Source organism: Solea senegalensis, linkage group LG20, assembly GCF_019176455.1.
Source record: "Solea senegalensis isolate Sse05_10M linkage group LG20, IFAPA_SoseM_1, whole genome shotgun sequence".
Lineage (NCBI taxonomy): Eukaryota > Metazoa > Chordata > Actinopteri > Pleuronectiformes > Soleidae > Solea > Solea senegalensis.
In genome coordinates this window covers 4,479,989-4,552,077 of record NC_058039.1, presented here as the reverse complement: position 1 = coordinate 4,552,077, position 72,089 = coordinate 4,479,989, and the positions used below count along the sequence as shown (strand labels likewise).

General features: G+C 42.3%; 1 protein-coding gene and 1 long non-coding RNA gene across 3 annotated transcripts; one reads left to right on the top strand and one right to left on the bottom strand.

Annotated features, from left to right (window-relative positions):
* Positions 1 to 24,389: 24,389 nt before the first annotated feature.
* LOC122786491 lies at positions 24,390 to 33,562 on the bottom strand. Its single transcript, XR_006362451.1, has 3 exons — positions 33,061 to 33,562; positions 31,346 to 31,410; positions 24,390 to 24,712 (listed from the first exon to the last, which is right to left on the bottom strand). It is a non-coding gene; the product is annotated as an uncharacterized LOC122786491 (long non-coding RNA).
* A 249-nt stretch (positions 33,563 to 33,811) lies between these two features.
* On the top strand, positions 33,812 to 63,259 carry LOC122786489 (teashirt homolog 1-like). 2 transcript variants are annotated; one of them, XM_044052839.1, is made up of 4 exons: positions 33,812 to 34,227; positions 34,362 to 35,119; positions 49,167 to 49,226; positions 59,511 to 63,259. In XM_044052839.1, the coding sequence occupies exons 2-4, from the start codon at positions 35,080 to 35,082 to the stop codon at positions 62,888 to 62,890; spliced, it is 3,480 nt and encodes a 1,159-aa protein (XP_043908774.1). In that variant the 5' UTR covers positions 33,812 to 34,227; positions 34,362 to 35,079; the 3' UTR covers positions 62,891 to 63,259. The 2 variants fall into 2 exon arrangements, with proteins under 2 accessions (XP_043908774.1, XP_043908775.1); XM_044052840.1 differs by lacking the exon at positions 49,167 to 49,226 and having other exon boundaries at positions 33,816 to 34,227.
* The last annotated feature ends 8,830 nt before the right edge of the window (positions 63,260 to 72,089 follow it).

Here is a 72,089-nt window from a genome sequence, read left to right as displayed (position 1 = left end):
GCCATTTGGAAACTGAAGTTGATACTGGCTGATGAAGAAGTGCCACTGCCAATTAATGCAAGCAAAGAGTGGGGAACGTGGAGAGGAGCATCTCCAACCGGAGTTCTGTCTGTCTCATGTTGGCAACGATGACATCTGGAGGGTGTGACTGACTCCCGCTGTGATTAGAGATAACATTTTTACATTCTCGGAAACCTGTTGCATTCAAATTATAGTATCATGTAAGGCAGTAGAGAGTAAAGCCTGGCTGGAGACCCACACATGAGACACAGTCATGATGACGATGCTATAGGTCAATATGACCACACTGTGTATGGTCAACGTGCAAAGTTAAGGACGTGGTTGAAAATAGAACTGTGCAGTGTGCTAATTAGCTGCATTCTGCACATTGTTGGCTGTTTTCAGCTGTTTTGTTTGTTTGTCTGTCCACAGACACACAACACAGTTCCCAGTAAAGGTCATTTATTTACATCTTGTTGTTGTTTTTTTTTTCTGTTTCTCTTGTCAGACAACGTCACCAGTTCACTTCTGTGATATTCACTGAACAAAGTCCACACAGTGCACGGCGAACAGTAGCAGTGGCACAACGCTCTTCTACGGTGAGTAGGAAGCTGTTGCTGTATTCATCGCTGCACATCCTAGAAGGTTTAGTGAATGCAGTAGAAGTTTCCCTCTTGGGTTAAAAATAATAACAGTATCCCTCAGCTGAAGCACATTTTAAGACAAACAAAATTTTAAATCGCATCACGCACACGGCTGTACATTAGCGATGCTGATTGCGTTTTCTCAGCTGTGAATTTATGCATCGTTTCTTGTATTTTTTTTCTTAGTTTTAATCCTCTAGGAATGGTCATGTGAGGGACAATGTCTGCCAAAGGGTTCATATATCCAACCAAATCCACCTGCTACATTTCAAAATCCAGTATATATATAAATATAGTGTATATATATATGTATATATACTGTGTATTGAATTATTATAACTCATTAGAGCAGTTATCTGTAGGATTGAGAATAAAAACATTTATTATATATGCATACTACATTGCATGGTGAGATGTGTATATACATAAAATAAAACACAATATCTGAGCTTTGTACAAGAGAGATAGTCTGAAATAATGTGTATCCCTGTTAAATTCACAAATGTTATAAAGCATGGTCAGATACATGTACAAAATAAAACACATGAAGTTAGTGCAACATCTGAGCCCCAAGCTGAGACTCCAAGCCTGTCGCTCCAAAACTCAGTCGCCAATCAGCAGGCAGCTTCATAAGGAAAAGTTTGTTCAAATCCTCAAATTTACAAATGTTATGATGCATAAACAAAAACATGAGGTAATGCAACATTCTGAGCTTCACAGATGTGAGAAACTATTTATAGCAGGTTTCTAAAATAATGTGTGTCCCTTAACTTCAGTTTAAAGAGTTGAAACTCATTATAACAAATGTTATTAATACTAGAGGGTGATTCTATTTCTGTACAAAATAAAATTGTAAAAGTGCAACATTATGTGCAATATGTGAATTTGTTATGCGGAAGACAGAGAGATCTGATTCAAGGTCACTCAGTGGACACGGTAATGTCCTCCACAGCTTATCTTCCCTCAATCTCTGTATCACAACTGACAGAGAGAAAATAGCCGCATTCTGTGTACAGTACAACATACACACACACACACACACACTAATCTAGTCCTATAAGATACAGATAACCCCAGAAACCACAGGTAACACACAAACAAATCACAAGAAGTTCACTTTATCAGCAGCCAAAGCAGACCTGGCAACCTGTCTCCTCGCTATTGTTAATCGCTCTTTTTCTCTCTCTCCAGCCTCCATCAGTCTTTCTACCCTTTTCTTCCTCCCACCATCCCTCTCCTTCTCGCTCTCTCTCCTTCCTTCTCTCCCACTTTCTCCCTCGCTCACTCTTTCCTTGAAGCCTGCAATTTAATAACCTCAAGTGCTGTCAGAGGAGGCATTGAAAAATGGCTTCTATAAAACATAACGGCCTTAATCAGAGTGCGATGAGGATTCTCCCTGCTGCTGCCGCTGATTCTCCCACCCACCCCTCCTCCTCCTCCCCCCCAATCCCCGCCTCTAATGAATTAATGTTGAAATATGCAGGGGCTCAGTAGTCATTAGATGAGCGCCGCGAGACGTGATTTAAGATGGCTGCCTTTGTGCGTCTGCCCGGGGAAGATGGAGCGGGACGGTCCTGGCTGGACAGTGATTGTCTTGACTGACTGAGTCGCGACCACGCCGCTCCATTGTGAGGGCGACGGCTCGCCAAAAAAGTATATATCTGCCGGAATATTGCTGTTGTGATGACTGAATGTGGACTCAGAGATGCAGCTTGATTCGGGAGATTTATGTCCCTTTTTTTTTTTCCCGCCCCCACTGGCACTGGCAGTGTAACGTACTTCAGACGTGGCATTTCGTGCCACCCCGTGACTCAAGCATGTGTTTCATCCCCCGCCTTCAGTTCAAGGGTAACTGCTGTGATTTGTGGTCCCGGTGGCAGAGCCGGAGTCTGCTGACCTGTGTTCTCATGTGAGCCGACTCGACGTAGCTATTTATGCGGGCCGGTGTACAGTCGATCTTTTTTCAAAACATTTTGACTCGCCCCAGTATCAGTTTCACCTCATCATGTCGTGTTTAGGTACTTTGGCTGAACACTTCCTGTCAGGGCTTCACATTAACAGCAGTCTGCTGACACGGTGCCAAACACTGCCAGGAGGAGGAGGAGGAGGAGGAGGAGGAGTGGGTTCTGCTGATGAAGTCAACAATCCTCAGCCAACAGCCACATTTAGAGACCAACGGCTGTTTACTTTTGAAAAAAGCGAGTGTTCATCGAGATTAGATGAAGGCAACACGTGTTTATTCTGCTCTTTATTTGCCTGCTGACCACTACAGGTAACAACTAATGATGCAGTCAATTAACCATTTCCATTATTACTCTCTTTTAGTTGCTGTATAATGTGAGTAAATATAGACGTACAGTAGTTTTTACAAGAGGTTGCTTCTTACATTAGAATTTCTCAGTCAACTGCAACTACTTGACAAATCAACCTGTCATTAATGAGGCCCGTATGGAAATATAGTGTGTGTGTGTTATATACTCTACTGTATGTTGTTGCTTTAATTATTATTATTATTTTTTTTAAGCTTCTCCTGCAGGGGTTTATTGGCACAGTTTCTATTTAATAGTTTTTGTTTATCTTACTTTTTTAAGGCCACAACAAAGATCAAACCTTTTATTTTGTATCATGTTCTAATCTACACCTACAATGAAATCAAGCGTGTTTTGTAAAACAAAACGCTTCAGAGTTCATTTTTGTACTTTAAGATTGTGATTCCCAATATTGGGAAATGGCAAAATATTAATATTGTAACATATTTTCAACGAGATAACTTGGTCTGTAAAGTAACACTTATTTATTGTCAGACTTCATAAAATCCATTTGACGTCTTCAATACCAGCTTTAACCATCAAACATGCTTCAGACACGTATTTAAAAAGCGGGAACGTCAAAGTAGAAGACGCTGTAACTTTTTTTCCTGAACATTTTTGACAATGTTTCATTACGACCGGGCAGGTCTATAATCTATTTCCTTTGAGACTTCCTTCTTAAGTCGCGATCACACCATTCTGAGAGCTCTCATTCTGACGGCGGGGCGGAAATTAATTAATAAATAAACACTGCAGTTACATTCATCAACATGCGGCAAGAATAGCTCTAATTATCACAGGTGAATTAACACTTTCATTTTTGTGTCAAAAAATTAATTGTATCCCTTAACAGCAATTCCCAGGAGGATGTTAAAGAACAGAATGGGGAAGGTAAAAAGTGGAGGAGGGGGGGGGGAGACGGGACACAACAGTGTAGACCACCAGGAGTGCTAATTGCTACTTTCAAAGCCTTGCATCAGTGTTACCGTCCTTCTACAAGAGTGTACAGTGTCCCACAGAGAGATGCTGTAGGTACAAGTCTTGATCTACAGGACCTGGCAGGGGAAATATTCTTCATCATCTCTTCAACAGACACGTTGACAGAGAGCAGAGAGCTGCATTTAGATCAGCATGACGTCACTGTTAAAGTGAGACGAGAGTTTAACAACAGAGGAGTAAGACTTTGAACGCGGCGCAGGCCTGCAGACGCGCACATGTAGACGCTTTGTTACACTGACATACAAGAGCGAGGAAATAATACTTTGTCCTTCTGCGAAAGGTTAGAAAATGCATAATGCAAACAATGCTTTGTATGAGGGGGAGACAAAAAAGAAGAGGAATGAGCGAATGAATCTGTGTCAAAACTGCTGCTGTAAGTGTGTTGAAGGGCTTCAAACAACAATTATCATAATAAATCAATCAGTTATTTCAATTCAATCTTTATTGCAGACTCACAGGAAGTCCATAGAATAAAGTCATGATATTAAGAAAGAAATGTGATATAAATGTAATTATTTACCCGAGTGAGTGAGTGAAATATATCCAGAGGTGATGTCTTCATAGAGCTGGTTATGTCTGACCAACACTACAGAACCAAAGGATGTTTATTATCACATATTGTCTTCTTCTGCTGCTTTATCCTCCACATGAGGGTTCCAATCCCAGCTGACATAGGGCGAAAGGGGACATACATCCTGTACAGGTTGCCCGTCCATCACAGGGCCACACATAGAGACAAACAACCATCCGCTCTCACACTGTACGGTCAATTCAGACTGTCCAAATGTGCCCAATCCCCAAATCTGCATGTTTTTGGCCTGTGAGAAGAACCCGGAGAAAACCCACACACACGAGGAGAACATGCACACTCTGTGCAGAAAGGCCCGAACCACTATCATGTAATATTGTCCAAAAAATAGCAGGGGTGTCAAACTCATTTTATTTCAGGGACCACATACACTGCAATTTGATCTCAAGTGGGCCGTACCACTAAAATAATAGCATGATAACCTATAAACTACAAGAACTCCAAATGTTTCTCTTTATTTTACATTTAATGAAGTATCTTTGTAATGAACAACATGAAATTTCTTGATAAAAAGTGCAATTTTATGCCTAAGTTTACCATTTCACAGGTATCTGGAACTGAAAAGCTCTCGTATTTCAAATGTTCACAAATTCATCCTCTGGGCCGGATTGGACCATCAGGTGGGCTGGTTCTGGCCCGTGGGCCCTATGTCTGACACCCCTGATATATAGTATCAGAAACAACAGATAGATAGAAGATCACACGTGAGGATTTCTGCTTAAATCTCTGTTGATTTGTTAACTGATGAATTATGTTCGGCTTCTCTCTGTTGAACTGTCGATGATCCTCAGTTGAAGAGAAAAAAAAAAGAAAAGGTGATGACACTAAAACTATTTGACAAAAAGGTGCAATTCTCCATATTTCATGTGTTGCTGTACACCTGGTCTCATGAGTGACGGTATGGCTGAGTGTCTTTAACTCGCTCCCTGTTTTGCGTGTTAATGTCTGAGTGAATAATCGTGTACCTGTGCTTTGACTGAATGACAGAATGAGTGAGGGAGTGGAAATGTAGGACTCACTTCATGCATGCGTACGTTTGTGTGTGTCTGTGTGTGTGTGTGTGTGTGTGTGTGTGTGCGCGCGCCTGGTCAACCCACCGGTGAATACCAGTACATTAGCCAGGCCATTAGCACTTTTAGCTGTCTGTAATGCCCGAGTGTTAGTGACACGCTGGGGTCTCCCCTCCACTTAGGCACCATGTTTGACAGACAGGACTGACATGCCAGTTGACAGTAATGCCACTATGTGCGAGCGTGTGGTGCCACTTCTTCCGAGACCACATAAGAGGATGTTTGTTCAAACACGAGGTTGCCATCAAATGTATCATTATAACGTTTGTTTCTTTCATTTTCTGCTGAACAAGCAGAACAAACACCTTTTAAAAAAGAGCAATGATGCTGTTGCCTTCGTCGCCCTGCTAAATGGCTCTTACCAGTCACAGCTTGACTCCCAGCGGTGAATGAAAAGCCCTGTTAACACATACTTTGAGTTTCATTGTGTTGTCGCTGTATAAAAGAAACTCCCCTGCCTTTCTTTTTCACTTTTCTCTTCAAATAAGCAAAGTAGAAAAATCAACGTCCCATTTACCCCGGCACAAGGGCTGAAGTCGGAATCTTCCTTTTTTGGTGTAATATCCTGTTTGCAAATTAGAAAATATATCGCAATCATGTTCATATCATTACGCCCTCGTCCTTGTGATAGAAAATAACACATTGATGGTGTTGCGTGGTAATGCTCTATCTCATTTTAAATCTATTATACCCTGAATATTAAAGTGGACTTTGACTTCGAAACATTTTATCGCAAATCAGATCGTATCGTTGTGAAAAATCGCTCTTACATTCTTAAAATGATTCCGCCCTAACCAGCACGCGTGCGCCCCAGTGGAAGTGAACTGTCGTGTGAGACACACACTTTCAGGTATGAACACAAGATTTCTTCATCTGCAGAACTAAACTGCTCTGCTTTTATTTTTTAAACCATACTGTATATTTGTGTGGTTAGCTGGTGCAGCATTTAGCGGCTGAAGCGTCAGATAATGTTGCTCTGTAACTGCTGTACCTCACTAATAAGTTTTCCATATAAAAATAATAAAGGGTCATCATGTGTCAGTGTTGCATTCAAAACCGGTTTCCACTGCGGAAAATCGGTTATTGCAGCTTTAAGGGGGACCTATTTTAGGTGGGCATATTTATTCTGTGTCTAAAAATAATGCCCACAGTGGAGATTCACTTTTTAATGAGAAGATGTAGAGTTGCAGTGGCTCTGACAGTAATTACACTGGTTTTCCTGTGTATACAAACTGAGGCATACATTGAGAAAACACTCCCTCCTCCTGTGTCTGACCACAGGCCGTCAGTGTCAGATTAATCTCCACGTGTAAATCCAAATGTGGATGATGTGAAGTGCTCCTCAATCTTCACTCAATATACTGCACACTGCCAGTTCACCATAAATGAGGCCATTTGATGAGCTAAGTTTGGACACAGGAGCCTAATGGCGGCATTAAAGCACAGACCCGGGAGAATAGATGGCTGGACATCACTCACTTTAATCACCTGTTTCATTATTCATTGGATGGGTGCCACCTGGTCATACATGAAGGGTGTCAATGGGATCCAGGGTCTGGAGAGAGGAGTGAGACATCTTAAAGCGGAGAGTCCAGTCCAGTCCAGAGAAGCCTCTTTATTTTTAGCAGCAGCACAGGAGCACATTTGTCTGGCTCAGCGGCGGTGTGTGCGCTTTTTGAAAGATGGGAAATAAAAGAAATTGATTGTATCTGCGATGGTCTGATTCATCTTTGGAAATGAGGTCATTCTTTTTAATCGCATTCACAGGAGATTGCGTCTTTATGATGAACATCCAAAGCAAGTGTTCGCAGGGGTTGGAAGGTGCAGTAGAATTACGATCTGTTACTGCAAGTTGCTGCTTTACTTTGTGTTTCTCTGATTGAATGGTCGTGAGCGGCCAGATTCATTGTGGAGTCGGGAGTTTGCTTGTGTGTCTAAGTGAGTTTATCATCCATGTCGTGCTTGTTTGTGTAAAAGCAGTCATTATATCGTAGAAAAGGAACAAACCTGCGCCTCACTTCAAACATTAGAATTCTACGGAATCGATACTGGTACTTATCGATGCTTGTCTATAACTCACGTGACTCATTTGGACACCTGAACGCAGAGATGTGCTGGACGTCTTTGAGGAAGGCTGCACTTCTTACTTCACCACCAGGGGGCCAGCTCTACTGTATTTATATCTTTTGCAATTACCGTTATTTTTTCATGTTCGATTGCGATTTTCTTAGCACATAAATTAGACGTTCTTAAAAGAGACATTGACAGTGTCTTAAGTTACGATGCCAACACATCATATGTCCGGATTTCATAAACCCTGACCAAAAACCACCTGGATTCTGCCGGGAAGGAGCAGAAATGTTGCTGATAGACATTCAACTATGTTATTTATTGCTTACATTTATGCAGTAAGTTAATACTTAGCACGGTATTGTTCTTGGATCTCAGTTGTCAGATTTCAAAACAGAACTTTTGTCCTGTTCCGCATATTAGGGTTGTTATTTTCATTGTTGAATAATCTGTTGAGTCTTTTCTTAATTATTAATTATTAATAGATTAGTCGTTTTGGTCCATAAAATGTCAGAAGAAAAATGTTGATCTGTGTTTCCCAAACGTGGCTATGATGCTATGATGATATCTCAAATGTCTTGTTTTGTCCACAAACCAAAAGGATTCAGTTTTAATGAATGATTTTGAGAAAGAAAATCACATTTGAGAAGCTGAGCAATCTGAGGAACTTGTTAAAAAAACACAAATAGTGTTAATTAATAATCGATCGACCGACATGATATATCATAAATGGAATATATCATCATACCATCGTTATCATGAACAGAACTGTAGCGTAGTCATGGAAATGGCCGCCCTAACCGCGATGCTGGAGAGAAATCAGCATAGTGCATTTTTACACGACCTCGGCTGGTTTGTCATCATTAGCTGACAGTTGGGAAGCAAACTGCTCGAGCGAACTGCTTTTCTGATTCCCAACCGTTTGGAAAGTGAAGAATAAGGTTAATATGAGGAGCCGGTATCAATTTAATACCATTTGTTGGTGAAGTCCTGGATACAGCACTGGTAGCACAGGTCTATCCACAGGATGATCCACAACCTTGCATCTCAATGCAGTCCTACCGTCCACTTTTCACACTCACACACCACAGTGGAGATAAGAGAGAGAATAAGCTGTCAGCAGGCCCAGTTTGCCAGTCCCCTCTATATTCTTCACATTACTACAGAGGGAACAATGTGTCTGCGGTGGCAGGTGGCCATAGTTCATAATGTGCTGATGCTGACCAAGTGTCAGTTTGATCCATGGGATCGGTGAGTGGGACGGGGCTGTGGCTCCTGAATCCTTAAGCAAGCAACTGTGTGGTGCTCCTATGGGGACAGTCGGAGACATGATACAGATGAGACCAGCAACTATCTGCCTAATGGCAGACATACAAGGCAGAGGGAGGGAGAGAGAGAGGGAGAGAGAGATGAAGAGGAGGCAGGACAGATGAAGGGTTGAGTATCGTGTTTGAAAAAGGCACAAAGGCAGATACAGACCTTGTCATTCTGTGTTATTTGTCATCACAGGCAGTAACTCTAAAACTAATGTCCCATATCTGTCCCACAAACACACAAATGCAAATGTTTGCAGGCCGTTGTGTTTACAGGCAGTCGTAACAGTTGATGTTGTGTGTTTGAGGAGACTGCTGAGGCTGAAGTTTTGCCTCGTAAAAGTTTCTTGCGGCGAGAGAAATAAAGTCCGCAACTTTGAATTTTCGGCGTTTAACTTCTGTGTGTAATAATGAGCTAGAGGGCAGCCGGATATAAGGTAACAACAGATGTTGTAGAGAATAAGAAATGCTGCCATTTTCTTTTTCATGTCAGGTGTGCAGGTAGAAAATGGGAAATGAAGGCTGTAAAATAAAAACCATGAGTAATTTTGAAAAGAAGAGGTTAAAGGCTGATTTATTTTTGACACATTCTTCCTCATTTTTTCATATTCTAGAGTGAAGTTTTCCAAGCAAAAATCTCTATTGTGTCACTAAAAAAGCTACAAAAATGTCTTACTTTTTTTTTTGACCTTTTGTTTATTTCATTAATTGATACTGTAGCTTAAATAATATATCTATTGTTGCTATGGTTACCTGTATTTCACGAGACCTTCAGCGGTGATGTAGAACTATGGTTTAACTGTTGACTGGACTGTTTGTGTCCTGGCGTTTTACTGGGCACCTCTCGGCCAATCAGAAACGAGGATCTCTTGTAACCATGGAATAATTGCTATGCCAGTGATTCAGACACAGTGTATGTCTTTCTCTGCCGGTCCAACATTTAAAACACACGTCGGAGCGTGCTGATATGTTCTGTGGCAGCACAGGTACGAGTAGCGTGGACACATGAATCACTGGAGGGACCTACTTAAAACACAGCCCGTTGTTTACACACAGTGCAGGGTTTCTGCGGTGAACGATGAGCGCGATCAAAGCGACAACACACACAGTCATGTAGAGTGGTCTTAGTGAGGACACTCATAGACGTAATGCATTCCCTGAACTAAATGTCAGGCTGAACAAACGCTGGATGTGGACTCAAAAGCACGACTTGACAACAGTCTCAGTTTGAAGAGGAAAACCACCTTTTACTGGCCTTGAACAAAATGAGTTTCCAAAAAAGCACAAGGCAACAAAAAAAACACAAAAGAGGTCAAAAAGCTACTAATAACTGATCTTAAAGGGCAAGGAAACAGGAAACACGCAGGTGGAGGGATAACGAGAAACAGGTGAAACACATTAGGGCTGGGCAGGTAATCACAGAGGAGGGAAACGTCACAGGAAGCAGAGAGGCAACGGTAATTATTTCAAAATAAAACAGGAAACGGAAGAAAAGACTAGAGCTACAACTAACGATTATTTTGATGGTCAAATTATTATATCGATGAATGTCGATCAGTGTTTATCAAACCTGGAAATGACGATGTTCTCGAATGTCTTGTTTTGTCCACAAACCAAAAGAATTCACTTTTAATTTCTTTGTAATGTGGAGCAAAGAAATGAAGAATATGTTCACATTTAAGAAGCCGAAATCTTGTTTTAAGAATGAAAAAAGCCTAAAACCGATGAATCTATTATCAAAATCAGTAATTGATTAAAAATCGATGAATCGAGTAATTGTTTCAGCTCTACACAAGAATACTGTGTAGATATTACACTAAATGCATAAACCTCCTTGTTACCCTAACCACAATTCAAATCTAAGCCCTAAACTGAACATTTTCATCAGACATGAGGTTCAGCCTCATTAGGACCATGTTTTTGGTCTTAAGAGGTGACAAATACAAGTACACACACACAAACAGGGCTACATTATCAGTCCCAGGATCTGACTTCAGAGCATTTGCATATTCAACAAACCTGTCACATCCACAAATGCACTGCTGGTGCCATCTGCATTTTCTTTGAAATAGATTCATTTATTAAGTGATGAATGAAATATTTACAGAGTGACAATATATGTCTGTCACCTACACAATACACACGATACGCTCTCATTTGTAGCAGCGCGTGCGTGGATTTAATGCAAATAAAGCCTGTTTTTTTACAGGCTGGTCAGAAGGTGGAATGGTTCATCTGATGGCAGATTACAGAAAAAGGAATATAATACAGATTATAATAATTTGTGTTGTTTTTCTACCGTGGGGGAAATTGTTCATCATGAATCCGTGTGCTTGTTTATGCTTCTTAATACGGCTCTAATGTGTCCTTTGTACATATTCGACGGTATGTTGGTGGGTTTGCCCTCCAGTGCCTCCCTGACCCCCGCTCATTGTCTCTCATTGTCCCTCCCTTTGCCCTCCCTCCTCTTCCATTTCCAACGACTCCCTCCCTCGCTCTCACTCTCCTCTGGTCTTCCTCTGCGATTTATTGCACGGGGCAGGCAGACAGCAAAGAAACCTCCCTGTATGGAACGATCTGTCATCTCAACATTATCAGCCAAACACACCGCCTTCCCATATTGTGCTACAAGCGCTTGGGCAAATTGCTATTTTTATGGGACATGATAAAGGAAATGCTACCTTATGTTCACATTTTTTACTGCCCGGTGTCAGAGTGGGGCATGTTGTTATTCACTGTGTTGGAAAGTAGTTTGTGTAGCGCATGACGTGTGTGTGTGAATGTTGCCGGGCGGGTTAGGCGAACACGGATGTTGTTGTAAAATTGTCGACCATTTAACAGTCGTGCAGGGGCTTGATTCCGTCGATCCTCAAGTCATGTCAGTCATAATACATGATGAGACACATGAGTCTTGCATGGTTGGTTTTAATTAGTGGGAAAATCAAGAGTGATGGATTAATCTCAGGTACAAATGGCGACACTACTGTGAATGGAATATGTGTAATTTCAGTTTTTCAAAAAGCAACGCGGAGACGCATTTTTTTTTTCTTCCGTCAATTAATGTTTCGCTCATAAAATCAAGAAGTTCAAAAGTCAGAAAGAGTGAAAGGGCAAAATAAAATGAGAAATAAAGAGAGTTAAAGTCAAACCTATTAACATGTTCTGTGGGCAAAACGAGTGTATGTTGACTTCATTTCTCCTCTCCTCTCCTTTCCTCCTGTCTTTTCTCCTCCTTCAATCCGTCTCTCCCTGGGCCCTCGGCATGCCTGACAGCCAGCGCTGCGCCAAACTGACAGGCCCTCAAACCGTGGCCAAGAAAGCGAGCATTAATTAAGTCATTGCCGGACTGTAATTTCCTTGAGAAGTAAAAAAATTTCCTCACACGCGAAAAGGTTACCAAGACCTTTTCTGTGTCAAAATTACCATGCGTCATGAATATTAATGCGCTTAATGAAGACAACCTTTGGTTCATCAAGAATGTTCCAGTAGCAGGTGCCAAGCTGATAAACTCACTCGGTGAAAGCTGGCTTGTTGTTTTTTTTCTCTCTCTCTCTCTCTCTCTCTCTCTATCTATCTCTTTCTTCTTTTTTCCAGTTTTATGTCAGATCCTTAGAGAGTCAGTTATTTAAATCAACATCTTCCTATCAGAATGTACTTGCGCACATGGAAATAACCGTACACTCCTTTTATCCTTGGGTTTGTCTCTCAGGCCCGCAGGCTTTGGTCATCACTTTTCCAAAGGAAATGATTATAATTTTAAATCCTTCAGTCTGAGTGAGAGAATGAAAAAGTGTTTTCACACATGCCTGATACTTTTCTGTTGGATTTAAGTTCAATCAAGCCTGTTGACAAGCCAATTATATCCTGTCTTTGACATGTTTCAGGCGAAGTCAATGAGAAGCATTACCTAATCGTTAATAGTTTTGTAGTGTAATTAAAGTTTTTTTATTTTATTCTAGAGGTTTACTGTTCATTACAGTCATTCATGCTTGTGCCTTGCTGGAGGCTTAAATGGATGGTGAGGCAAAGCAGTGAAGTTTGACCAATTCTGTCTTTGCAAGCCTGACAACTATAGCCCTGTTTTCTAACGGAACGGTTTGGCACAGTATGATACTTAGTTTTTTTTGCGTTTTGGAACAGTACCTAAATAACCAGCCCCTTAGTGTTCCATTTTTGGGCACCGTTCCCTTTGGGTACCAGGGTAAAATGGTATGGTAAGGTCTAACTCCACCCATGACAGTCAGCTGATTGGGCGACTCCTGCCTTCAGTCTATTCTCATACAAAGCCCAATGCCATGAAGGAAACATAGCCTATGACCACACAGTAATAAATAAAGTTGCATTTAGTGGCTAAAAACCTCAAGGTAATTGTGACACTTTTCCACTATACAGTTCTAGCACGGCTCAGCTTGGCACGGCTTGACTCTACTCAGTTTATTTTGCTTTTCCATTAGTGATAGTACCTGGTACTTTTTTGGCCAAAGCGAGGTGAGCTGATACTAAAATGTGACGGTCAGAGAGTGTCGTCACTGGAAGAGTCATTAGCGTGACATTCGACACAAGAATCAAACCAAACAATGCTGAACTAAAATAGACTTAAAAAATCCTGAAAACATACGTTAATCTACAACATTTAGCAATGGAAATGTCTAAAATCTCAATATTTAAGAGAAGACTGACATGAAAAAGGGCGTGAGCCAAATCACAACCGCTCAGTTGTATTTTAGTTCAGTGATCGCTGAACTAATCCTTCAATTGAACTGATTCTAATGATTCAGTACACCCAAAAGAACTGCTTTGCTCGTCATTAGTTTGTGTTTTTGTGTGCCCACATCGAGGAAGTATTGTGAGTAATACCTGGTACTTAAACCGTGGAGAGTCAAGCCAGGTCTAGTAGTGCTAAGTATGCTAGTAGCTACAACACCTGCATTTCCACGCTTTTTGGTGAATTCACCGCAGCCTCTTGCTTCACCATATACTGTAATCATCCTTGTAAACACTGATCTCCTTCACATCACACTTCTTACTGATGACAGGCCTGAGATTTCTTTTCCCCAGCATGGCAGAATAGCATTTGATGAGCAAAGCTGACTCTAACATTAGCGAGAACTGTCATGTTAGCATTCGCTTATAGAGCGCTCATTGATTTGACTCTGCTTTTTGACTTTTTGACTTTGACTCCCTGACATTGACGCTAGTTCAACAGCACTGGTGGGTTTTGTCGATAGCTGATAAACTCTCATTGCTATGATTGTTTTCAGCCTCAAGAGATTTGCCTTGAACATGATTAAGCTCGTGCCCTTCACATGCACACGTACAAAAACATCCACGTCCAATGAATTGGCAGCACAGCGGTGTCATCATTGTAAGCTTTATTTAATGATTTATTGAATGGTGAAAAAGTCAGTGATTGGTAAATGGTTGCTGTGATAGATTTCACTGAGCAGGAACAAGTCACATATATAACGTGTCACATATAAAGCCTTAGATCTCTGAGGACAAGATGCCCCCTCTGCTCCGCCTCCTCTGCATCCTGCGCCGCCGCTGCCTGTTATTTCCGTTGTGTAATTGAGATGCAGAAACATTGACAGAACTCATTTACTGCGATGGAGAAATGTGTAATGTGGAGGAGAACACAGATTATTACATGAGCCTGCACGCACACACACACACATGAACATAATGACAGACACACATGTTGGTAAAAGAGAATGTAATTTGGCACCATTTTGAAGAGGCTCTTCAATTGTTCCGCAGTGATTTGTATCTGTGGTCTGGTGCAGCTGCAGATGGGGAGATGAACAGAAGTGGAATCATGTTGTGTCACTGGCTCCTGAACTGATAAAACACCGTGCGTGTGCATAGGCGCTTATTACGATGGCTTAACATCAGTGCACAAACAGCAACAGAGAGAAACCAAAGTCTTCTTTCACCAACAGATCTCCTCTGTTTCTCGCCCTCTTTAACAAAATCCCTCTTATTCTTCCTGCAACAGGATGACAAAGAATGTGGTTCATCCTCTTGAGACAAAGGACCTCACTCACACACGCATGTGAATACTCTCTCAAACACACACTTGGCGAAAAAACACAAGAGCACCGAGGTCTGCTGTCATACACCTCTCATTAATTCCTACCTGTCAGCCGGCTCCCCCTACCGTATCGGCCCCCCGAAAGGTGACAGCTTTCCAATGACTGACAAAGGCTCTTTAGGTGATACAGAAGATCCCTAGCAACCGCTGGCTTCTGTAAAGTGCCCCTCAAATGTCACTTTTGCTGCGCTGAGACGTGCACGTACACACACCCACACACAGTATTTTTAAAACAGAGGCCTCCTCTCAAGTCTTCAACCATCTATGACATCCAGAGGCTATGGATGTCACAGAGGCCTCAGCTCTTAAAGCTTTTAACATCCGAGAGAGATGGCGTTGTTTGACAGTGCTATTGGTGGATGCTATTGTTGTGTGTCGTTTTCCCGCCTGAGTGCATTATATTTGCTGGTGTGTGTGTGTGTGTGTGTGTGTGTGTGTGTGTCCGTTAAGAGGCACATAAGGAAGAGCAAGAAACAAAACCAAAGTTTTGCTCCGTGTGCATTCTGCTGTCAGACGCTGAGTGGCAACAGCGCGGCTCATACTCGTTGGGAGCGGGTCAAGTGTATAGAAATGTTGTTGTTTTTTTCTGTATTGACATCATTCGGCTGTCGGGGCTGATTCCGTATTGCGAGCACATTTTTCTGTTTCCTGTGTTGTAGTCAGTCGCAGTAGGCATGTAGCATATTTGACTGTGTTAAACTTCACACCTGAGGCAGTAAGAGGAGGAGTTTCATGTGCTTGTTGACCTTGTGTTAGCACGTTTTACTGTAAAAAAAAAAAAACCTGACTGCTGGAGGCAGTGAAAGAATGATCTTTTTAAAGAATGATTGAGAGATCCAGAAAGTTATAGAATACATGCTGTTCTGGTTCCACATGAAGGATCTTAATCCTAAAGTCTCACTAAGGCATTCCATGTTAGTTATTGCGTAACAATAAAACAATACAACCTTTTTTTATGTACTTAAAGCAAGGGCCTTGGTTTATTGGAGTCCGCCATCGCACTGAAAAATGGCTCCACCTAAAGTTCACAAAGAAGGAGGAAATGGCAAACAGAGTAGAAGAGTGGGGAGAGTTGTGAAAGTGTGCGAGTGGAGTTCCCTGACACTCATGGGAAAGGGAGGGCTGAGCAAAGGAGTCCATCTGCAGTTTCATCATTAGATGTCCCCAAAGCTTTTCCACTAGTTCGGAAATGTCTAAAATCTCTGGTGTGTCGAGCGAAAGCCGGGGATCGCGAGCCAAATCACAACCCATTCTGCCGGGTTTTAATTCAGTGACAGTGTCAGACGGAGTCTGTGCTCCGCTCATGCAGGAAGTACTGCATGACTGCTTTGTGCGTCACTAGTTTGTGTGTTTGTGTCGCGACGTCACGACAGTTTCATGCAGCCGTGCATTGACGACCCCGCCCACATTGAGGAGGTACTATAGTAATGGACTGACACCAGACTGAGTAGAGTAGATCCGAGTCGTGCTAGACCTGTAAAATGGAAAAGCACTGTTTGTTATCATTGTCCGTTCATGTGGTAGTCACACCATAAACTGTAAATTCATAACCTACTTAGCAATGGTAGATAAAGGGCATTTGGAACACCTGCAGTGTTTGAGTGGAAATGAAACAAAGCATTCTGAGGTCTGAGTACAACTACATGTCAGGATCAAGTGCAATCATGTACCAGAAAACCTGATCGTACAGTTCAATGTTTCTGTCAATTTCCTTTCGTTGTCCAATAAAAGTGTCTCAGGAGTGAAGATTCACACAGTTACGTCATCTCAGAGTATCAGCAGCGTCACTCTACGATCACAGCTCTATGTGACGTTGCATGTGCTCTTATCACTTTGGCCAGTTTTCTTTACACCGTGCGTCCACTCAAAAATAAGATCTTCCTTTGAACTTGGTCGTAAACCGTCGCGGCGTCGCTATAAACCGCAGTTTTGAATTGAAATACGTGTGCGTGAGAAGGAGAGGCTGCGCTTATCAAATGTCTCACACACTGTGACTCAAATGAGAATCACAACAGGATATCGCCGCTGAAAGAGGGAGAGGTCTTTGGTCTGTTGGGACGCTGAAGTCCTTTAAACTAAGCGCAACTGGAGGATTTTGTGGCTCGTGTGCAGAGTGTGAGTGAACTGAAATGTACACAACTGTTGACAGTTTGTCAGCACGGATTTTCTTCTTTAGATGTGAAATGCGTTGTTTTGGAGCATCTGCTGTAGATGTTGCTTGTCGCTGATGTCAGAGTAAACGTTGAGATAATCTACTTATTAGAATTTGATTTTAACCCCTTAACACAGAGCGTATCGCAGACGACGCGTCCGCCCGAGCACACTTCGCATTACCGTAATTACGCAACAGTTTGTGCTATCGAAAAAAAACCCGACGGTTTCTGAAAGCTGAGAAGTTGCACGTCAAAGCCAACATGTGGTTCTCATGGTAATGTCAATGCAGGTCACCAGAAAGGGGAAAAAGTGGGAAAAACACCTGTACATAATTTACATAGTTTCTGCCTGATGCCTGATTTTGGACATTGAGACAAATTTGTTTTATTTTAAATATGTTTTATACCGTTCAAATTTCAAATTTAACACACAAACTCCACACACAAAGGCCATTGTTCCGACCAGGGCTGTAAATTGTAAATAACTGTCAGATATTGAAAGTTAGTCTGGAAAAATGGACAAAAGCACACATTTTCTGGCCCTTTTATTGTTAAAATAATCAAAAAATAAGTCGACTTATGCGTCTAAAGGTTAATAATCAGAATCAAATGGTCTTGATGACCACTTTTTCTTTTTTCAAACAGTTTTCATGCACCTTCACGCAGCACTGTTTCTATAACACGTCTTTCATACCCACTCACGTGCTGCAGACGCAGCCCTCATGAGTCACTCGGGGTTAAGTGCCTTGCCTACGTACACACTGACATGTAGACTCGTGGAGCTGGGAATCAAACCCTCGACCTTTCGCTTCAAAGACGACTCGCTCCGCTACTGATGAGCCCCCTGTAGCATCACGTTCCTGGATTGTAACCTAATTTTAGAGCTTGTTAGACAAGTTAAATTAGCCTGACGTTAATATCTGCAGACAAAATGAGACAAGTGGATGATCTAAGATTTTTTTTTTTTTATTTAAAGTGCCCCTCGAAGTAATTATCCTACGAAATTGAGCAAAAGGATTTCACATTTTTATGCATGGACAAGATGTCATGCAGGTTTAAATTTCCTCCATCAGTAAACAAGATGATTACATTCAGTAAACAACCACAATGTGACGAGGGCTCGGGGCTAATTCCAGTCACAGAGTGTGCAGCCCTACATTTGAATCACTTTATATTCTTTAAAACATTCTCATGTTGCTTCCAATAATCAAACTATCAGCTGCTGATAGTTTTGTGCCCCAAAACTCTTCCTCGTGACTTTCACATGTCATTCATAACAGGGGAATGGCTGACAGTTGCATCGTAGGTTTGAACCTTGACCCCATAAATGCTAAATGATAATGGAGCTTCCATTATCATTTATGTTCTCCAACAGCAAGGCTCCTGTAAGGAATGGGAACATGTATATAATATATGTGGCTCGTGGTTCCCTGCAGGAATTAATTATGTAACCTATTGTAGCATTCCTCAAAAGTTCACAGTGCATGAAAAACTTTATGCGCATGGCCTTCACCTTTACAGGCTCATAAAATTGTAGAGTTGTGCTTCATTTTTTTTTTTTATACAATGTGATAGAGATAATTTATTAAGACCAGCGTATGTTAATGACACTCTACATGAGAGAGACTTAAAAAAAAAAAATTGGGTTTGATGTCCACTCACAACCATGAAAAGGTCAATAATATCTTTTAATATGGCCTCTAATGATATTCATGCTCTTAGTCTCCACCTTTAAGTTGGACTCTGTGGATAACAGTGGTGTTATCACTACTACTGTGCTTAAAAATTAAACTGAGGTCTTGTGCTTTCGTGAAATACGTTGTCGTATCTCAGCGAATACAGAGCATGATTTAGTGGCACGACGTCAGTCATATTTTCTGTCGCTTTTATAATAAAATCTCCTTTTATTTCCCTTTAACCAGCCGATTATTATTATTTTTTTAAAAAGGGGGTATTTACAGTGATACAGTTTATAAAATGTACTGTAGTTAAAAAAGTTATGTTGTTTTAGTCCAGATCAGGGGTGTCAAACTCAAATGACCAATGAGCATCTAGTCTGGTCAAGAGGGGGCCAGTCCAACACAATATCGCCATTAAGATATTTATGATGATATGTTACAGAATTTCACAGCAAAAGTGCTCAACAATTAAAACTTCGGTAACACTATGGATCCGGGAACACATATTCACCATTAAATAGTTAAGTACTTATTAATGCCTTATTCTGCATGGCCTTATTATACAGAATTATTATAATTATTATACAATAATGATCAGAATTATTGCTTATTAGTAGTAAGTGAGGAAGTTGTTGTATATGAATTATGATCTCAATATGCTTTGCTTAGTTTGGACTTTATAAGGTGGTAGTATCATCATAGAGCGTTGTATAAATGATGAGTCATAGAGCGTCGGGCAGTACAATGTGTTTAATGAAATTTAACCATACAGATTTGTTCTGTTGAGTGAAGTGATATCATCAGAAACTTTACAATTTGACCTGTTTATCCACACTCCGGTGAATATGGGAGAAACATGTGGCGGTGATTGTCGATACACACACACTGCACGATGAGGTCAGTGCTGCGTGTTGTCAGACTGCGGCAGCTCCTGCAGCTCCGCCCACTACTTGATTAGGCCGGTGTGACAACCCGGCAGCCTGGTAAGGTCAAGCCCTACAGAGTGTCAGAGAGGTGAAATGATGATGTATCTCTCTGATGCCTCCGTTTTTCACCTCCTGACTTTGTTGTTTTTCTCCTTTGCGCGACTGTCAACTTTTTTTTGCCAGTCTGCCTGGGGACGCGTCTCCCATCAGAGCTTGACAGTCCAAATTGTTAACCATCTGTGTACGAGCACCACGTTCACCACGTCTGATTTCATGTTTTATTATTGTATGATAATGTTATTTAATATAAGTAGCTCTCTCCTCTGAATGACTGTTTAAATTCCTGCCGGAAAACAAGCTTCGCTGTCAAGTGTTTTAAGTGATTTAATTTCTCTAATGAACAAAGTGACATTCTGATTTGATGTTTTACTGTTGTATTACATTGTTAGTTAGTACATTACACTCCGCTTTTGCTTTTGTTGTTGTCAATTATCCACCCTTGGTGCTACTTTTATCTACTTCTCTCATTCCTCCCATATTTATTCACTTTACCTGACAGTGGTGAGGCTGTGCGTCCTCACTGATGATTTTAAAGGCGGATATAATGAAAATCTCTTTTTTTAAAAGAAAAAAAAAAATTGTTTCAGTGGTTGTTTTTGTCGTTTGTTAAAACAAAAAGCTTGTGCAGTCAGTCACATTTGGTGCACGTGATGTTGTCCTGACACGTTTCTGAACAAAGTTTCATTTTCATTGTCAGACATCTGTTCTATTCTGCCAGTCGTCGAATTTTTTATGTTTTTAGAGAATTCAGAGTACATACACACAATAAGCTCAAACAGTCACTTTATTAACTCACATACGTTGCATTATTTAATCCCAGAAACAAATATGCTCTCTCCTCAGGACGATGTCAAGTGACTTGAAGGTGACAAACGCCGTTGTGATGTGGTCGTCTCGCTGTGTCTCTGCTGCTGCTGCTGAAGACATGTCTCTTGTTGTTCGCATGTCATCGCGTATTCTTCAGCTGATAGCGTTGCAGACATTGTTGGAGACGCCAAGGTCACAGACGTGTCTATTCTCAGCATGATCTCGGGTATATTCTCCACTTCCATCGGCCAGGACTGCAACCAGTCATTATTTTTAATTATCGATTGACCTGTCAGTCATTATCACCGTTAATCAATCACTTATTTGGCTCATGAAATATCAGACAATGGTGAAAGATGTTGATTATAACCTCCCCAAATGTCCTGTTTAGCCCACAAATCAAAGATATTCAGACTATCGTCGACGCAAACTCTCTCTCGTGTCTCTTTTTGTAAAACCAGTGAATCGACTGTGAAACTGAACAATGAAAGCATCCGTCGATTACGGCTGCAAATCAACTCTCGTCACAGGGAGAGCGAGAGAGATGAATCTCAAATTAGTATGTGACTCAGGATGTCACAATGGGACGTTGTTCTGCCAGATTCTCATGTGTGTGTATGTGTCTCTGCGTCAGCCTCCCTGTACAAAAGTTGTGTGTGTGTGTGTGTACTTGTATTTGTTACCTCTTTAGGACCTTTTAGAACCTCAGCGGTTAAGATCAGGGCGAAAACTTCAATTGTGGATAGGTTAGGTGTTAGTCAATAACTGCTTATGGTTAAGTTTAGGGATAAAGCTTTGGTTTAGGTTGTCCAACTAAATGGGAACCAATGCACTGTCCTTAGAAGAATAGCAGCACCAACCTGTGTGTGTGTGTGCGCTCAGGTGGCAGATACCCGAGGTAAATCATTTCAGATCCATTTATTCAGAGGCCTGTTTGCAGACAACACTTGCACAATGCTGCCAAAGAAGTGTCACAATGTCAGCGACTTTGTTTGCAGCTCTGCCCCCTCCCCAGCTGCCATGTGTGTGTGTATGTGTGTGTGTGTGTGTGTGTTCTTTTGTAAACATACACTGTATGTTCACACATACTGTAATATATGGCATGGTGCATCTTTATTCGTGTGACATAATTCCGGTGGCTCTTGTTCAGAGAGTGTGAGAGAGAGAGAGAGAGAGAGAAATAACATCAGCAGGGGAAGCTTTGCTCTCTTTTGAATTTCTCTTACTGCCGCGTTGCTTTCAATGACTCCTGCCTCAAATCAAGCTTCACTCTCAAAGTACGAGCGTTAATTGAATTACTTTAATGAACAAAACTCGGCGCCGTCTTTGATTCTTAAATAGCAAATTAATTTTTTTAAACGGCTGAGATCAAATTAATGGTATTTTTAGTCTGAGAGAGTTGATATTTTTGTTTGGATTTGACAGCTGTCGTGTTCTGCGCTCAGACTGAGCTCGTTTGCGCGCGTCGCTCAGGCGCTGACAGTCGGTTGTGACAGTTGTAAAGTGTACTTGAAAAAGCGCGCGGCTTGGACACTCAAGGCAGCCACACGAAAGATTTGCAGGCTGTGATGTCTGCGTGTCAAATTACTTATCTCACTAAGCATATGCCGCCACTTCAGAATCATATACTTCAAACCGGCAGCCTTCAAACGCGTCAGAACGGACCATCTCATTCAACACATCAGTCATTTAGCCACCAGCAAAATGAGCGAGATGTCATTTGCACTCAACGAAAAAGCTTGGGGAGACATTTAAAGACGCTCTTGATGACTGTTTCAATTTGGAGAGACTGTTAATGATATCCTCTCTGCTGTGAGTATTTTTTTTTTTTTATGAAGATGCAAGTGAACGAGAGGAGAGTTCTTACGTGCACTTCAGCGATGGCTTCGCCAATTATTAATTTGAATCCCGAAGACAATTAGTAAATCACCATGGCAGCCATTATCAAGCGTTTTTTTCTTTTTTGCCCCGGATTTTTTGAAGAGCGAGCCAGTCTTTGGGGTGACTTTATCCTGCCACCGGTGACAGAACATAGAATAATGAGCGCAATCACACGTTTTCTGTCAATAACAAAGAGCTCAAAATAAGATTGTGCAAATACTGTAATACTGACCCAGTAACAGGAAACCAAACAAGCATTTTTTTTTTTTTTACTTATTTGACCCCTGCTGTGCTTTTCTTTTTTTCCATATTCCTTTCTTTGAGACACCCTCCACACACACACACACACACACACACACACACACACATAATGATGCATGGATGCAACACACCAGACCTTGAGCTGCAAAGCAAAATATTCCACTTGGTTCGTACTGTTTGAAATGGTTAAACTATTTCATTGCACTAATTGGCCAGTGTCATTCCTGACGTTTGGATAAACAGAAAAAAAGAGCAAAGGCTGAGGCAAATGGTGGCTAATTAAACTCCATATGTGTGTGTGTGTGTGTGTGTGTGTGTTGCAGAGACACAGAGAGTATCCAGCTGACAAAAACTTGGAGTGACGTAACATTCAGCTTGACAAAAGCAACAACTTATCCCGGCGAAGGGGAACTCAACGTAAAGAAGTAAGAAAAAAAAGAAAAACGGAAAGAAAAATCAAGTGTCTTTGAAATCCTCAACCTCTCTAATTGCTGACTGGGAGAGAAAGGAAAAACAATCATCTCCCACACTTTACTTTAGGCCATTTTGGCAGGAGCAGCAATTTTAGGCTTGAGTAGTGTTTTAATCAGGTTAGAAGTCTCTCAGTTTCTGCATTATCCTTCTTTATTTCATCAAGATGTTCAGTAAAGGTGCAGATACTGTGTGTATATGTGCACTACAGTGTATATATATACAGTCAATCTCATCTTGTGTTATTCTTCTTGACCATCACTGCTGCAAGAGATGTGACAACAAAACCAACCCAACTCATTTTAAAGATCAAATACAGTGTATAACAATTCTGCACTGCAAAAAAATTGTGTAAGTTACTTGAATATAGTGTATTTATCTAAACACACCATTCTTTTGGACTTATTTACTTCTTAAGGCCAAAGATACTTTAGATAATTTTACTTGTTTCAAGGTATTCAAGGTATAATAGCTTTTTTTTTTAGAGGCATTTTTTTGCAGTGATCTATAGAAACTGTATTTAAGTTTAATGTAACGGACCGTTCTGGTTATTCTGGTCGTCTTTTTTTCCGTCGTTCTGTTGCTGAAGCTCTGTCTGTAAGTGCACAAGGGAGCCACACACAAGACAACATATCCCATGATGCCACACTGCTTCGCGACGTCATCAGATGAGGTCAGTTTGGGGTGTTTTTTTTGTAGTGAGAGACTGCTAGCAACAGAATTAACATACTATGCTTTTAAAGGAAAAAACCAAAGTGCGAGACACAAACTTTACAATACGCTGAAGAACGCTTGACCCCTGACCCTTAGGGGGGGGACATTTGTTTTCAGATATGTAGCATGTGTGCTGGTCCACCACATTGTCCCCGGGGGGGCGATATCTTCCTCGCCACGTCGCTGCTACTCTGCCACACCGTTTCACCTCGTGTTACAGCCCCTGTCTGGCGCACACACACGTGGACACACACACACACACACACAAACACAATCCCTCAAACCTCCCCCCGCCCTAACCCAGCCCCCACCTCGCCTCTGTCGCATTTGACCACTTGTCAGGGGATGTTTATGGACCATTGTTTGCAGTGCTGATGATCATTGTCACTGGTTGATTCCATTACCCAAAGCCCTCTGATGGATGGGGCCTAACCTGACGTCCACTGATACCAGTGTCCTTGACCACTGGGGCAAACGCAATGAGCAGAGGGGCCAGTTCAGAGAATTGTATCTTTTATTTACCTTTTCTTTTCTTTTTTACCCGACAGAAAAGATGCATCTCTGTCGGGTGTTGTTAGGGTGGTGGATTTGCAGGTGTAAGTCAGGGCAGAGATGTGGGAGGAAATAGCTTCGGATCTAAATTCCAAACGTCGAGGTGTGTTTTTAAAGTCTTTTCTGAAATGTAAAGCACAAACAGAGTCAGGGTGCTCTTTGATGTGATGACTCTCATCCGTTTCACACAAATTACTGGTTATAGACGACGACGTTGCCTAAAATAACTGCTGTAAGACCTTTATTGTCATGGTTACTGAACAAATTATGTTTGGTAAAAAAAAAAAAAAATCATTATCACCCTTAAAAAACGAAAAAAACAAAACTGTGTTTGAGTATTTCAGAATAGGTGGAGAAGATTTTTGCAACGACAATCACGGAGTGGGTTATTTTTGTTCACGTATCAATAATGATGTCAGTGCCATGTTTTCTTTTTGCTCTTTTACTAACACATACATTTACCACCTATAGCTATAAACCATCCATGTCCAAAACATGACAGTGGCGGCAGACCTCTCTCATCTCATCTCTTTACATCATGTTGTCTCCGCTTAGTGAAGCATTTAGGTCATATTTCTGGATTTTGCTTTTGCTGTAATCTAATCCAGTTACTTTGGCCAGGATTGGAGTATCATATCCGTTAATCCCGAGGAACACTACAATTCTTGATTGCTGGGAAATATCCACAAAATGGTGCGGTAACAGGTTACAAACCACATACTGTAACTGACACACAAGAGGAACCGCGCTTTGAATCCAGGTCTGTTTGCAGATTTCGTAGACGTGTGCAACTGAAGCTCTTTCAAAAAAACATACAATTAAAAGTGAAATAATGCTGTATTCAGTCAATATTTTATTAATATACACATTTACATGCAAATACGGTGGCGACAACATTCAGTTTTAACATAAATTGCAACTTGCCAAATACATATTGTTGTTAAACAAAGAGAAATATAAAGAAACTTGATTATTATTTCACTTCTGTCATTGTCTAGTTTTGTGTGAGTCTAGAAGGACGTGTTTACTGTACCATGAAACTTAAACGTAAACACATGAAAAGTGTAAATGGGAACGAGAAAAACGCAGCCCTGTTAATCAGGTTTTTACGTGTTCCCACGCTGACATTAATTCATATAATGTAAGTTAAACACGGAGCCATGAACGCGACAGTGATTCGCGTCGCTCGCCTCTTAATCGCATTATCACAGTGCATTCAAAACACAAGTGACACTGAGGGGTTTCCCTGTGGTCCGGCCTCCCGCCGTGCTCAAGTGTCGCAGCATCATTTGAAAACATCTCTCCACAGTCTCGCTGTGAGTCCGTGAGACGTCACCAAAACAGACCAGCTCAAGGTCAAAGAATGGTTTTCCTGGATTCAGCAGAGGCAGACGGCTGCAGTTACTGATGTCGGAGGTTTGACCAGGGCCGGCGTGTCAGTGAGGGATCAGCCGTGTTGTTGGGGCAATGGTGGATGAAGCAAGTGTTGATTGCTAAAACATTTACCACGGGTCCAGTTATCGCCATTTGTCACCGGGCGCTGGCGTCATTGATCAGGATGACACAGCGGGCAGAATTCGCAGTTAAAGACACATGTTTCACAAGCTTCTCCCCGGCTCCCCCCCCCCGCCCCCGCCCCAAAATCGTCACATAATGACTTCCCATTATTATTGTGAACAAAGACAGAGCCATTTTCCATCCCTCTGATCTCTTTTGTCAACGCATCGCCACTGGGCAGATTAGGAAATAGCTTCCTGGATCAGACAAAATAAGAATCTGAGAGGGAAACAAGGCCAAGAGTCTGCTCTCTGATGTCAGTGTCGTCTGGATAGTTGAGTCAAACCATTTCCACGACGACCGCGTGGACTGTTTTGTCCGTGTTCCCTTTAAGACAATAAGTGTACAAGAGGAAAAAAAAACAAAAAAAAACAGGCTAACCCAAGTCTTCAATAAAACAAACATTAATGGCATTGCGATATGCAAAGCTATGCTAATTTTATGCACGCTGTCAACCCGCATAGTGGCCGTTCTTCGCTCATTTCAAAAGATACGGCTGCAATTAGACGACAGCTGATTGAAATCATTTGCGTTTTATGATTCCGTTACTTTTGAGCGCTGACAGGGCGTTGCACAATTCCCTGACAGTACGTTTCCCCCGCACGCCGAGATTAACTGCTATTATTGACCCCCGATGGAAACCGACGAGTAATACATTTCAAACAAACGGCTCACTGTGTCGGTGATTTGCATGCGGCGTGTCATTTACCATATTCCCTGATTACCTAATGATATATGCTTTAATATAACACGCGCTTTCAAAGCAATATGGGCGCCATATACCTTAGCCGTGACTTAACGTGTCGGAGACAGAGAAAAATTGAGATGATAGTTTAAGGGCTGAAGGGAAAAGAGAAGTCTTATCAGTTAAGACTTGCTTTGTATGTCGGGGGGTTTTTTTTTCTTCCCCCTTCTCTCCTTGGAAAGCAGGGGTGCAGTTGATGAATTCTTAAGCAGATCTCGCTGATAATTGTATTTCATAACTGTCATGTGGAGAGGGACTGTCCGCTGAGAAGCTATTTGTGTCACTGCATCTCTTTCCCTCTCTGTCTCGCTCTCTCTCTCTCTCTCTCTGTGTCTTTGCAGCCTCTTCAATAAAACTCAAATCACGACAGAGATTGTTAAGTCTACCCCCAAGATTATTAAATCCAAATGGAGAATTTATGGTTGACACTTCATAACAATTAATCTGAGATGCTTGATTAATAAAGTTCGCTCACCCCCTCTCTCCTCTCTTCACCCTCCCCATCACTAAAGTTGTCCTGTTTGAGTGGGATGGAGGAGGAAGAGGAGGGAGCAGACATACGGGTGGCAGGATGGTTGTCAGGGACGACATGAGTGTCATTCTTTTTGATTAATGGAGCATTGTGACCCCGCCCCTAACCCTCCCTCTTTCCCAGCATGCCCACTCACCTCTAGAACCCCCTCACTCACCACCACCACCACCACCAACCCCCCGATAACAGGTAAAAATAGATGTGGGCCAACTTAGGTTTCTCTTTGGATTCATGCTCAAGCGTGATCTGATGGGGGAAAGATGGTGAAGTCAGGAGGGATGGACGAAAACAGCAGGTTCAATTAAACCAGAGGAACTGGTTCAATAAATGAAAAACACATGCAAGGGAAGATGAAGATAGGAAAGATAAAGAGGACGTGACAGGGAACAGGAAGGAGAGGGAAGAACCAGGAGACAGATTTTTGGAGAATGTCGCCTACCTAACCTTGTCACCATGTTAAGTCAGCTGTGATTAATTAGTTGAGTGAGACTGAGCAATTAGGTCAGGAGTTTGGGTGTCCATGCGTATGAATATGTGTATGCTCACATTTTTTTTATTTTTTTTTCATTCACTAACAAGATTTAGATTTTTCCAGTCCCTGTTTTTCCTCCACGAGAACACACACACACACACACACACACACACACACGGCACTAAATCAGTACATTCATAATTATTAGAATAATACACGTTAAAAGGAGAAAACAACAACACACACATGAACACAGGCGCAATTAAAGGCACACGTTAATACGAGCTGAGCATTTCACAAATGATAAAGGAAAAGTGGGAGTGGCCTGTTTCCCTTCACATGAATAATAATTGTTCTCACAGTGATTAGTGTCAAGAAAACATTTCTAAAGGTTGTGTGAAAAAACAAAACAAAAAAGAAACAACTACTTAAATCGTTTAGGACTTTTGGATGACATTTTTATTTTGTGGCAACTTCCTGCACGACTCTGTCTGTGTCCTTTTGTTTTTCCAAAGCGAGTTTTAACATAACACAGTTTCCTGTTGTTTGCGCGACATGTGAGCAAAGCTCAGACGAGGTGTCGTCGCACAAAATAGCCGGATCATTTTGAGAGAGTGTGAGGATAAGAAAACCCTTAGACAAATCCCTGAACCAGTAAAGGCTTACAAAAGATCATATTTAACAATGATGGCTATATATTTTCCTTTTTGCAATTAAAGAGTCCCTCTGTGTAATTTAATGCTTCTTTTCAAGTGTCGGGTCCCCTGAGACTTGGCCTGTAGCTATGCCATCGCTCTTGGTGATTATCATTAATGAATGTCGGCGAGGACCATCCCTCAATGTGACTAGGGAGGAAACACAAGCCCTAATTAAAGGTTCCTATTCATAAATATATGCCTCCAACTACACGGATCGACCAGCGCTGTGCACACAAGTCATTTTAATGTCAGAAAAGCACCTTTTTAAGAGCATTTTCTTCCCTTAATGTACAACACACCCGCAGCACTGACAGATTTTTGCCGCCAAAGCCCACAGCGAGGGATCTGTGCAATTTGAAATTCGCCGACTTAAATTTAGGAGTAAAGCTGAAGATTAGGGTGCTCTAATTTGACACACAAGAGGAGAGAAAAAAAAATCCCCGACTTCTAACTGTGCTCTCACAGTTATGAGACATGTTTTCGCGGGTTATCCTCAATAGACTGTTGTGTTTGCAACACGGGAAGTTATTTCCAGCACGGAGATGGAGATGTTTCACAGATTATCTTACAGTACGTCACTGTGGAAGAAAATAATCTCCGTTAAAAAAAACAAAAAACACATTTTAATGCTTTTAATTGCTCCAAATGTGGACTGACAACAGCTGTTCTCTTGCAAACCCTACAGTGCACTGTCACGTCACGTTCCCAGACTAAACTATTACTAATTGTTGTGTGAAGAAGATAATGTTTGGGTTTTTTGGTTTTTTTTTTTGTTTTTTTTGGGAATCCACTGGAGCTCAGGAAGTCTTGTCGGAAAACGAGCTCGGTGTTTGGCTGTTTCTCTTTCCTCCTTAATGGCTGAAAAGTGCTAATTGGAGTGCACGTGTCAGAGAAAACAAAAGGCATGGGAGGAGGAGCGGGAAGCAGCGAGCAGACAGGCAGGTATTTTGAAACGTGGAATGTGTCACTTTCTTTCAGCTGATTTGGTGAGGATTTTTTTTTTTCTTTTTCTTTTTTGCGAGGCGTTTCCGGGGAAGCGGGAAATCTCCCTGTAAGCGCAGATGAAGTTTGGCCTGTTACTGTTATGTCGCTCGTGTTTTAAAGCAGTAAATACATAATTAGTGGGGGGTAGACGCACATTTTCTATTCTGCTCGACAACATTTCCGCACTTGGTGTAAACAAGCCGAAGTTGCTTCACAGCGGAGCTCCCTCGTCGCGGCAAATCCCACCGAGGCTCCACTCCTTTTCATAAACTTCCGTCTGTCACTGCTGCACAGCATTTTCATCACAGTCTTCGTCCAAACTGACAATATTATAATAATAATAATAATAACAATAACAATGAAAAAACAGAGCTCAGGTGGGGATTACAAAGCTTTAATTGCACTGTCAAAGCTACAGCAACGCATCGTTTTATTTAAGTCGACGTGTTAAACAAGTCGTGGAAAAGTAAATCTCTGTAAAATATCAAAACGTCTCTCTCCTGCTCTCCACACTCACACTTGGCACTTTAATTATGCAGCCTTATCTGATAGATGTGCAGATATCGCTGGTGTCAAAGTTAGAGCCTCCTCTTTATTTATTTTTTATTATATATTCTTATATTCAGGCTGTCAATGAGTGTCTGGAATCTGATAGGACACATCATTGATTGAAGATTACTCAAGATTATGAGGAGAGGAATTATCATAAGCTGTGAGCCTTCACGTTTTCCAAACGTGAACTTATTTGAATGACATTAAGGGGGAAAATATTACTCTTTATTTCAGCGCGGCGATAAGATGAGGAGTCGGCTGCTGTGGCAGATCTTTATACAAATATTCTGATTTTTCTTTTTTCCGAGACACGCCAAACACCACGAACTCCTGACAGTGAATTAGCGTGGTGCCAGCAGGGCCTGGATATTTTGAAATCCGAGGGTTTATGGCTGCAGAAGAGCTCGGGTGATTAGCCACAGGCCAATATATGCAACACAACATTCATTATTTATGAATTAGAAGAGGTAGACATTAAATTCTACTTTTGGGTCAGTGAGATGTTTGTCATTATGCTGCGCGTTGCCACAAATATCGCCCTAAAACGAAACTGAAATAGAAATAAAACAGTGCAGAGGAGAGAAAAAAAAAAAGACTTGTGATCAAAGCAACACGTGAATATGTTTAACACTGTTAGTCCCAAATTTACTGAAACACTTTGTTTACTGCTGTCAAACAATGAAATAAAATAAGATAAAATAAAAAACGTGTGGTTTTAAGACACAATTTAAGTGATGGGTCTGTTTAGTGCTCATGTTGGAGGATGATGTGAGGCTGTGTAGTGATAATGATCAGGAGACAGTGAAGGTGTTGAAGGATTGAAAAGACAGAAGGGAAGGTACAAAAAAAAAATGACGCGGCTGCTGCTTGTTTTGAATGTTGTTTCTCTTTTTCTGTCTTTTTTAAATCCACGCCGCATATTTGTTTGTGTTTCATGTTTGACTCGCGAAACAAACTTAGTCTGAGCTGTTTATTTTAGATTTTTATTTTTATTTTTTTACAAATAACGCGTGTGAGATAGTTCCCAGAAAATGGTGTTAAAATGTGCGCAGCAGGCGACAGAAATAGGACAAAATATATCTTAATCTGCCATGATAGTTCCAATATTTTTATTCTAATGGGAGCTGCAAATAATCATAACACTTTTACAGTATTTACAAGTCAAAAATAGTATTATTATTAGTCTTATTTGTCAGGCTGAGTGTGGGTCCCTCACCTGATGTGACAGTGAGATCCTGTAGATCTTATGGAACACTTTCTCCACACATGGCCACGTCAGACCTGGAAGAAAAGAGAGAGAGAGAAAGACAAAAGAAAGTGGAGAATAATGTATGTAAATATACAGTACATGAGTACACAGGGAGGTCCTCGCCCGCTCTGAGGCGGCGTGTTCACGCAGACGAGAAGGAAACACGCTGACATGTCATAACGCTGTCACCGTGTCACAGTCGTGTGCAGGAGGAGAGGCGTCGTGTGTACACGTCGGTCATACATGTCATACATGCTCATGGGTTCAGGCAGTCGCGTCGCATGGACGTGTAACTCCTGTAACAAGCGATTTGGATCACGCTGGTGTGTGTGAATGTGTGTATACGCTACATTCACATATATACACACACATGGACAACTGTATGTACAACTCCATCGGTGTGATGCCATGTAATCCGTCCTGTTACATTTATAGAACGGTGTATTTTGTTGTGTTCACGGCAGCAAAAGAAATAAACTAAATAATGTGGTTTTATCACATATTTAATACAGAAGTAGAGCGTGAATCCTGCTTATGTCCTCCAGACATTTCAGTCAGTGCAAAGGTGGCTGTTGCCCCTGCCTCTTGAACTCCTTGTCCCCCCCTGCTGGCCTAAGATCAGACCCTGCACGTGCTTCCTCTGTCCTCCTAAAAGCAAAGAGGAGTCTGCTCAAATCAGTCACTCAGCTCCACAAAATCAGTGATATAGATTAAATATTTCATGTTCTTTTATTAAGAGTGCACTTAAATATATAAAAGAACATATAAAAGATAGAAATATCTATAAATAATACAAATATATTCAAGATATTTAAATGTTTTAATCCATGACCCTAAAATTAAAAAAGGTCTTTTGTTCTTCTTCTTTATTCTGCTTTAGATTGTTATCTTTGTCCTATTTCCTCTTAAGAAATGTTGACTGTTATTAACTTAAATACATAATAATACACACACACACACACTCATAATATATACACACACACACATACATATATATGTGTATACACATATATGTATGTGTGTGTGTATTAGTGTGTTATTTATTTATTTGGCTTGGATAATAATTGGCAGAGTGCACATTTACACATTTAACTTTTTACTTTTAAAGTACAGATGGAACAATGTGGCCCTAAAACTGAATATGAAGTTAAAACAACAACAACAACAAAAAGCAGGATATTATTTAAGTCAGCATAACATCAATAAACTATCAGTGTTAATAACATAATTCAGGACACCATGTTATATTAACAGGGACTAAAAGCAGTAATATCTGTTCATGTGTGTTATATATATATTATATATTATTATATTATTATATATAAGTGCAGCTCCTTGTTCCTGTGTGCAGACATTTGGGTTTGGAAACGTTAGTGACGTAATTGGGCTCCATCAATCAGCAGCCTGCTGTTGTTTGACAGACAGGGACAGACAGATGTTGGGGCGGTACTTGCTGTTTTTTTCCCCTTCTCTCCACATCATCGACCTCGTGTGTGTGTGTGATGTAGATCACCAGTTTGGCACCGCGCGTAAAGACGCAGGAGTCTCACATCTGTGTGTGTGTGTGTGTGTGTGTGTGTGGACGCACACGAACAACTGCAGCAGCAGCAGCTTTTATATGTCAAAACTACGTCTGTTAACAAAGTGACAAAGTGGAAAAATGAAATTTTTTTGCAACTCACCACATCAGATGGAGTTGGCCAATGTGACTAATCCGGTTTAGTGTAAATGATCCGCACCAAATCTCTTTGAGCCCACAGCCTGGTGAGTCCAGTGTCCGAGCGCATCCAGTGTGAACTGAGCCACTTCTCTTGCCATCCAAGTTGTGTTGTGACGATCACCACACCCTCTGTCATGAAAACACCAGCTCCTTCTCCTTCTTCTTCCTCGGCTTCTTCTCTGCTGCAGGTGACATGATGGCGTCTCATTTCAGGTGAAATTAGCCCGCCTGTGCGCCCTTTATAAACACTTTATGCAGGATAATAGTTAGGATGGAGTGCATATGGGCTGTTAATGGAGCCTCTCGTAGATTCGGAGCCCCTCCCCTTCACCACGAGCCTCAGTGGAAAGGTGTTTTCAGATCGATACGCAGCCTCCTTTGTCCCACTGAAGAGGTCACTAAAATATACCCACGCAACTTTTGAGACACTCAAAAATCTTAATTCTTCTAATTTAAAAAAAATATCTTATTTTCTTATTGTTATTTGTATTTGTATTTATATTTATATTTGTATCATAAAGGCAGGATTTGATAAATGTGTGTTGCTAAATCTCTCGCACCAACTTGCTTGTCAACTTTTTTTCCCCAAGTTGTGTCCACGGAGGTTCCATACGTCTCCTGTAACTGTGTGTGTGTGTGTGTGTGTGTGTGCGTGCGCGCGCGCGCGGGGGGACAGGAAGGCGTCGAAATGAAAGCCATCCCAGTGAACAATTAGAGCAGCGGATTGACAGGTGGGCTCTGACTGTCAGGGTGACGCTTGTGGAGGGGTGGAGTAAAGCAGAGGCCGGAAAGGCAGCTGAATGTGTCTGTCTATCAGTGGGAGCTGTCTGAATTGCACCGCGCATCATCCACCGATGTGCGCACGTTTCCACTGCGGAGAATTAAGCCGCTTGTTGTGGACGCTCGTTGCGCTTTCGTGAGAATAAACAACAACAACACTGCACAAAGGCAACACAAGGAACACTAACAAGAAGAAGAAGAAGAAGAAGGAGAAGGAGAAAGAAGGAGAAGGAGAAGAAGAGGGCACGGTGTGCGGTTTCAGAGGGCGGGCCCGCTCTCTGTCTTCTCTCTGATGACTTTCTGAAAAATTTCGTCAACTGTCCATATTGACAAGGCGGAAGGCGCTTATGTGAGTATTTCATTATCCACGCGTGTTTTGTTTTTATAGATTTCTCCTCACACACACATACACTTAACTGACTGACACGCGCAGTCCGTTAACGTGTCACTCTTTTTTCGTCTCCTCTCTTTTCCCCCAACAAGACTGCGTGTGTCTGCGTGTTGGACACCGGAGCGGACACCTTGTCGCACGCGAGCAGCGTGGACTCCTCTTCTCTTCTCCTCTCCTCTTCTCCTCTTCTCCTCCACCGCCGTCACGCGAGGAGCTGAGTTTTGTGGTGTGTTTTTTTTGTACCTCCACGTTTGCCGTGAACAGAGGTGTGAAAGAGTCCGGTGAGAGGTGACGCGAGCGCGGCGAGGACGAGGCACAGACAGATGTCCGTGTATCTTACACGTCCTCCACTCCACTCCACGACAGACTGAGATCCGCACGGAGCTGCTTGTTTTTTTTTTTTATTATTTATTTCTTTCATTTTTTTTCTCCCACCCAGTTCTCAGCCCGCAGTGAGTTTGTGTGATCGGAAGAAGTTAATGCACGAGACCATTTTTTATTTTGTTACGCTCGTTTTCTCAGCGGACAAACATGACCAGCGGCGCGTAAAAGAGATTAAAGAAGAACAAAAAAGACACTTCCTCACTCCTGCGTGGGAGCTACACTGTAACCAACCCACAGCCACGATCTCTCTCTCTCTCTGTCTGTCTGCCTGTCTGTCATCCTGCTGAAGAACTGAGGGAAACGCTGCTCCCGCTGCTGCCGCCGCTGCTGGCTTTGATTTCCTCCCGTTGCACCGGTTTCCTCTCGTCATTTTGTCCGCTATTTTGATCTCTGCATGAAAAGTCAAGCGGAAAGTCTTGCAGCAGCATGCCGAGGAGAAAGCAGCAAGCACCGCGGCGGTCATCAGGTGAGCCCCGGCTCTGCAAACACACACACACACACACACACACACACTCAAACATCTCCATCTAAACACACACACACTTTATCTTCCCTGTGTAGATTAAACAAGTTTGCACATGAGTGTGTAGAGACAATGCAGGACAACACAAGGACACACACACGCACACTTGACCACACCTGTGTCAGTGTCTTCAGTGTGTGTGTCTTCACTTTAGTTCTAGTAGTTGTGCTCGTGGATCAGAACACGCTAAGTTTATTTCCACTAATCTTGTCAGGCATGCTTTTGACTGGCAACTGTGTTGTCTCATTTACGCAGGCATGCGCCTCTGTGCCAAATCTGCACGCATGTGTGTGTATGTGTGTGTGCGCGTGCGTGCGTGCGTGTGTGCACTTCACTATCAACACTCTGCTGATCCTTCAACCAGGTTGCCAGCATTGAAGTCCCCCCCCCCAAACAAAGCTCATCTTATCTTGTTTTTACAGGCGAAAAGACGTGTCTGATGTGTTAGTGGGGGGGAAAAAGAGAGAGAGAAAAGAAGGAGGAAGGAGAAAAGAAAAGCTGCATATTTTCATCCTGTGTTCCGCTCTGGGTTTTTTTTTGTTTTTTTGCCATCCCTGATTTGATGCTTGATTGATCGCCTGTCACGCGACTTCCTTTGATCTATTCACTCCTGATAAACATCAGTAAATCATTCACCACAGAGACACGCATGCGCCCGGTAGCTGCTGGACTCCCATCCACCTAACCCCCCCCCCCTCAAAGGAGAACTTTTTTGCCCCCGTCGAGGAGCAAGAGAAAAGACAAACTGAAAGACAAGGGAGGGAAGAGAAAAAAAAAGTTCTCAAGAGGGATAAATACTTTGCGATTAATACCCTGAGGAGGGGAGGCAACGGGGAGGGGGGTGCTGGGGCGTGACGAGATCACAGAGAAGCATCCCACACATGAAGTGTGGGGTGAAGTGAGGAGGTTACCTCTAATGGTCACTTCAAACTCCTGACCTGACCTTTGTGACCATCTCTTAGAAACATTCAGCGTTGTGTTAAACGCTAGAGACACGAACACGTGTGTGATCACACAGAATATGTGACAGTCAAGTTGAATTTAAGGAGATGTTTTAAATATTTAACCTTCTGCTATCGTTATTTTTTTTTTTCTAAAAGGGAGAGAGAAAAAAAGTAAATAAATACATTCATGTCCTGAGGGAAATTCTATAGCACAACACTTTGCATTCTGACAGTCAGGCCTATACATTACCGTGAAGCCGAGCAGACGTGTGAGAGAATCGCATGTTTTTTCCCCCCAGAATCCATTTGATGTCCCTGGGAGACGTGCGTGATTGACATGCATTTCCAAATGACGGGGAGGGGGAAAAAAAAAAAAGGGGAACCTTTGAAGTTCACGCAGTAATGACCAAAGCCGAATAAAACAGCTGTAGAATGTTAAGCAGGCGCTGGAAATGTGAGGTTAAGCAGACTTAATCAAGGTTGTGACAGAAAGACTTTGAACTCTGTGGGGCTGTAATTTCTAATTGACGCACGGCTTTAGTGATGGATGGGGAGAAATGTGTTTGAAGCGCGGGCCTGCACGCTAAAAAAAGTGAACTGTGTCTGTTTCCACCTCAGCCGTGAGTGATGGTGAAATCCCCCAGAAAGGAGGCAAACAACAGTGTTGTTCCCTGTGTTTTTTCCAGTGGTCACCTGGAAGTGCACGCATGGCTTTGAAATATTGATTTAAATGTCTGCTTTCGTGACAGACACGTACAGTGGATGACATTGTCTGTGCATTATTTCCACTGCTCGATGTATGGTCAATCCAAAACACACCTCTAGAGTGTGTGTGTGTGTGTGTGTGTGTGAGAGAGAGAGAGAGAGAGGACGGACAGACTCTTCAGTGCAACTCACCTACAAACGCTGGCTATTTTTACAATGCATTACCAGATATTTCCACAACCCAGATTTGTCACTTTGGAGTTGCACTAAAACAAAATGTTGTATACGCTCATAAGAGAGTGAGAGAGAGAGAGAGAGGGAGAGGGAGAGGGGGGTTTGAATGGCTCTTTGTATGCCATTTCAAATGGGAGCGTTTCATCAGTCACAGTGATGATTTTAGACCCTGTAATGGCGGTGTACCCTATCTAGATTATGACCAGTGACAATACATCAGTGTTCTTTCATTTGGAACCACATTACTGCATCTGTTAGTTTTGGCAGTTGACTTCAGCGCAGTGCTATTGGAGCAGCAGAGACTTTTGCTGCAGTCATTTGTCGTCATTTTCTCTCTCTCTCTCTGTCTCTCTCTCTCCCCTCCTGTCTTTTCTCAATGAAGTGAAGTGTCGCTCTGAGACGTTCCTCGCAGGAGCTGAGCTAATTACACAAACGTAAACAACGCGGCGAAATCGAGTAGCGGCAACAAAAACATGTTGTGTAAAAAAAGAAAGACAAAGAATGATGTCGCGTTTAAGTTTCCCCCCTTTGCCCGAGTGTCGTGTGCTTGTGTTCCTTTTGACGACGTGAAATTGAAACAGGAAATAGTGCAATTATTTTATCACTCAGTGAACGTGCAGCATTTCCATCCTTCAGCAAAACAAACGACACAGATTTTCTGCTCTCAGTAGCTCTGGTGCCTTTTCTCTGTGTTACATTAACTGTAAATGGAACATCAATTTGAAGACCTTGACTTCAGGCCTGGAAACTTTTATTTTCCTGTATTTAATTACAAAGATAATTCTCGCGCTAATTGCGACAGCGGTGTGTTTGTTTCAACCCCTGGCTGAAAAGAGCTGTGATTAAAGCACAATAACACCTTTTTATTCAGGGGAAGGTGGAGGCTGAGAAGTTTGCAGTAATGAACGGGTTTCAGCGGTGACCCGTGACACTTGAGCACATTTTCTGGTGACTGAAGAAAAGTGAGCACATCAGACTGTTTTAGGGCCATTATCACGTTTAAATATGGCAACCTGCTGTGTATATTACAGCAGAATAAGCAGCGATTACTTTTAATTGGTGAATGTGAGACTGTATATATAAAACAAATATACAAAGAAGCCATAATTCTTTACTCGCCTTGATACTGAGGTTCACAGGTTTGATTGCTGTAGGAAAATTAATGACATTGCAGCACGTCCTCTTTTGCCAGCTAACATATCTTAAATCAAACACTGTCACTCTAAGTAATGAATCTGTCAAGTAATCATTCAACACATCAGCGCGATTACAGTGCGACTCTGCGTTAAATATAATATTTATTCCACATCAGTTAAAAAGTCGTAACTGCAAAGGCAATAACATTGTTTTTACTGCCCTCCCTGCGCAACGTCCACGTTTGCTGACGGAGGCGGCGCAGGAGGAAGAGGTGGAGCACAAAAAAAAAAGTCTGTGTGTGACGAATCCACAGTGGGACGCACCGGGACAAGGTTGTTCTGCAGAAACGTGGCACAGGACGTGAATGGAGGGGACAGACGGAGACGTGTGTTCCCTCATAACTAAACATAGTTTAGCCCCTTTGTCTGCTGCCCGACATGCTCAACATTAATCAAGTATTCAGGTTACAATCAGTAACGGGATCCCGCTCAGTCCTCTGATATACATCACGTTGTGTGTCTCCTGTAAACAAACTCCCAGTGCTACAGTTTGAGGGTCTGTCCATCGCTCAGAGCAACGCGCGTTTAATTAACGCACGAGTCGACGGACGGACACGACAATGAGCTGCGTGCGGATTCAACACACTGCGATGACTTTGCCTTGTGAGCTCCTCCACAAAAAAACAAATTCTGCTTTAATGCCACCATCACCACCTCAGTTCAAAGCAAGTCTCTTAATTATGACTTGAAGGTTGGTGGGTGGGTGGGTGGGTGAGTGAGGAGGGAGGGAGGGAGGAAGGGAGGGGTTGAGCTTTCCCTTCCTTCCCGACGGCATCGTTAGCCGCAGTCCCTAATTATCCAGGTAGCTGACGGTTCAGTGACAGGGCCCCACCGATTAATGCTGACAAATTCAGCAAGGTGTCAGGCCTGCGCGCTGCCTTGATATAATCAACTCGGTGTTAGCCACTTCTCAGATGCCCACCCCCAGTTGTTCCGCTGTAAACTCAGCGGCAGAGGTTGCTCGCCGTGCGACGTGACAAATCGAAATGCGTGACTTTTAAAGTCAACACTCAGCTGGACACCGGCGGCCCCCGTAACAACATTATGAATGGTTGTAGTCTCACGCTGGGATAATTAGTACATGTGCAGGTCTGTAAATACAGCACATACATTGGATGTTAAAGCTGCAGCAGTTGATTGTTGTTTTTACTGCCGCACAATTAATCACTTTTGAATCTAATGTTTTACTTGACAAGACGCAATTAGTACCGCAAAGGCCGCGATTTAATCATTCTATTTTTTTTTTTTTTTACTATGCAATTGTAAATATGTAACACACACAGGACAAGTTCTTACGTGTCGTACAGTACAAGTGTCCTGATAAATGTCAGAGGAGAAGTTCAGAAACAGAAATGAACAGAAAAACAGCAGCAAACATTCAAAGTAATTACTGTTACGCCGTTGTATATTGAATTATTTCCCCGGCCTAAGTCTACTTTACAGTGAACAGTAAACCAATCTGTGACTTATATTAAATTATACCGCTAATCAAATCACAAATGTAATATCGCAATTTCATGTTTTCCCCAAATCATTCAGCCCTACTTACTTTACTGTACTTGATGTTACAGAGGCTATCACTCCATCACTAAAATGGTCTGCTGAAGCGCCTTTTTGTGTGTGTGTGTGTGTGTGTGTTTTTATTGTTAGAACCTTCATTTTTAAAAAAAATTTATATGGCACATTTCCATTATACAGTACTAGCACGACTCAGTAGCTTTGGTGCCTGCTCTGTCGAGGTTCAAAGCGAGCTGAGCTGTCTGCCGGCCACTGATTGGTCAGAGAGTGTCAGAGAGCTAATCTTCAACATTTAGCAATGACATTTGTAAAATCTCAACATTTAAGCGAGGAGTCTGGTGTTTTTGTCACGGCGGTTTGGTGCAGCCGTGCTTTAGTAATGGAAAACAACAATGACTGATACCAAACCGAGTCGAGTTCGAACTGTGTAATGGAAAAGTGCCGTGAGTGTAGGAAGTTGTTTCTGTACGTGTGTGCAGAGCAGTAGTAACAGAACAGCCGATGAGAGCGCCCTCTCTCTGTGAACTGCGATGTGGCAGGTCACAGTCTGTCTGTCGGTGCAGATGTGTCGCTCTCTCTCATGCCACTTTACATTATTTTAAAAGATTTATATGGAATTATTGATCAATTATCCCGAAAATATCCTTTTTTTTTTTTACTATAAAAGGGAAAATGTTCATAAAACAAAATCTTTCCCATGTGACGGAACAGGAGCTAAATTAAGCATTTTCACGACTCTGTCAGCACTGAGTTGTTGTTTATTGGTGTGTTTCTGATGCAGCATTTAATGACATTTTTCAGGGGTGGAGGCTGCACCATGAGGGTGTGTGTGAGTGAAAACCCTTCTGATCTGGTGATAAGGAAGTGTATGTAAAGTGTCATTAACACGTGACATTGACTGACGGAGGCAGTGGATACGTTGGCGATCCCACACTCCACTACACCCGTAGTTTCATTTGCATGTGTTGTCAGAGCTCGTAGGCCTTCAGGAAATCAAAGGCATGCGCACGCACCGCGCTCTCTGTCCTCATCTACGTGGAGGTTAAGTGACAAATGAAGATCGATGACTGCTCTCGTGGAAAAGAGAGGCTCGAATTGAAAATATGTGGGAATTAGGCTCGCCAGCAGCAGCAGCAGCAGCAGCAGCAGCGGCAGGGTGACGATGTAAAGGCATTTAGAGCCGCAGCCACGAGGTAAAACTATCCTCCAGCTTAATGAGCTTCAGAGGAAGCAGGAAAACCTGGATTTTCACTCAAGCGCGACGCGAGGAGTTTTGACAAAGAAATCAAGGGAACAGGAACGTTTTTTTTTTACAGGAATCGCATCCTCGGCCTTAAATACATCCTGCATGGATTTGTTGTCTCTGATTTTTCAGCGGGCCTGTTTTCCGTTCACAAAGACACGCTGGCTCCAATTCAAAACAGCTGCAAAACAAACGCAGCGATGTACAGTAGGGACGCCAGATAATAACAGGAATAATAACAAGGGTGACATCATCCACATGGCTGCTCTGTAGGGGTGAAGGGCAGCAGTTGCTAATTACTGTAAAGGATACAGATCCAACTGAATTCTTCCTGCTGATTGAGTAAAGTAGCCATTTGGGTGAAGGGATGAATCCTAATCACCGTGGAATCCAACACAAATACATGGATTTCACGGGGGAAAAGGGGTCGAGTGCGATTTAGAATTAGGAATTTACAGTTTCACTGAAAACAGTTGAAACTTCCTGTTTCAACTTCTGTCTCTGTAAACTGTGGGAGTCACAGGCACCCCGACGTCTTCCACCTGCTTCTGCTTCTCCACTCACACTCTGGACCGAGCTTGACCAATAACCACAGCCGTCTGTAATGTGGACAAAAGGAATACGGCAAGGTGTGGAGAAAGGAACGGGAAGGAAGACGGGAAAATAATTAGTGAGGCATGATTTACGGATGGGAGGTCCGGAGTACACTCACAGGTCAGTGTGTAGTCAGTCAGAGGAGCGGCTGTTTGTGCGTTTGTGTGCGTTTCCCCACTCGTTCTTCATTAGATGTAGTGTAATGTGTGATGGTCTACACGTGATTGATGCACTGTACACCAGGCTGACGCTGTTACTGAAGACTTCAAGTGAGCCAGTGTTCGGCTACTGCCATCGAATTTGCCCAAACCCAAAAGGACTCTCTCGCATGTTAGTCTCTGCATTTTGCTCCAGTGATCTAAGATATTACTGAGCTGCGTTATTTTTTTTTCTCAGTTGGGCACTTGATGTATTAGATATTGCCACTGTGGCGGAGCCTGTTGCGGTAATCATGGTGATCAAGCGGAAGATAGGACTGGAGATACATGACCACCAGAGCGGGCACAGTGAGGATTATTACTCCGAGTACTCTCTTTTTATTGGATCTCTCGCTCTCTCATGGCCGATACTTGAGTCAAGCGCTAGGTCAATTAAGCGGCGAGTGGAAAAAGTGCCTCGGATCCAACAAACTAAACATTAACAACGGTAGCGAAGGGAGAGGTGCTGCACTGCAAGGCCTTGAAGTTCTGTTCACCAGCCTTGAACATCTGGGTTGTAGTGGGATGTAAATGAGCGGGGCGTGTAGCGAAGGAAATAGAGGAGAAGAAGACAATAAGTGGAGAAAGGGGGTCTATGAAGAAAAGATATTAAAAGTGACAGATGAACAGGTCCTGAGTCGACGTTCTCCTGCAGCAGCTGTGACTGCTGCCATCGCTCTGACAGGTGTCAATTAAGAATTACTGCCAAGGCCCCTGTAGTCATTTTTCCCCCTGCCCAGCTGTCTGCATGTGTGCCTTTTTGAGAAATAACACTTTACCCTTGTCACTGCGTTAGTACTTAGCTACAGCCGCCCCCAGAAAACGAGTGCATGGCGAGCACACTAATCGATAACCAGTGTATTAGCAATTATTTTGCTCATTGATTTACAGCGGAGCGGCAACTCCCACCGTGTTGTTATTAGCCAGTGATTATACTGTATGTGCCGGCGCTGTGGTGCAGGCACGCACACCATCACATGCACTCGCTGCTGCTGTTAGTGAGGTGTATTTTATAGAACACATGTAGGGACAAAAAAAGACTAACATTAACATAAAGAAAGCATTCAGGGAGCACAAGCCTCTGACAAAGGCTGCTCTGGTTCCATAAGTTCACCACTAAAATCACTACATGCCCAGAAAGTTTCACCACAGTTAGTTGTAAACGATGTAAACATGAATTCCCTTTCTATTTGTATCGGGATGAATTGCTGAAATTGTGATTTTGGCAAATTCAGTTTGAAAACATAACTTCTAGTTCAACAGCAACAGGATTTGACCAACACATCTTCAATTATACTGTAGTGTCGACAGTGCCAGAGGGATTCATTCGTCAGTCAAATGACAGACACTGCGTTTTTAATCAGCGGTGTCACATCAAATTGATCCATTTTTGATTTACGTCAGTTATCCAGCAAAAAAAAGAACAAATATTTTCTCTCTCCAGTGTCTGCAGTGTTAAAATGCTAACGTGACTTTGTCAGTGACTTGAGACTATTTTCAGGAATGTGTGGAGAAGAGAGAAAAGAAATTTAAAAATAAAATTTAATAATCATAAAAAAAAAAAAATAAAGAAAAGAAGAAAGTTCTATAGGTGCTAACTTTTGCAGCTGAGTGTTTACCTCAGCAGAAATTTCATTAAAGTTCCCAACAGAAAAATGAAAACTTTCTAATGGAAAGTGAAGCGGCATCAATTCTTCACAGCAAACTTTAAAGTCAAGCTGAAAGTATTAAAGTATTAAGGCTGGAGACTCACAAGCAGAATGTGTTTGTTTTTCCCTCAGGTGTCCGGGACTCACTGTGTACACGCTTAATAAACTACAGTGTTTTTCATCTGTAAACATCAGGCGGACGTTAACATGAGTCCAACACATGCAAACTAAGCAGCGGCTATTAGTGAAGTTTCTCCCCTTCACTCCCTTCACTTCTCTAAATTGGGCTGTGGTTGTACTGCATGTAGAGCATGTGGTGCTAAATCTGGCAAAAGCCAGCACTGTACTGTATATCATGACAGTTTTTAGTGCATAGCGACTGAGAAAAGCTGGCCTCAGCATTTCCAACCCAGCAGCCGGTGCAAGTGGTGGAGAGTCAGAGGGTGGAAATTTTTATCCCCCGAGGAGTGTTTATTTAACTGATAAGGCGAGTTGAGAAGCAATGAATATCATTTTTTTGGACACTAGTTTACTGCAGATAAGACATCTGGGAATGGATACTGCTAACAGATGACACTGTGTCCTTGAGAGCGGACGCTGGGGAAGGTCACGCTGCAGCCTGGTGTACCGCCACTGCCATCTCTCTTTCCGCTCCGTACCTCTTCATTTTTATCTCATCCCTTTTTTTCCTCTCATCCTCTTTACTCATTTTTTTGATTACTGGCCGCCCTCTCTCCCGCTCCCTCTCTAAGTCTTTTCTCATCTTCCTATCAGTCATCAATCTCTATCTTACTGACTCAGTTCTCCTCTACCCTGCTCATATTTTCTTTCATCTTCCTCGCTGTCTCTCGCTCTCATCTATAGCCTTCTCACCGGATGCTCAAGAGTCAGTGAACTGGTTACAAGAACATGAACTCAACATCTGAAAAGGAGAGCGTAATACTTTCCTCTCTCAGGCTCACTGGTCTTGTTCTCATATATCACACACCATTTCTTTCTTTTTCTCCCAGTGGCCTGATTTCAGCGACATCCCGCAGTCAGACATCTGACTTGTAAAAATCCAAAAGGTCACAGGGCAACAAAGGCCCGTGTCATCTTCTTTGAAGTCTGAACACATGACTGTCACATATTTTTCTCAGAGCTGTTCCCGTTCAGCCGAGAGTTGTCCATAAAGCATGTTGCACAGGGGAAGAATCAAAGCACTTTGTTGTTGTTCAGTTATGTTTGACATTTTCATTAAGAAAGAACGCCATTGACCGCGGCTTGCTCGGAGTCGACACTAAATTATCATCAGCTCCACGTTGCCACTTGATGGGCAGTTGAAAGGATGTATAAATGATCTTGCTTCAGCTACGCCACCGCCCCAAAAGTTCTCCCCAAATCTTTCCTGAGCCGGCTGGCTTGTTGTCTCAGACAGTGGCAGTCGCAGGGGGTATAAGCTCCACTCTGTCCCTGTAAGTCATCCGTCTCGGAGGACACAGCAGGAGTCCTCCTGTGTCTCTGCTGTCAGTCGTCACTGGCTGGATGTCCGTCCACCTGAGCATCTGTTACTGATTACCTGTCTCTTTGTTTGTCTCATGACCAGACTGTTGGCCTATTAACTTGTCGTCCTCTCGTCCATCTGCCTCCTCCCTCTTTCATTACCTTTTTTCATATTAAGTAAAGCTACTTGATGTGAATACAAAACAAACGCATATGGAAACATGACATCTGTTTCAGCGAGTTGTGCAGTGTAACTGAGAACATTTAGTGTCAAGTCCAATCTGCGCGCACTTCATTTCACTGTTTCCACTTTATTTGTACTTCTTCACATGGGAGAGGAAGGTATTGTCATTTTTACTCGTTTGTCTGACAGCCGGGATTAGGGAAGTACTGCGAGTTTGTCAGGGAACCAGCGGAGACTCCGGGAAGTCGATGTCCACGGAGAGAAACACGACACTATCGCGACGTACTCCTTTATAAAATCATGCCTTTTCATTTTTACGATTTTAGTTCACAAACAAGATACACAAGGTATTCTACTTCTGCAGAGTGAGTAAATGAAACTGACTTCAGTGATCTCCCCAAAATGTGGAACTAGTCCTTTAAAAATTGCAATATGAAAGATATCATTAGCAAAGAGTGACACTACAGCAATTAGGTAAGAAAATAAGTATGCTCTTCACACACCAGTTGTAATCTACATACAGTTATGACGACTGTTATGTAATCAACAGTGAATATTTCTGTATTTGATTCTTTAAAGTGTTGTTGATGATCGTAGATGTTATCTGTGTATGTAGCTTGAATTGTGGTCATTCTTGCATGAATCTCCAGTAAGTGTGACATAGTGACATTTTGGAACTTAACTAATGTGTTTACTGTCTGTCCCAAATAGTTGGATCATTGTTCTCTAAATATCTCACACTGTTGAAAAGAGTTTAGAAAACTGTCACCATTGACCTGGGAGTCTGAAGTGATGACCCAACCGTTTTTGCCTGAAACTACGCAGCAGCAACTTTAATTGGCTAAAAATATGCTTCATAAATTATGTTGTAATTCTCAACGTTTGAGAATTGTGAAATTCATGGTGGTTCAGCTTTATTTTTGTATACAGTAATAAGCTACTGTACCCTCTACTTAACCCGTCTGTTACCATCCTGTCATCGCCGACAGGATTTTGCATGAATACTATAACGGTTGAATAACTGCCAGATATTACAAATTGAAGTGATCTTTAGAAAAAGGGGCAGAAACACTCAGTCATTGAATGTTTTTTGACAATTCTACAGCCTTAGAATCAAAATAAATGGTCATAAGAGGGTTAAACACACACATTTGTTGACTTTAACTTTAAGAAAAGCAGCAAATTACCAAAGGGGTAAACACAGTATAATCATTTAGAGCTGCAACAATTTATTGATTCATCGATTATTAGTCGATTACTAAATGAATGGACAACTATTTTGATAATCGATTAATCGGTTTGAAGTTCTTTTCATGATTAAAACAAGATTTCCTATTGTTTTGTTATTTTATGGACCCAACGATTAATCAGATTAATCACTTAATCTTTAGTTGCAGCTCTATGATCATTCATAACCATTAAAGAAACCAGCTCAGAAGTTTTTACCCCGTATTATAATCAGCTGTGGAGCTGAAGGCTAGAGCGAACAAGTCAATGTAACATCCATCATTAATCAGTTTCAGCCAGAAAAAACCTGGACTGGTTTGAAGTTGCTTGAGGCTTCACTGGTATCAGTAACAATAGGCTGCTTAGTATCTCAGCACAGCTGCTGTTTATACTGCTCGGAACAAAAAAACTTTCTGTACTTAATCAGCATGAGAGTGATAAGCTACGTCGTCCATGTGCAGGATGTGCCTGGAGAGGTTTGGACCGACTATAAAATGCTGTTGCAGTTCTGCAAATTAAATGATTATTTATCTACATACAGTATATATATATCGTCAGAATCAGACCCGAAGTGTTTGTCAGCTGAGGGAATAAAGTTGTGAGTCACAGCAGAGAGGGTTAATCTTACTTGGTTAAACTCCACAAGCTGAAGGAGCAGAATGGCTTGAGCTGATTGACATCACATCGATCACGGCCTGTCATTTAACCCTGTTACCATGGACGACTTGTCCCTCCTCTCTGTTTATGAGGTTAGATCAGAGCCAGACCAAGGCAAGTGGCTGCCAAATGGCAAACCTCTGTGCATTTCAGTCAAGGGTTTTGTGTTTCAATACCAAATCTTTCAAGAGAGACTCATAAATCTTAGAGGTCCTGTAATGAGTACAAAAAAGAAATGGTATGTGGTGCATTTTGTCCCAAAGTGAGCTGTGCTTTCTGAGTCGTTCCAAGGTCTAAATTGATTGCAAATAAATTTAAGGTCAAAGTATTTTCAGTTCTAGGAAACTCAAATCTAACGTGATCTGCTGTACAATCTTCAGTGGCTGTTGATACAGACTGATGAGTATCTGAGGCTAAAATACAATCTGCCATGGATTTCAAATATGTCTCGAATATTTGACTCACGGCAAACCTGATATGAAGTCCTGATGTTGAGACGGAACATGAAGCACACGCAGCTTTACATGTCCGTCTGGATTAGGGGCCGTTCACGTGAAATGCAAAGAGGTGTTTTTAACCAAGGTGCTTGTGGGTTTTGCACTCCTGTCAAGTCTGTTGTTACTAAAGCTGTGTTTCCACCAAGTGGAACAGTTCAGTATGTTTTTCTTTTGCGTTTTTATTAGAAATAGTTCTAGAATAACCGCTCCCAACAGTTCCATTTTTTGTTGCCCTTACCTTGGGGTACCAGAGCGATGGTACGATACAGTACCGGTGGAGCTAGACCCACTACAGTCAGCTGATTGTGCGACAAAAAAACCCCAGTGTTTCTTCATCGTCCTTGACGTCTTGTTGAGACAAACAGCCACAAACCAAACAGAAAAGAAACGAGCTGCTGGATGTCCTCCTTTGTTGTCCGTTTTGTTATTGTCTGTCGCGTTCAATGTCATCGTTTGTTGACGGCGCACCGGTACAACGCCATGCTACGTATCTCGCTAGCGCGGCCATCGCACCTTTACCGTTCCAAAATGTACCTTACTGTACCAAACCGGACTGTACCATGATGGAAACACGGCACGAGCAACCAAAACCTGGGAGCTGCTCAAGCGACTGAAGTTGCTGCAGCCTCACTGAAATGATAAATGCGTTAAACTCAGAGGAAGACTGCAGATTACCAGCAGTGCTTTGACCTCAGCCAGGCTCTGCTTTTCAATACGTGAGTCAAGAAAAAACGTGCTGCGTCATAGCTGTGTAACTCAGGAGCGCCTCCTGGATGATGACGGATCAAAGCGTGGACAAAAACCAGTGTGACCTACTTCTTTGAAATGAAAATGAAAAGATGTGTTGAAGGCACAAAAAAAGTTATATTTTTGGTTTGACGCAGACACACCCAAAGAAAAACAGATGCAGCGTCGCTCTCGTGTCCATTAAAAATAACATTTGTGCGTGGAAGACTCAACATGTGGACAGAAAAAGACGCTGCATGTGAATGGCCCTTTAACGTTAATTAAAAATGCACTGTTCCATGTCCTCACTCTATTATAAAATGACTTTTGAAGCGTTGAGGCCCAAGACTGTGGAACTATGGTGGAAGCAGTGCTGATGACACAATCCTGAGTGGGTGAAAACGTGAACCCTCCCCTCAGTATTTTGGGATTTGAAGAGCTTGAGTGTCCACATGACCAGAGCCACAGAGCTAGACGGGATTGAGTGAGGCACTATTGTGTGTGTTGTGTGTATGTCTGTCTGTGTATGTGTGTGTGGGAGGGAGGGAGGGAGGGAGGAGGTGCAGAAAAGAAGCAATTGAAGGAGGGGCATAAAGGGGCGAAAACGAGGAGAAAAAGAGAGTGACAGCAAACAAAAAAAGAAGCAGGGAGGGAAGGGGGTGAAGGGGTGAGGGAGTGAAAAAAGAGGAGGTAGAGCAACAGAGGAGTGAAAGAGAAATGACTTGAGGGGTTGAGGGATGGAGGGAGAGATGGATAAAGCGGGAGAAAAAAGGCAATGGGGAAGAAAAAGGAGAGCAAGAGAGAGAGAGGCAATGAAAGCAGTGGGATAGTGGAGGAGAGAGAGAGGGGAGGATGTCACCCATGGCTGCCACTCATCACTCACAGCTTAATGACACTGTTTTTTTCCCCTTTCTCCCGCTTCTTTTCCGTGGGAGAGGTGGAGGGAGTGCAACCCGCGCCCGATCAAACGGGGTCATTCAGAGTTCACCACCTCCAGGTGGGACCGTCCTCCACTGAGGAAATGTTTGTGAATGTGTGTGGTATGAGCTCGGAGGAGCGTCTGCAGCAGAGCACAGTTTACACCAGGTTCAGTTTCGCATAAAAACCCCAAGACTTATCAAGTTGTTGTAATTATAATACACAAGGTAGAATGGGTGAAATAAATCTATAAAATGTGAAAAATGTTAAGTCTGGTAGCTCTGTGAACACAGTTAGGGCTTTGTTGTTGCTGCATGTCAGTCCTTCACTTTGGTCAAGGTGCAAATACTAGCTCCAGAGTTTGTGCTCATGTGTTTACATGTGTGTACGACTGAAGCATGTGTGTTTATGTGTGTGTAAGCGTATGCTTGTTTGTAAGAAAACCGCTCTGTTGAAACCCAACTGTCTGTTGTTTCCTTCTGGGATTGGCCTGATTCCTAGTCCTGTGTTTGTGATTCAGTTTGTGTTTTTGTGTGTGCGTGCGTGTGTGCGTGTGTGCTTAGCTTCATTTGTCCTCTCACTCATTCCCGTTTCTGGGAAGCATCAAGCGTTTAAAACTCAAACGGCAGGATTTTTTCTCCCTCGCTCTCCTCCTCGCACCAAATTTGGGGAACAGCTGGGGCGGCCATGACGATGATTTGTCTCCCTCTGCCCGTCTGCCTGACAGGTTGAGACCATGCACACACTCACTCACATACACACACTCACTAATGGGCACATATACACACAATTAGATATGCACTCACAGTATCACAGACAGACACACACTCACAGAGACACAGCCGTAGACACATTCCCCCTTATAAGAGGCTGTGTTTCTCGGGGCACTGCCAAAACACTCTGATTTCCTTTAGCCTGGGCTGCCATACATCAGCTTGGGGCCTCCCAGCCCGGATGGCAGGGGCTGACAGAATGACATGTGTCATTTATCAAACGAGGGGCGCCAGGCCTCAGGAAACGAACAGACCGCCGCGTGACAAAGCCCCCAGAGAGCTCTCCTCCACTCACAATGATGGGAGTGTGTCATGGGATAGACACTGACAAATCTACAGAGATAGAACACACATGGATACACACAAAGCACGGGGAAGCACATATACACATGAGCGCAGGCATCATATGTTGTATGACTGCACTGATTTTTTTTTTAAACCCATGTTTAAAGTAGAACTGTCACTTTTTCCAAAATTCATGCTCGAATTCTATTAGAATACATTCTGGTAACAACACACACACACACACACACACGTGTATGCACTGCTGTTCTGAGGAGAAGGACACTGCATTAACTTTTATTCATTTGGACAGCCTAAACAAAGCGCTGTCGAAAACCTGGCCCTAAACTCCTTTAGAAATGAGGTTCTGCCTCATTAGGACCAGGTTTTGGTCTCCATAAGGACTACTGGTCAGTGTTTATGCCAGAAATACGTAACAAATGTAAGTACACATACATGTGCCAACATTATTTATTATTACTCCAGAAACACTTCCACGCAGCACATTTGCGAGGGGTTGGTGTTTGTCTGTGTGAATGTCTGTGTAAAAAGGCACATTTTGCTGACTTGTGTCAAGTGGCCACTGACAGTGACATCATCACATATGAATCTAAACTTTCCCTTTGAAGCCTCGAGATACGCACTTTGGCCAACACCATTTTGAGTTTGCAACCAGAAATCCACACACACATTTCAACCCTGTCAATCCATTTTCCTCTAAATGAGAACAGGTTTTTACTACTCACAGTGATTGAGACCATAGCATTCTCAAGAACATGTCAATCAAGTGAGAAGTAGGTTCATTTTCACCATAAACTTCTATTCAAACAGGGGTCTTTTTGCAACCGTCGCCACCTGGTGGCTAATATATTTTTACATCCGGGTTGTCCTCATCTGGCACTTTTTATAAACAGTCTACATTTTCACATCAAAACAACATCATAAAGTCTTATTCAGTGTGGCTCTCACTATCTTACTTCAGATAGTCTGTTGTGCATTTAGACTGTACATATAAACTTGGACAGGCTTTTTAACGTTTGAACTGTCCCTCCAAATTGGATAAAAAAAAAAAAAAGTGACAGCCCTAGTTAAAGAAAGATAAGTAAAAACACGAGGCCAAAAGGATATTTTGTGGATTTTTTAAAACGCTGGCAGAGAATCTCCAAGCACACATACCCACACATGCACCCACATATCGTATACGTTTCTTTCGCAGCCAGAGACGCTACAGCCAATGCGTTTCCTGTTGCCAGCAGCAGGCCTGTCTGTGTGCCTGTCCTTCTTAATGAACGGTCACTGGCTGCCGAATAGGAACTCTCTTAGCTGGCAGCAGCACTCTGTCCCCTTCCTTTCATAACCATGCCCACCACACAGCCACAGTATTCCTCTTTTCTCCTTCGTTATTTCTTTCGTCTCTTTGGTCGCTCTCTTTTTCCCTCTTCTTACCGCGCTCTGCCATGACCCCCCCGCTCCCCTGTTTACTTTTTCCTTAGCCCGTTCATTTGTCTTCATAAGCCTAATTTATTTTCTCTGCCAGTTGCAAGCTGACAGCCATCAGTCTCCCTCCTTCTCTCCCTCCCTCTCTCCCTCTCTCCCTCTCTCCCACACACACGGACACACACACACCTGACCTCCTGACACGTAGATAAATACACTAACATGTACTCTTTCCCTTCGTTTTTATTCGTCGACTCTGTCTTTATTACCTCACAGACTCCTCTGAGGTCAGCCTTACAGTCTCATACCCTCTGTTTTACCCCTGTCCTCCACCTCCTCCAACCCCCAAAACCCTCCCCATTAACATTACAGAAGATGGATGTGTCTTCATAGCGGAGATTGATTGCGGATATAGAGTTATGGTGCCATTTATGTGTGTGTGTGTGTTAGATGGAGGGCACTTTGGGAGGTGGCGTCGGGAGCAGAAATGTGAGGGAGGCAGGCTTTTCTCTTGTTTTCCAGAACCTTCCAGCCGTTCGTTGTCTGTCCGCAGTCTGATATTGTGCTCTGTTGAAGGATTGCTTCCTCTCTTCCTGCCTCTCTCTCTCTCTCTCTCTCTCTCTCTCTCCGACTGTGAAGCTGTTCATAGCCATTGTATGCTCACACACACACACACACACACTCGCATATACAGGCATGCATAGTTGGACACAGACACAATTAGTTTGAGTTACTACTGATACTGAGTCCACTTTGAAAGCTTAAAACATAATCTCCTGACTCTGTCCAGAGACGCTCCTTCTATCCCTAATTCTTCCTCCCTTTTTTTATTTTCTCCATTTCTCACTTTATCGCCATGTTGCTGTGCAGATACACACACACTGCAAACTGCCGCGAGTGCTTCGGCTCATGCTTTGCTTATAATTTTTTTTTTGCACTACTTTGATCCTCATCATGCAATAAGATTTTAAACTGGTGTCGAAGCCAAAGAGGAGAACTTTGTTTCATGGATTTAATCTCTGACTTGTTACTTGAGTAGTTAGAATGAAACAGAAAGTCTTGACGGTGGACAATTGTGTGAATTTCCCTGGTGTCGCATGCAGTTAAAAGCCCTGAAATGTTTGGGGATGTTGGGTTGTCCTGAGCTGCATCCTGTCCTGAGGGTTTCTGCGGCTAATTAATTTCCCTGATATGACTTTATGGTTTTCTTTGTCTGTCTGTGTGCATGTTTGTCAGGTCTCTGAGGTCCTCAGTGTTCTGTGTGTGCTGGCTTGTATTTGCTTATCTGGTGGTTGGGGTGTTCTTGAACGCCTCACTGAAAAGCAGACGGGACAAAATATCATGTTTGTCGTGTCCCGGTCTCTTAAATCAGAAAACGAGCAAAATCAATGGAATAGCTCACGTCAGGTTTAGATTTGATAAACTTTGACACTGATGAAGTTCTCATAGTTTTAACCATTTATGGACTGGCAAATATAGAAGGATCAACATCTACTTCTCTCTAATTTTATCTATTTAAACTACTTAAAAACAGCACGCACACATGACAGCATTTTCACCCTCTTTAATAAACCTCTGTTGAGTAAAAAAGTAGAATAATGGTTCTGTTGTCTGTGGAACATTCTTTATTTTGTTTTTTTGAGGCTGCCTCCCTTCGTCCGACAGTAAAGCACCAGATTCAGTGGCGTATGAATGTGTACTTGCATGTTTTCTCTCTCCTTGTGTTGCCGTTTCCCTTCTCCATGTTTTGTTTCCACAGCAGTGTTACAAAGTGGACGGCCTCTGTGAATTCAGAGGAGGGCTGACAGCATAGAGAAGGTTGATTGATGGCTTATTGTGCAACCAGACACGGCTAGACCGAACTGGTTAGGTTGTGACCCTGTTTTGGCCTCGTGCCCTCCCAATTCTCTTTTATTTTTTACATATATATATATAAAATTCTCAACTTTTTTTCCTCTCCTTCTGCGCGTGTCTCACCGTACCTCACACACGATTCCACACACACACACACACACAGAGTGCATAAATATACATGTATACGTGCAGACACACACTTCCTCTTCTTCATGCTTCTTCTCCACCACCCCTCCCCTCGTCTTGGTTGCTGCACTAAAGTCATCATCGTTGCCATCATTCATTCTTGGCTGTTTCCTTTCTTCCTTCCTCTGCCCACTGTGTTCTCTTTGTCACTACTCCTTCAGGACAGGTTTTGTCCCATGAGTCATTTCATCAGGTTTCACTTTGCAGCCGCTGCTCATTCAGGTCCATAAACACACGCTCGCTTCCCGGGAAATGCAGCAAAGAGGATTCTTAACGCACAAATCCGATGCCTCCCTCGATTTTACTTCACCTACCAATTTATGGGTGCGGAGGAATGTACCAACATGTGTCATGTTTGACAAATTCATGAGAGACTAAGTTAGCCTAAACAGCAGGCACACTAGTTTAAGCTATGGTTCAGACAGTTTTCCCCCCCTGCAATGATTTTCTGTTTCTATTCTCCACACAACCATAGTGATTTATGGTAATTATCCATCTTTGGGGTCATCCATCAACTGGTTGTTGCTAGGCGATGGGAGCAGCTGTTGTTTAGTCGTGGAAAGCTCCACTGTCAGTGGCAATGCAGGTGAATTCAAAAGACAGCATTGATGAAGAATAAAGATTGTTGGATTGTTAATTATTTTTTGTAGATATAAACGGAATTTTTTTTTTGACAATAAAATGAGTCACAAAAGTTAAAAGGTAAAATCTCCTGATGTCAATAACAGAAGATGTATTTAATGAGTATAAATCTAATTTGGAAAAAGTTTATATGTGAAATAAATCTTAAAGATGGTAAAGAAATAGGCTGTTTACCAAATGACATGTGTCTAATAAAGACTAAATTGAATCAGTGCTTGGCAATGGTTGAGTAAATCTCACTCACATCATCGTGAATTAGCATTAGTAATGCTTTATCTATAGTTAGTCCGAAAACAAACCAGATGGTTTGAGATGTATCTGCAGCAACAGATCAACGTCAGATAGTTAGGGCGTTTGGGGGCGGGGGGTGAAGAAGGTGGGGGTTGTTTGGCAGAGAAGTTGCAGCAGAAAGGCCTGGAATCCACGGTGCTGATGATCTAATGGCTGTTGTTTCATTTCAGAACAGGCAGGCGCTGACAGTTCAGGGAAAAGGTGATTTATAGACCACAGTCACTGTCATGGCGTGTTAAAACTGGTTCACGGGAGATCTGAACTAACGGATAGAAACAAAAGGATAACAAGAGAAACTTGAGAAGCGGCATCTTTCTTTTTTTCTCTCTCTTTCTTTATTTCTCTCTTTCTTTCTCTCATTCTTTCTTTCTTTCTCTCGGTTTGACCCATTTAATAAAAAGGGGCTATTAGCATAGCATGTGTTCAAGTAGCTGCAAATGAACTGGAACACATGTAAAAGCCCACAGGGACAGTGCAGAGTTCTGGAAAGTGTAATTTATCTCTCATTTTGTGCACATTTGATAAGAAACGTCGAAAGGATCGTGTTCTCTTTTGTGAAAGAATCCAGAGCGGTCGCCGTGTAAATATCAAGCAAGAAACAAAGTCAAAATTCAAATGTTGTCTGTACATGTAGCTTTCAGTCTGATGAGCAGATGTCTTGTTTTGTTTTGTTTTGCCTCACCAGAAGCTTAGAAGGTGGATTTGTATGACTCGTGATGTGTAAGAAGCCTCAGAGATAATGTGCCATATGGTGGACTAGTTTATGTCGGCGGGGTTTAATATCGACTAGTAAATGGAATAATGTACTGTATTCTGTTCTACTCTCCTTGTCTCACTCTACAAGCATTAGTGGTGTATTGAATAAAGTGTGTCTGCCTCCACTACACTAGGTGGCGATATATCTACATTTCAGCGTCTTAGTATGAGGTATTTTCCGATTGACCTATTAAATCACAGACCAAAACATTGTTAGTTGGCAGCTTGAAATTTAAAATATTATTTATTGAAGCTGGCAGAGCAAAAACTTGGTTTCCTACTCAGTTCCAAAAATGTACCAATGCAATGTTTTCTCATCAGCGTCTTCTTCTTCTTCTTCTTCTTCTGTAGTAATTTGACACCAAATGCATTATCTAGGTGTGAAATTTGAGAAATTATATTTCACTTTGCAGTTCCATGTATAGTAAAAGTCTGACTAAGACAATAATAATTTACACTATACTTATATTTAACTTAATTCTGTAATGGATTGGGTTCCTCTGACTTTTTATGCAGAACCGTGTTAGTGTTGTGTTGCCTTCAGGCTGAGAAGAGTCTGTGAGTCTTTGCCAGTTTCTCCTCAGTGTGTATTGTCCACACACAGCAGTCCAAAGAGTGTCAGGTCCTATGAAACCAGAGCACAGCCATCCCAGAGTGGAAAAAAAGAGCAAGAATGAAGACGACAGTGGAGAGCAGAGAGAGACAGAGATTGCCTGACATACTAAACATTACCATAATTGGCTTTTCTACATGATAGGACAGAGGAAATAATAATGTCATTTTATTTACAGCCCTCTCTCTGCTGAAACACGCACACACTCATGCGCACCGTACAGGTCAATGACACACACTGATCAGGCCTGTCCAAAGCCATCAGAGGTGAGTGGCAGGGAATGGAGGGACCAGTGACAAAGCGAAACGGGAGAGAGAAATAAGACTGCCACGCCAGAGCTCCCATTTTGAAGGGCTGCTAAACGGTGTGAGGGAGCTTCCGTCGCCGCCACACTCCGAATGCAGCGCTCGGCCACGCAGGGTAAATCAGCAGGGTGAAAGCTGGCGGAATTGGACATTAGCACTGCAAATGAGAGTCGGGATTGCCCTCTTCTCGCAGACAACATGAATAAATGAAGAAGGTTTAGAGGGGGAATGTGTTTGTGTATGTGTGGGAAAGAGACTGCACGATAAAAGTGTTTTAAGTTTGTTTTCCTTTTACATTTCTATCTATCTATCTAAATATCTATCTATCTGAAACGTTTTCATGCAACCATTTTTTTCTTTATTGCTGCCATTTGTAAACCTAAAACTAACAGAATTATTATTACTCCCATTTTAAAACGTTAACATATTTTTTAAATGTACAAAGAATTCATTTTCTTGGTATGAGTTTGCATGACACTGAACCACCACACACACAGCTTCCTACCTTCATGTGGACTGGATGTAATTTGGAAGCGTGTGTAAATGTGTGTGTGTGAGAGAGAGACTATGGGATGTCCAACTGTGGTGTCACCTGTATGCAGCAGGACATCCTGGACTCAGGGCACAACAATAGTGACAGGCTCGTCTCCAAACGCAGATGGCTTTGCTCCCCCACCCACCACACCACACCACACCACCCCCACCAGCCACAGTGCATCCCTGCAATCACCTGACACACTGTGACACACTGTGACACACACACACACACACACACACCTCACCTCACTTACACACACTTCATTTGGACACACATGGCATAAATGTTAGTCATTTCTCTTCCCTCTTATATCACTCTTAGTATGTTACATGCTGTTTAACTTGTTTTCCTGTCATGTTTTGCTCTCTTTCACGTTCTCTCTCTCTCACACACACACACACCTCTTGTTCACTGGCCTAAACACATCTTTTCTCCTCTCTTTTCAAAACTTCCCCCTTCTCCCTATCCTCCCTGACAGCACAAAGTGGGCTTACGTTTTTGACTGACAACCACAACAGACAACCACCCTCACCACCACCCTCACCCCGGTTTTAATCCCTTCCCTAGCCCTCCCTCCCACCCTCTCCGCTCCCTCTTTTGTTCTGAGTGACGCGGGAAAGCCGCCGTGTCAGCATCTTTTCCATCTCTGATTGCCTTATTAGCCGGCGGTGGCACCCGCAGCTTTTCTGACACAGATGGTGAAGGAGGAGACTCGAGCAGGAGGGGAGAAGGAGAAAAAAAAAAAATGGCTGACTTGTGTTTGTTGTTGTTACTTTCCCCTCCCACCTCTTCTCAGGCTTGTTTGTGTGGACACTGACACCTCGAGCCGACACTGACACACTCCTGACAATGATGCCTGTCAAAGGCAGCATACAGAGGACGGCAGGGCAAAAAAACAGACTTAAGTGTTGGTGTACATTTTGTGTGTGAATGCGTGTGTGTGTGTGTGTGTGTTTGTACTGCTGTCAAGTTTCCTCTCACTTTGTCAGCTCGGGCTGCTTTATCGAGCTTTATCACCGCATTGACTTTGAATGGGTTCAGTTTCGCATTCATTCGAGTACAGTGGGCTGATTGGGAAGACGAGGCGGGTTGAAAGAGACAGCTGCTTTGGCAAAAGGTTAAAATCTCCTAATTTACTGAATAACTCAAGTGAATGATTTCAGCGTGGCCTGTGTGTAATCAAGAGCTGACACTTACGAGCAAAACTAACACCACGTTTAATTAACAAGAGGAAGGCTGCACTTTAAGCGTGTACAGTCCCTGACACGCACCAACGTTAACGCACATTTAAAGCAGAGAGAACAAGAGAGGGAGAGACAGAGTTGCAGCTGTTGGACCTCCAGCTTTTCCAAGGCAGCAGTAAGAGGCACCTCACAAACATCAGGTATTATGTCCATTCCTATTATAGGATAGAGAGCTACATGCTGTTTGAAGCTGACAGCACATCTGCCTCCTCACTGGAGACTGATTCTGGCACCTCAGACAAGCATCTTCCTCGGGATGGATTTGGGGAGCTGCCTTTGCATATTTAACCCTCTATTTTTCTGCTTCTCTGTAATGCTTCCATCTTAATCTGCCTCTGAGACTGATATCTGCGCCATTTGTTTCACTATTTTAGGGCCGCAGTAAATTTCATTAAATCCAGATTTTGGCCGCAAAAGGATTTGTGAAATTTGTGAAACTGCGAAGAAAAAAGGAAGCAGAAATGTTTATATTGATACTATAAACCCCTCTCTTTTTCTAAAATGGCACACTTGATGCTGAGAGTACTCAGGGAGCACAGGCAGTAACAACACGGCTTGTCATGTCCGCTGGCCATTTCCTAGCATCACGCTGTGAGGACTTCTACAGCGGATGCCAAGTTGACTCCAGCCAACCATGGCTTGGCACGGCGGATGCAGCTGGCACTTTTCTCCTCTATCTCTTACTTGAAAATACACAATATGTGTGGCATGTTGACAGAATGAAGCGATTCAAAACTCAAGAACAGATCTTTAGTTTCACTTCGGCAACAACATAAACAATCAAATGCTGAAATGCCATCAGCTGTTGTAGAATTCCAGGTTGCTGGTGAGGGGAAATGTACGTTTGAATATGCTGAAATGTTTGCACAAACACACTGAATTCATCTCTTTTAATCCAGTGTTTCAGTTTAGTGTATGTTGAGAAGCAAACTTCAAAGAGACTCTTTAATAGGTCTATCGATGAGGCATCCTTCCCTTTTTACATTTTTTTTATTATTATTGTTATTTCTACTGAGACAGCAGTGTCTTCATTTCTGTTGTGAAGGAACAGATCTTACCGCATGATAAATAAGTATCATCATGTCTCAGGATTTGATTGCTGCGTAATTTGAAATTGTGCTTGTTTTTACTTTTTAAACAAAGCGGAGAGATTTCTGTAGCTCATCTCTGCTCTCTGCCCTTGCTGAGCTGTAGTATTCAATAGCTTCATTAGGCAGTGCAGTGGAGAGCACGATCTGTCATTGTCAAGATATGGATGTTTGCCACTTTATTATTGCAAATCTGTGTCCTCTTCTGGGACTATTGACAAAAAAACTCTTTACAATTATTACACATACCACCTACACATAGAATGTGGAAAAATGTCTAATTTGTGTAAAATATGGATATATTTTTGCACAAAGACGTCTAATGTCGCATTTCTGTTTGTTTTGTTTTCACAGCTTATGGACCCGAGGATGAATTCACATTGGACAAAATTGATGAAGAGGAACATCTGCTGGATGACGGCCTCTCTCTGGATGGTCAAGATGCAGATTATCTGTTCAATGAGGATGAGGATGGAAGAGATCATTACAGCTGCCAGAACTCTCCATTCAGCAATGGCACAAACCCAGACGCTGGGTATGCCTCCCCACTCAGCACAACCAGTGACCAACTGGTGGACCTTAAAACCTCTTCCTCCTTCAGTGATGGTCAGGACAAGGTAGTGGAGAAAGTAGAGGAGAGCACAGAGTCCATCAATGGCCTCTCGCTGCAGGACAGTCTGGCAAAAATGAAAGCCGTCTATGCAAACCTGATCTCAGATGCCTCCTGGTCCAGCATTGCTCTGGATATGCTTAAAACTAAGCAAGGGAATCTTGCAGCTAGCAACGGCAATGGGGGCAGTCACAAAGGGAGCAATGGGTTCCTGAATAGTCCGAGCACAGGGGATGTCCATGTGAAAAGCAGATGTAGCAGTAGCAATGCCTCAGCCACTACTAATACCACCAGCAGTACCACCACAAGGACGGTGACAAGCAGCAGCAATAGTGGCACTATTGTAAGTTCTGGCAGCACAGGGGGGTTAGCATATGATTGGCACCAGGCAGCATTGGCCAAAACCCTCCAGCATACCCCATACCAACTCCTTCCTGAGCCTAGCCTTTTCAGCACCGTGCAGCTTTACAGACAAAACAATAAACTCTATGGCCCCGTGTTTACCGGTGCCAGCAAGTTCAGGTGCAAGGACTGCAGTGCAGCCTATGACACTTTGGTCGGCCTGACAGTACATATGAATGAAACAGGCCATTACCGTGATGACAACAAGGATACCGAGAATGATAGAAGCAAGACGTGGTCCAAGCCACGCAAGCGGTCCCTGTTAGAGATGGAAGGCAAAGAAGATGCCCAGAAAGTCCTTAAATGCATGTACTGTGGCCACTCTTTTGAATCCTTGCAAGACCTTAGTGTCCACATGATCAAAACAAAACACTATCAGAAAGTGCCTCTAAAAGAACCAATGCCAGCCCTCACCTCAAAGCTGGTTCCCCCAACCAAAAAAAGAGCATTTCAAGACTTAATGTCCCCAAGTTCGCCAGAGTCTGTGTCATCTGGCATACTCCTGGGAGATTCCTCCAAAGACCAAAAAATGGCCAATCCCTATGTCACTCCTAACAATCGATATGGTTACCAAAATGGCGCCAGCTACACTTGGCAGTTTGAGGCACGTAAGGCACAAATTCTTAAATGCATGGAATGTGGCAGTTCACACGATACCTTGCAACAACTGACTGCCCACATGATGGTCACCGGACATTTTCTCAAAGTCACAAACTCAGCTTCTAAAAAGGGTAAGCAGTTGGTATTTGATCCCATCACTGAGGAGAAAATCCAGTCAATTCCTCTGCCACCAAGTACCACACGACTCCCAGCTCCAAATGGGAAGTCGCAGACTGATTCGCCAATGCACCCCTGTAGCCCAGAGGAGAGGAATGAAGAAAGGAGAGATGGAGAGATGGTTGAAGAGAAAGTGGAACATAGGGAACCAGAGAAAAAAATCAAAGAGGAGAAAGAAGATCCCTCTGAAAAGCCTGAAAAACCAGGAAAGGCTAGATCTTACCAATATCTGACTGAAGAAGACTTGGAAGAGACGCCTAAAGGTGGCCTGGACATTCTTAAGTCTTTAGAGAACACAGTTTCAAGTGCAATCAGCAAGGCCCAAACAGGTACACCCACCTGGGGCGGATACACGAGCATTCATGCTGCCTATCAGCTCCATGGATCTTTGAAGTCGAGCTTGTCCTCCTGTGCACAGGTCCAGCCTTTGTTCAGCAGCAACAATTTGAAGGCACTGTCCTCTGAGTTAGGTACCCTGATCCATTCACCAGGGAGCCCCTCACCACCTCCATGTCACAGAAGCAACGTATTGGCCATGGAGGAATTAGTAGAAAAGGTGACGGGGAAAAGTTCAGTGAAGACTGAAAAAGAGGAAAAACCTGTAGAAAACAAGTGCAGGCCCACAAAGTCACCATTGCCAAATCCTAAGGATAAACTTCCTTCACACAGTACAGAGAATCTCTCAAAGGTTATGAAAGAGTCCGCAGCAGAGGGCCATACAGAATCGAAAGGCAAAGACGGAGAGCGGATAGAAAGCAAACTAGAGAGACGCATTAAGAGTGAAGTAGATTCCCCAAAAAGGCTTGTTAGTAATGGCTGCAATAACCTGAGCATCATCACTGATCACTCACCTGAACAACCACTTGTGAACCCTCTCAGTGCTTTGCAGTCGATCATGAACAACCATTTGGGGAAAGCTTCCAAAGTGTCCACACCATTCATAGACCCCTTTGCTGTGCTTCATAAGATCAACAGCAACTCTCCTCAAAGCAAGTCAGCAGAACCTGAGCATCAGTACCACCACAACAACAACAACAACAACAACGATGATGATGACGATCAGCCCATGGACTTGACTAAATCCAAAAACATTAATGGCAGCACAGCAAAGGGTACTTTTACGACACCAAACACCAACAATAGCAGCATTAACAACAGCAAACCGACCTTCCGAGCGTTCTCTCAGTCGTCTTCTCCACCTCTGCGGGAGAATGCTCTGATGGATATTTCAGACATGGTGAAAAATCTGACTGGTCGTTTGACGCCAAAGTCTACCACCCCGTCCTCCGTCTCTGAGAAATCAGACATCGACAGCTGTAGTTTTGAGGACGGCATGGAGGAGCTGTCTCCCATCCAAAGACGAAAGGGTAGACAGTCAAACTGGAATCCTCAACATCTCCTGATTCTTCAGGCCCAGTTTGCCTCCAGTCTTCGGGAGACTCCTGAGGGGAAGTTTGTAATTACTGACTTGGGGCCCCAGGAACGGGTCCACATCTGTAAATTCACTGGTCTCTCCATGACTACTATCTCTCATTGGCTGGCCAATGTAAAATATCAATTGAAACGGACAGGAGGAACAAAGTTCCTCAAAAATATTGACTCTGGCCAGCCTTTGTTTTTGTGCAGTGACTGTGCATCCCAGTTCAGAACTCCCAACGCCTACATTCATCATTTGGAGTCCCATCTTGGGTTTACCCTGAAGGACCTTGCCAAGCTTTCCATAGACTTATTAGAGCAGCAAGGGGTTGGCAGAATAGATGACAAGTCTTTCGGTTCTTCTGGACTCTTAGAAGAAGATGCCGGCTCAATTTACCAGTGCAAACTGTGTAATCGGACATTTCTAAGCAAACATGCAATCAAATTGCACCTTTGCAAAACACACGGAAAGTCACCGGAGGACCATCTCATCTTTGTAAAGGAGCTGGAAAAGTTTGACAAACAATAAAGTCAGATTTAGCCTGGCAGCATGACGGACTATCATTGCACTATAGCTCTACGCCACAATCTGTCATAACAGATAGTGCCACAGCTGCATTGACCACTGATGGGACACGCGTTATGGCGACAACACGGTAGCTTTAAAGATCCAGTGTAAAGAATTAGTGACGTCGAATTGTGAGACTGCAGATCATAACAAACGCAAGACTCCGCCACTCACCCGTCTTTTTCCAAAGCATGTCAGGGAGCTACGGTGGCCTTCACATACCAGAAAGGATATTCTTCTTTTGTGTCCACTTCAAAAATGCAAAACTGGTTGGATAAGATGGCGGCCTCTGTAAACCAAGGCCCTTGCCTAAAGTACATACTGTATACAAGGCTACAAAAACCAAACACTTTTTATTTTAAAGCGGTTATGCACTAATATAAACACATTCAATTTCTGCCAGTAAACCCTCCTAAATGTTACACACTGGACCTTTAATACCAATTATTAATGTAATAATTACATAAATGACATGTAACTAATTACATAAAATTTAATGAATTAAAAAGCTGAATAATAATAATGATGTTTAATTTTTTGGTAATATTAACGTACCAAATTGGTGCAGCAACCATGGCACTATGTAGTCACTGACTGATTGTTGCTTTTGTAATGCACTGCATCTTTTCTGAGCCTTTGGGGGAAAAGTACATCTGTTGTTTTAAAAAAAAAACAAAAAAAAAACTGGACCATGCTCTTCTTTTGATCACTGTTTCTGAATGATTTCTAAGATGAATATATTTCAACACAACCTGCATATTATTTATGGAACAGTTTGTGCATGTTTTTATGTAATGAAGTGAGCATATTATGTCTAGTAATACTTTTTCTTTTCGTTTCTTTTTTTTTTTTAAACCACGATGACTAAGCTAATACCCCTGGTTATCAAACACAGCAACTGTATGAAGGTACGTGACGCGTCACGCGAAAGATGACATCAAGTCAGGGATGTTTTTATTGAAGAAGTATGGATACAAATCACAGCACTTCACCGTTTTGAGTTTTAAAAACCCTCCATCGACGTGGCAGTTTGGGGGCTAACTATGATATCGCTTCATATTTGCCATTGAGTCACAGAATGTCTCACAGATGATCTTTGTTTCTCTTCCTGGTTGTTTCAACATGTACAGTATTTGCATTAGTAGGCTCCCGGTTTTATTATTGTGAAGCTATTGTATTGTATAAATGAAGTTTAAAACTTACTGTATGAATAATCAGCAAGTATGTATACATGTACGTCGGCATATCTTGCTCTTTACAGTTCAACATTATTTGTACTGTGTGCATTTTTCTAATGTTATTTTCTAGAACAAGTATCGGGGAGTGGGAGGGGCTAAAGCTACAGAGTATTGTCGGACCGTTATGCTCTTTTTCATTGAAAAGTAGGTCCTTCGATGTGATTTACACAAAATGAAAATACACAAAAAAAACTTTACTTGCATCTGCTCTGATGCATGGTACTGTACATAACATTGAAAAAAAAATCATGCAATGATAGATTTCCAGATTTTTGTCATCGATCCCAGTTATTCAGAATGACATTCTTTTTGTTTCCTCAGTTGTAAAATAAACTCCATGTCCTGGATTAAACTGTGGCGTTGACTGATTGATTGTGAGAGAATTGGAATGTTCTGTCGTCTTTGTTTTTAACGGTTTCTTTTGAGGGTTTTACGAACTTGTTCTGCCACCTGTGCCGTCTATTTTAAGACACACGCTATGATATTCAAAGAAAATCATACGTTTACTAATGCGAGTTGTTAAATGTCGAGGCTTCACATCAAAATAATTCAGTTCACACTGAGGTTACATTCAGGTGACACTACTTTATTTATCATAAATACTCCATGTGGTGCACTAGTGTATCTTAGATTTGTCAGACATTGGACAAGGCTCTGACGTTACTACACCAGCTGAAGTCCAGACAGAGTCCAGAGTCTAAGTATTCAATATAAGTGTCTGCTCTGACTTCTGAATTTTTGTACAACACTTTTTTTTGCAAGGCAGAAGATAATTAATTAATCAAGTATTTTCCATTTAACTTAACATGTTCTATTCAGATGTCTCATTTATGTTTAATGTTTTCATCATTTTTTAAAAAGCGCTACGTAATACACCTCTGCATTTAAGCTTTGACATATTTACGTCCACACCAACATTAAAATATTCATATCTTTGTGATTGTCGTCTGGCGGTGCCAACACAAGACGATCCAGACTAATGGAATAACCTACCGAGCACTACCAGAACATCAAGAGCTTCTCAAAGATAATCAAGAAGCTCTTGAGGAGCCAGCTCTTCCAAGAGCATCTTCTGTCCTCACACTTACCTTTTACCCCCTCCTCCTGCACTTGGATCCACTTCTGCACTCTCACCCTCTGTCAGTCCACTGTTCCTTTCTAGTGAAGTTCTTTCCAAGACTTCTTCTATGTAGCTTATTCCTCTTTTGTAAATCGCTTTGGTTAAAAGCGTCTGCTAAATGCTTAAATGTAAATGTCTTTCTTGGTAGCTATGGAAGGTCAGCAGAACAGTGTCTGTCGTAGCCTAAACGATGCTAATGTTGCTTCAAAGTGAAAGTTATATGATGGGAGTGAGAGTGAGAGTTAGTCCTCTTTGTGCTTTGTAATGTCTGTTGTTACACACCCGTCCTCCACGTAAACGTTAACCCTTTAAAACCTGGAGCGCATCGCAGACGAGATCTTTGTATAGTACAAAAAATGTACTATACTGTTCAAATTTAACACACAAAATCTGTTCTTCATTTTAAATTGTTAAAACCCTATTTTAACATGCAGTAAATTGTAAATAACTGCCAGATATCGGAAGTTATTCTGGAAAAATGGGCAAATGCACTTAGTTACAGGACATTTTCTGGTCTTTTTATGGTTAAAATAAGCAAAAGCAGACATCATTCTTCACTCCTGACGCCTCATGTTTGTAGGTTTATTTCATGCTAAATCTTCTTCGAGCTCAGTCTAAACCAAAGTGCGTGTCCAAAATCATAGTCTGCCATTTTCCCACCAGAAAATAAGGCGGCTGCACCACAGGCGCGGTTCAAACAGCTGATACTCGCTCATTTATTAACGGCTTTGTTTTGGGTGCAAGATGCAATAAGTGCCATCTCGTATCGCGTCCAAAAAACAAGCTGTGTTTACACCAGATTGCTCATATAAAGGTGGATCCAGCCTGTGCCCGTGCTCGTGCGTGAAGCGTGCCTGCAGACCATCTGTGTGTGGAACACACTGAGTTTGTGTACCATGTGCAGCAGCCTCTGAAGACAGTTGGATTCTTATCATGATAACGTGCCCTTAAAACAGCAGTGAAACGCTGCAGGTTTTTTACTAATCGGTCTCTATATCCTACAAATTAGCACCGACAGTGCACCTCATCACAAGAACATGAGTGCTTAAATAGATGAATACTGTGGAGTGCATTTGCTTTTTAAACAAGAAACGGGGCAGGGAAAACTGTTTGCTATTACTGCTTTGGTATTAAATTTTAAAGACATTTACTGTAGATAACAAGGCAAAAATAGCCCAAATTACATATCTACATGTACATCACTCACCACGTTTGCTCAAGCCCATTTCGCATTACTATAATTACACGACGGTTTGTGCTATCGGAAAAAATCCAACGGTTTCCGAAAGCTGAGAAGTTGCACGTCAAACAACATGTGGTTATTACGGTAATTTCACTCACGGTGTTGCAGGAAGCCAGCGAATCTCAGGAGAGAGTTGGAAAAATGCCTGTACATAGAGAGACCAAAAAACATTGAGAGGCTCAAAAAAGGCTATTTTAAATATGTTTTGTACTGTTGAAACTTCAACTTTAACATGCAAAATGTATTTTAACATGTAGTAAATTGTAAAGAACTACCAGATATTGTAAGTTATTCTGGAAAAATGGGCAAAAGCACTTAGTGTCAGGACATTTTCTGGTCCTTTTATGGCTAAAATAAGCAGACATGTTGAGGGTTAGTTGGCAAAGGGTTAAAAATCAAAATATGACAAACTTTGCATCAAAAGCTACAGAAGATACAACTGTATTTTGACAAGTAAACTCATACATTGAGAGTTTTCTGCTCTTAAACTGTACAGATGTGTTATTTTACACTTAAGTCTGTCCAACTTTTGTTTAATTTCCCCTAAATAAACACAGATGTTCACGTTTTCTAATGCAAACTAGTGATTTCTTTTTGCACATTTCTTTGAATACACCGTGCTGAATACACATTGTTGTGCAGAGCACATGACGAGCAGCCCGTCAAGTGCATGTGCCGGAGAAATTTCGTAATCCTTTAAAGAGAAAAATGCTCCTAAAGTAAAACATTGTCATGAAAGAAAATTTTGAATTTGACGTTATGGTTTTAAAACAGAGCTAAGCTTTCGAGTTGAGGCGGTGAGACACCTGATAAAAGAGGCCATGGCATGTCTCCACTGAAGGTGTTTAAGTCGACATGCGCCCGCCCCGCGCAGCTCTTGAACACTAGCCCGAGGCATTTCCCCCAAGAAACAATAGCGTTCCAGTGCCTCTCGGCGTGCTTCATGCAGCAGGGAACATATAAAAGTCCTTGTGGGAAGTGGAGAGAGATGACTTTAAATACAGTAGATGTTGCATAAAAGCAAATTTTTGACGCATTGAAACTTTTCTAATATGTAATTACACGGTGTAGTTTAAGTGATGTGTTGTACGAATAAAGTTTTTTATTGTAGACAAGAAATGTCAGCTTATAAGACTCACTTTACATTTTTTTGGTACATAATATTTAATAAATCTCGAGAGGGAGGCTGTAGAACAAGAATTTTGCAATCAATTAAATCTGGTGAAGCAATCCAGCCCTGAAATGTCTTTATTTTGTTTTCATTTGTGGATTTTATACTCAAATATTCCCACACTACACTCTACAATACTGCAGTACGTGTGTATAAACGCATGTAACGCTTACGTCGTACAGTTCGGAAACATGTTTTCTTAGATTATTACTCGACAACACACAGCAAACCGTCTTTGACTTGTCACAACAGACACAAAGGTCCTTACATATGACTCTGTCAGGCAGGCAAACGCTTTGTTTGTTCTCTCGTGACTCGCGTTTGCTTTATAGCAAACACAAAATAAATTGGCTCCATGTCATCGCCATTACCAGGCGAGCAGAGGCTCACGAGACAGCAGCACGAATCAGATGCTAAACAAAAGGGTGTTTATGACAAGCGGCGTCGTGACGCAGCCGTGTTATCCATTTATAATAATCAAAATGGAAAAGCCTCCAGTCGCCGTCTGAGCTGAGGAGCAAACATCTGTACGTCCATGAAGTAGCAAGTGTCAGCAACATGCACATGACGGCGCAGGCGGTGTTCGAATCCCTGTGACATGCATATCATGTGTACTCATGCCGACAGCAGGGACTCGCTGAATTAACCTCGTCCTCTGTTGTCACCCCTCACTGCTTCCTGAGCAACCTTCTGTTGATCACAGCTCAAAAAAAAACAAGAAAACGCCTCGCTATAGAAAACACATATGTGCACACACACACACACACACACAGCTTTGTTGCTTCACTGTCCGTCATAAAGAAACCATGTTCTTTTCATTTTTGCTTCATTTTGGAGCTCTAAGCGAGAGCATGTGTGGAAAACAGGGGTGAGACACTGTTATGAGAGCCAATCCCATAATAATTCAACAAGAACAATACTGATATGTGCTGTTTTTTATTAGGTTTAACTATATTTAAAGAAAATAAAGGCCATATTTCGAGGTCATGTTAGTTCTTCTTCTCAAAAATGTTTATGATCCAAACAGTGGAACTGTTAAAGGTGCAGTCACTGACATCCAGTGATGGAAGTGACAGACAGAGGACTCACTCCAACATTACTGGTGGTCTTCACGTAGCAGAAAACATGTCACAGCTTCTGCTTCAAAACACTCTGGCTGGTCTGTCCTTTTGTCCTGCTGTTAAAACGTGATAAAGATTCAAGCCCCTGCCTGAAGTACAGTAAAAACTAAATGTGTTCTTATTTTAAATTATATTACAAACATAGTTATTGGTACTATAGTCAAGATCTGACAATAAACCCTTTTAAATGTTGCACACCTTTTTACCTCTGCTTGACTGAAGATCTTAAACCTCAAAATCACTTCATATATTTTAACTCTTGAACACCTTGGCCTCAAAATGGACTTTTAGACTTATTTTAACCATAAAAGCATCAGAAAATGTCCTGTGACTAAGTGCTTTTGCCCATTTTTCCAGAATAACTTTCAATATCTTATATTTACAATTTACTGCATGTTAAAATAGTGTATTAAAAAGTTTTATTTACATAAAAACACTACAGTTGTAAGACGCTGATTCTCCGGCTTCCTGCAACGGCGCGACTGAAATTACCGTAATAACCACATGTTGACTTTGAGGGTTAAAACAACGTTTCCAGTACATTACCTTTATTTAATTATATGTAACAAAGTCATTAGCTGCAAAAGTTGCTCCATGGATATGTGGAATTGAGAGTTTGTCACCTTTATGCAGATGATGTCTTCATTTAGCGGAGAGTCGTCCTGTTGACAGACTTTTTGTCTTGATTAGTAGTCTAGTAGTTGCTTCCCTCAGAATATAATGTCCCACCTATTATTGATATAAAGGAAAACTTCATCCCAGATGACGTCTCTGCCTCGATGGCACCTGAAGTCGCATCCATCAGAAGTGAAACCGCCGAGTTTTCTCACGAAACAAATAAATAAACCTTTGGTGGCAGACTCATTCATTTCTGCTGCAGCCGCTCTGACAGCAAAAACAATATAGCACCTTAATTTTTTTCCTCTTCTTTGCCTTTTTTTTTTGGTGAAAACAACTTGTGTGGTGACGTCTGAAGACGAGCTGAAGGTTTAAAATCACCCGAGACGTCTCATCACGGACAGAGGGCTCAATCCGATCTGCTCGTTGACACGTTTGTCCCCGCTGAGATCTGCAGGCAGTCAAAGGCGTCATGTAAAGTGTTGTGTTCTTGTCAGGGATGAGCCTTGTTTTTTGGAAGATACAGACGACATAATTCATCAGGCCGAGGGAGAGGGCTCTTGAAGAATGGAGAAGTGACAAAGTCGATTCTTTTGAGAATAATGACGGCTGCCAGCCCGCGGAATGGATGGAGTGTCTTTCAGGATCTATCAAAGCCTGCGTCTGTGGCAGTGAAGCCCACAGGTGTGATGTGCCTCACTGTCATCACTGTCTCTTCAAGACTGAGATGTTTATATGTGAAGATTGCAGCCTGAGCATTTGAAAGAGGTCTCATGTCCTGTATTTTAGCAGGACCTGAGAAGTGGTTTGATCCTTCTCCTCTTTGGGCTACAAACAAGAGCTAGAATGTTTTTATTTAACATTCCTTTTGCAAATCAGAGTCAATTAGAAGTGTGTGTAAAGTAGGGCAGCAGAGTGTGTGTGTCTGTGTGTTTAATAACAGACTCTGTGTGTTCCTATTGGAGTTTGGATGTGTGCTTTTTAGGACCTAAGAAAAGGTAAATAGGTTACACCAGTGCTGCTGTGGTTCCTCTCGCAAATTCCTCATTATTTTGAACTATTCCTGGTTTTGGTTGCCAGGTTTGAATGTCAAATGTCGTATTCATTTCATCTTCAGCTGTGCGAGGAGCCACTGTCATGTGGTCGGGTTTAGACCCTTGGACAGTGTGACGAGTCTCATTCACATTCTGTCCAAACCTGACATCATTTGCATGAGAATAAGCCCAAACTCTGCAAACGTGACACATCCCAGACAAGGGATCACAACTTGGCTGTCATATTAGGCCGGTAAATTCAGGTGACACGGATCCTGTGTCCTCATCTGGGCCAACCTGACAGTGGTTCATGTTCCCTGCTGTCTTTTTCTGAGGGGCTTTGTGAGGGGGGGGTTTGCTTTTAATCAGCCTGACGAACCCTGCCTGTGCACACACACACACACACACACACACGTGTGAGAGTGGGCATATGCTGAGGGGCAGTGGGCTGGCCGTTGTGCCATCATTAGTCCAAGCCTACACGGCGAGCTTCTGACACATGTCGAAGGAGCTTCATTCGACCTACAGAAGGCGCATCCGCATTATGCAAAGGTAGCAGTGTCTTTATGTGCAGCACTACTGTCAGAGGCTTGAAGGAAGAACTGAGGAGGGAAGTGCAGGGGCCTGGGGGGGAGAAAGAGAACGAGGGAGGGAGGGAGGGAACAAACGCGGAGACAGAGACGAGCTTCAAATCAATGAGAGAAGTGGAGGAATCTGTTTTGTGCTGGAAAGTTGCATTTTTCTGTATAAATGACAAAAAAATAAATAATGTAATCAGTTCAATTAAATGAATAGATTATATTTTTTCATATGTCATATCAGAGTTATCGTAAGAAAATGTTAATGAAGCGCAGCGGCACCTTTGACATTGCCTCAAATGTTGTGTTGCTGTTTTTTTAAACGCACCTTTTCCTCGACTCCATATCGCTGAAAGGCTTTGTGTCGGTGAAGTGACATTTTTATCAAAGCTGTGGTGTTTTGTTTTGTGTGTGTGTGTGTGTGTGTGTGTGTGTGTGTGTGTGTGTGTGTGTTTTTCCTCACCTTGTGCCCTCTGGCATTCTGATGACTCACTCCGGATTGGACTGTGTTCAAGTTAGAGGCACAGTGGGACAAGTGTCAGTAATGATCAAGTGCAGCAATTGTGCTCTGTTGGTGTCACCTGCCTGCCTCCACCACTGTGTTGTGTTTATGTGCTGTTGTGTCGCTCTCGTCTCTAAGAGCAGCAGAATGTGCGTTTCCCGTGAACCCGCGGTGAAAGAAATCCTATTTAAATGCCTCCAGACAGTTTGTGCACACTCTTGTCAGTCACGTTTAATATAAACCTCTTTTATTTTAATTGTAGCTACTGTATGTAAGTACTGTACTTTGCTACATTTAAAATCATCACTTAAAAAGAGTTTGACCTGAATAAAATAAATAAATAAAAATAAAACAAAGATTCATGCACCAGAAACTCTGTCAGTGAAGGACAGACAGGTGAACGATGAGGACAGACAGGTTAATGACGAGGACAGGTGAATAATGAGGACAGAAAGGTGAATGTTGAGGAAAGGTGAATGATGAGGACAGGTGACTAATGACGAGGACAGGTGAATGTTGAATGTTGAGGACAGAC

Bases quoted from the DNA above. Each gene is read 5' to 3' on its own strand.
- LOC122786489 (XM_044052839.1), top strand. From the start codon at position 35,080: ATGCCGAGGAGAAAGCAGCAAGCACCGCGGCGGTCATCAG. The intron at 35,120-49,166 runs GTGAGCCCCGGC...TCCGTGGGAGAG, and splicing joins AGCACCGCGGCGGTCATCAG to GTGGAGGGAGTGCAACCCGC. The intron at 49,227-59,510 runs GTGGGACCGTCC...TTGTTTTCACAG, and splicing joins TCAGAGTTCACCACCTCCAG to CTTATGGACCCGAGGATGAA.